General features: G+C 39.5%; 3 protein-coding genes across 8 annotated transcripts in view; 1 reads left to right on the top strand and 2 right to left on the bottom strand.

Moving 5' to 3' along the window:
- RAB3IP (RAB3A interacting protein) overlaps window positions 1–25,111 on the bottom strand; it is a 32,596-nt gene extending 7,485 nt beyond the window's left edge. The window contains exons 1-7 of one of the 5 annotated variants that reach the window (XR_001521796.3): window positions 24,371–24,736; window positions 16,734–17,006; window positions 16,268–16,529; window positions 9,453–9,548; window positions 6,894–6,971; window positions 6,323–6,526; window positions 1,573–1,701 (exon numbers count right to left, since the gene is read on the bottom strand). Coding sequence is in view for 4 of the 5 variants with exons in the window: in XM_015628828.2 (XP_015484314.1) it covers window positions 1,573–1,701; window positions 6,323–6,526; window positions 6,894–6,971; window positions 9,453–9,548; window positions 16,268–16,529; window positions 16,734–16,981 (1,017 nt within the window). In the remaining variant the exon portion in view is untranslated. Of the gene's footprint in view, window positions 1–1,572; window positions 1,702–6,322; window positions 6,527–6,893; window positions 6,972–9,452; window positions 9,549–10,454; window positions 11,031–16,267; window positions 16,530–16,733; window positions 17,007–24,370; window positions 24,737–25,029 lie in introns of those variants that run through there. The other 4 variants (XM_015628828.2, XM_015628826.3, XM_015628827.3 and 1 more) reach the window with 4 other exon arrangements.
- A 10,274-nt stretch (window positions 25,112–35,385) lies between these two features.
- On the top strand, window positions 35,386–56,415 carry BEST3 (bestrophin 3). 2 transcript variants are annotated; one of them, XM_015629512.2, is made up of 10 exons: window positions 35,386–35,537; window positions 39,281–39,450; window positions 41,118–41,212; window positions 41,710–41,943; window positions 46,962–47,116; window positions 47,818–47,895; window positions 48,303–48,455; window positions 51,701–51,781; window positions 53,059–53,210; window positions 55,501–56,407. In XM_015629512.2, exons 2-10 carry the CDS (start codon window positions 39,299–39,301, stop codon window positions 56,405–56,407), a joined length of 2,007 nt encoding a protein of 668 aa, XP_015484998.1. In that variant the 5' UTR covers window positions 35,386–35,537; window positions 39,281–39,298. The 2 variants fall into 2 exon arrangements, with proteins under 2 accessions (XP_015484998.1, XP_015484999.1); XM_015629513.2 differs by lacking the exon at window positions 35,386–35,537 and having other exon boundaries at window positions 39,299–39,450; window positions 55,501–56,415.
- A 3,778-nt stretch (window positions 56,416–60,193) lies between these two features.
- LOC107205210 (cathepsin E-A-like) lies at window positions 60,194–71,023 on the bottom strand. Its single transcript, XM_015629517.3, has 9 exons — window positions 70,432–71,023; window positions 70,077–70,254; window positions 67,939–68,056; window positions 67,318–67,436; window positions 66,670–66,869; window positions 65,885–66,007; window positions 64,797–64,941; window positions 62,256–62,354; window positions 60,194–62,170 (listed from the first exon to the last, which is right to left on the bottom strand). Exons 1-9 carry the CDS (start codon window positions 70,485–70,487, stop codon window positions 61,991–61,993), a joined length of 1,218 nt encoding a protein of 405 aa, XP_015485003.1. The 5' UTR covers window positions 70,488–71,023; the 3' UTR covers window positions 60,194–61,990.
- Window positions 71,024–72,089: the final 1,066 nt, after the last annotated feature.

Genomic DNA, 72,089 nt, shown 5'->3' with positions numbered 1-72,089 from the left:
TTTGCTTGATTGGAGTGAACACTTGCCCAAGACCTCTGTTTCAAATAGAAGCCACTACCTGGTTTTAAAAAAGGTGCAACTTACATTACTAATGAAATAATTTTGTTCCAAAGTTCCTTCTACTAAGAAATAAAAATATTTTTTTCTATTATGCTTTAATTATTTTAAGACCAGGACATTACTATTAAAGTAGTTCATATTAAATACTCTCTCTGCCATCTCCCAAAAGCAGAACCCTACACATATACACCAAAGGCTATGGAAAGTTAATGTAATACTTCAATCATTCACATAATTGCACTTTCAATTATTCAAAAACACAATAGATGTGTAATTTATTGTTTGGTTTAACTGCACACTAGCCTACCAATAGTCAAGTACAACAGAAGCTGGTCACTACATACAGCATCTGGAAACAATAAATGGTGTAACTGACAAGTGCTAGAAGCCCCATTCTTCCCTTAAAAGGCAATACAAATCTACAGTAATTATACTACCAATGAAGAACAAAATCCAAAATTAAGTTGCTGCAAAAGACAACAGGATGGCCTACTTACTGCAGAAGCAATTTAACTCCCATAGTAACCAAGTAAACTCTTTAGTGGGAGAGGTTCATATGATGCTGTACACCAGCCATAAAAAACTGGTACGCAATTAACTAAAAGAATGCGTGCGCTTATGGCCAGCAAGTAACAGCAGATGAAAAGCATGGGAAAAGAACATAACACCTCCTGAAAACAACATATAAACATTATGAACAAAATGTAGGATTTTCTGTGTGAGCTGTTTAATTTTACTGGGAAAGAATATCAGTACTTAGGCCTTTAAAATTTCTTGTTCTTATTTTAATAAAGATCTAAGAGTATGCTCCCGTTTCCCTACTGACCGATACTACAAGGACAGCCTGTAAATGGTGCTTAAGAACAAAAACTAAGCAAAGCAGCTGGATCTGTAATCAGTTCCATGTTATTCCCAGGATAGGTAAAACTCCAGTCTTTCCTGTGTATGGGAGAATGTGTGGAAATAACACAAGGAACAAAGTCTCATAACTTGATTCCTCTAAAACCGTATTTACCAACTGCCCATGTTGAATCTTAAATCCTGAAGTCTAATTCTCGTAACTCAAACTTCTCTTCAAGAAAAGGCCCAGTCTATGCTTGCAGTCTGCTTTGACTAATATGAGAGATCAGTCCACAAAATTAAATATATTGGTCTCTACTGCCCCCTATATAAACAAGAGACAGAACACAACTTTTACACTGTATCTGAAGTATCAGGAAGAAAACTTCCATCCATTCCTACAAAGATCAGATTCTAACAGACAGGCGTAACATATGAAGAAGTAGACATAAAAAAGCCATATCTAGAAGAGCATGAATTGAATGGAATAGTGAAGAAAACAGTGGTCATTTCAATACTCCAGACCAAACTTTAGAATTTCACTGTAAATTCTCACACACTGAAACAAAAATGGCAAAACTTCATATTGAAAACAATATAATAGTCTTTTGGCTCCATGTAACATATTTAAGGGGAAGACATCAGTGAGCGCATTTAGACCATTTCCATTACCTCACTTTTGGAGAATGTTAAACATGGAAAAATATCTTCCCGATAAATTTTGTCCAAGAAAGGACATGTTCTGTCCATAGTAGGCTCATCCTTCCAAGATCTGAAGTCATTGTACAGAGACAGGTCAGCCTAAAACACAAAAATTCACATATTTTAGTAATGTAATTATCACACTAGTGTCTATCATTTGCAAATATCCCCAGGTAAATAATCAGCATTGAAATGCTTTCTACTGTAATGTAAAAATTGAAATAATGTAGTGTGCAAATTGAAAGAAAGCTATCATGGTTCAGCTACGAATCTCTTCTTAAATCCTTAAATCTTTTCTAAGCCTGTAAATTCAAGCAAATCAAAACATATGATTTTCAATACACAGAGATCATGCATCTACTGGTTACCATTACACCAGGGACTAGCTAATTACCTTTCCCCCATTTCCTAAGCTTACAGACAGCTTTGAAAAAATTAGGAAGAGCCAGAAAACAGTTTCCATCTTCAGGCATCTTCATTATAGTATTTTAGCTCACCTCCATTTATGTGAGTTAAGAAAAGCAGAGAAATTCAAAGAAAACAACTGCAATCCTAGACAATTCACATGTTCATGCTGCATCTGATTCCCAACATCCAAACACAAAAAGAAAACAGACTAACACACTGAACATACTAAGAAAACAAAACAGGAATTCAATGTACAACTCAGTTAAAAGTACACCGTTATTCTTAATTTTTCATATCTATGCTAAAACTCTCTCCTACATCTCCCTACAACAGAAAGGCAAGGTTGTTCACTGGGAATGATTTGTGAGCCTGCTCCCACCACAGCTCCACTAGTCAAAGAAGAAATGCTCAAATTATCTATTAAATCATGCTCAGATGAACTGTGTTCTGTGTTAGGACAAGACAATTGTACCTGTTTTGAAAACACTTTGTTTTGTCATCTCCAAGCTGAGATCAGTTAGCAGTAGGATGCCACCTACCCAGTGTGGTGGTCCAGAGATGGGTACTAGGTGGTTATTAAAAATCTATTTGTGTTATGGGGCAGTCTGTCCCACGGGCTTGCTACCTACCAACAGCTAGAGCACACTGAGGTGCTCCCAGAGCACATCATCTGCTTTAGGGTTACTTGAGAAGGACCTTTCATGGGCTCCCACACTGCTGCAGGACACAAGCCAAGCAGAGTGGGGGTGAGTGCTTCTGACACATGCTCCTAATCCAACATGTAAAACTAACTCCAGTCTCAAAGGGATATACAACACCATCCTGCTCCCCAGGTGCAACACTATCATCAGACTGGTTTTGACTTTCTGCTTCAGCACCTTTTGTCCTGTTTAAATCCCTTTCTGGAACTACAGCAGACCTGTACTCCTAAAACTATATGCAGAATATAGACACGCCTGGATGTGAATTTAAAATTTTGTACAATTAAAATAATAATACAGATAAGATAATGAAATGGGGAAATAGTATATATTAAAAATTGATTCTTAATCCTATTTAAAAGATCGGTAATGCTGCTTTGAACCAACCTCTTTTTCACTCCCTGTGCATCACCCCTTCTGAGTTATTAGCCATTCTTTTACATAAATGCTTTGGGGAGTTCTTTCACCATTTTCAGGGATTTTTGGTAAAACTTAATTCTTTGTATTTTCTTTTTTTTCCTTGCAAAGTAACCTACAAAAATTAGACTGGAAATTTTGTTTTTCATTAGAACCACTTGCATTACGCTCAGGTACAATCAGGAACAACTATCTTAATTAAGCTAATCCATAAGTGTTCTGGTTGCTAAGCCACCAACTTCATTGGACAAGTGGAATTCAATAGGTGCAACTGGCTCCCTAAAGGAACATTTCCCATAACTTAACCCATCTTGGGTCTGGCTTTAAAATTAATACAGTCAAGAGATACCAGAAGAAAAACATCCATTTTTATTTGTACTCTAGAATTTTAAAAATTAAGATGCATTTTTTATTAACTTCATTATTTACTAGATTTACCCAATTTTACCCAAACCTACAGTTTATAAAGAAGCTAACTTGAAAAAAATTGTTCAGTGACCATAGCTTGATAATCTTCATTTCCAATCTAAATAGTGTGATACATGTGTATCTCCTCCCTGTCTTCACTTATGCTTTCATTAGATCCCAGTTTTGATTACCTGAAATTAAATATACTATATAAATGCAGCAATAATTCCAGTTAAATTTTAAATGCCTTCATTACAGTAAATATGACATCAGCTCTTTGAATAACACTGATGCACTTACCAACATTTCTGGTGAGGGAATGCTACCTGTCTGCTTAAGATCTGGGCAGCTATTCAGCTTATCTCAATCTATTTAATATCTAAATTCATCAGACATGTCTATTTATCCTAGAGGTTACTACCACATGCTAGGAAATATTTCTTTGGGATGTTGGCAGCTTTTTTGCTCCACTGCAATTTAGCGTGGACAGACAGACACCCGTGACTCTGTCTACATTCCACGAAGAAATCTGAGAGCCAACCTGTATTTGCACCCAGCTCCCTACCACAACACAAAGCCCTAGGTGGGTAGACTCTGCAAAAGGGTCCAAAACTATTGGCTCAGGGCCAATACACACCTCTGAGCAAGGGTACTCCTGACCCTCTTTAGAAGTCAAGTCACTCAAAATTAGAAGAATAAGATCCACAGAATAACAACTCACTGGCAGGAATAACCAGCAAGAAGGGGACTGAACCAGGGTTTCAGACCCAAGATCCCAGAAATGCAAAAGATGTACCTTAGAGCAGCTATAAATAAAACCAGTAAACAAAATGACACAGCACTGGAGAACAGGAACAGCTGGGAAGGTATGTATCCCCTGCTTAAAACAACGTCCTAGCTACCATGCCAAAGGCACTCTTGCTTTTTTCACCCCATTCTACATTCCATTAAAAACTCAGAAGTGTAATAGAGATAAGAGAAATAAAGAAGACAAGAGAAATAAAAATACTCAAGTCCCAGTGGGTGGAAAACCTATGTGTTTCTTGGTGATTCCCTAGGCCATGACTGGAAGAAAAAGTCACCAGTTTGAGCAGCCTTGAAGCATTTCCTTATGCAGCCAACAAAAAGATGAATTAACTAAAGTGCCAGGCAGACTGGTTCTTCTTCAGTATGATCTCCATGAACATCACCTTCTCTCCACGAGAAACTGAGGCAAAACAGACTTCTCTGGTCTCTCACTTTTGCCCAACACTCAAAAACATCTTTTTTTTTTTTTTTCCCTGTATGAAACACAAACTGGAAGATGCCATAATTTTCTAGGTTTATAGTAAAATGATGTCTAGTACAAATGCAGTTAATGGTGACAGGCAAAAGAAAGTATAAAGATCTAGTCAGCATATTACCCCTCTGACAATAGCCAGCAGCCACAGAGCTGGCTGAAGAGACATCTGAAGGAAAGGGTAGTGATAAGTACTCTTTTACAGCCTCAAAACTCCTAGCAGTCTGTAGCTAAAGAAGCTTTCTAAGCCAAATGTCATATCTATTTTCTATATATCTTGAGAGGCTTTTCTTTTGTCACTTTGCATGACTTTATTTTGAGCATATTTTTAGTCTTGCTTCCTTGTGACAATGTTTCATTATGTACTAACAATTCTTCTCCTTTTAGCTTCCAGAATTTTCATTAATTCATTAATAATTGTTCCTCATTGATCTTCCCATGTCAACTGAGATTGCAGCAATTTTTCTTCTACCTCAATTATATCTACAAAGAAGTTCTTCCATTAGGTTTGACCATTTTTGTCACACTTCCTGCTATTTTCAGTGTCCTTTCTGAGATGAATACATCATAGCTGCATGTACAGAAACACTCTTACTACATGTTGATACAGCAATATAATACTACTTCTTTTTTTATTTATTCCTTTCCTAAGAACTCAATCTCTGTAGGTCTTTGACCATCACTGAACACTGAGATGGGGTTTTCAGACAGTGATCAACAACGACACTAGATTTTTTCCCAGTACAACACACCTCTTTCCAAGTCCACAACTTCAAGCATGCTAGCTGCATTTTTTTCCCCTAAATGCCCTGTGTCTCATTTATTGATTTTTGGATTTCATCTGCTGTTCTACTAACCATCCAGTAAAATAAGCTCCTTCTCAACACTTTGGTCAATTTTTGCTACTACCATTCCAAGGACTCAAGTACCAACACCTTGCTCCTTATTTCCCCATTTTCAGTGACACGAGCAGATTTAAAAAACAAGCAAACAAACCAATAAAAAACCCAAACAAACAAAAAAAGCCCAACCCACGTAAAAGACCCACACATACAACCCCGAGGATTCCAGGGACTCATCACCTGTTCTGTAATTACTGATTTCATCTTTCCCTGACCTCTTTCACCCACTACTGATCTAAACAATGACTCTTCCTCTTTTTTATGACAGTTTATACAATGTTTATGAAAGTTTATGAACTTTCAGTGATGGACTTCATAAAAAAGCCACCAGGATTTACCATTCAGTTATACTGTTTGGGATTTTTTAATCACCACTTGCAATTCCAATATTTGAAATCTTATCTCATCTTCCCTTAATGACTTAAAGGTAAATAAGACTTGGAAAAATCACTACTTATTGGTATGTAAGGAAAGTTCTTTCATTAATGAAAACTATCTCTAAGATAGTCTGCATTAAATGAAGATTTAAGATATGCTCTATTTATTGTAAAACAAAACAATAAAGCCAGTTTATCAGCAAAAAGAGAATGAACCTTGTACATTACCTCTTTACAGTCTTTTACAATTGGCTGCATCATGGTAAGGTCCTGATGACTGCCACCCATAGCACTGCTTGTACTCTTGTTTCTTGCATGGCCTTTCTTAAAAGGAGTTCTTCCACCAGACTGGAACTCCTTAGTTGGAGATGTTGGTGAAGTAGACAGTACTAGTGTTTTCAATGCTGCTACTTCAGCCTGGAGGACATCAATCTTCAGGAACCGGGGGAATGAAGTCATTAGGAAACAAAAAAAATATTTGTTTATAAATATATTAAATCACTTAACATCTCCAGCTATCTTGGTGCAAATCAAAACTTCAACTTCTAACAGTACTAACACATAGCTACCTAAGCAATTGCACATAGTAGTAGCATTGGCTTCCTATGCAGCCTGCTGGATGACATGACGCTGAAACACCATGTCCATGGGTGTTCACTAAGAATATGTCACACAACACAAAACAACTGAGTATATATCCTAAAAATGTATACAGGTAATGCTCTACATCTTTATGATTCACACTTCAGATTTAAAACCATGTGAAAATACAAAGCAAACAAGTTGTGAAAAAACTGACCTTGCCTTGTGCTTCTTTTAACTGTTTCTCTGCAGCAGCTTGTTTGACATTTGCTTCTTTAACCATTTTGTGTGCTTCCTACAAAAGATGTTCAGCTAGTGTAAATGCTTCTCACAAATTTATGAAAAATCCAACAACTAATGACATACTTTTGCTTCATGAAGACTACGTGTGACAATTAAGATGTGCAATAGTCTGAAATGAAATAGCTACATTAAAAAAAAAAAAATCCCTACAAATCTATGACTTTGATTCATCATTGGCCAACTAAGGCTCTCCTTGGTTCTGAGCCCATATTCAGAAATTCAGCAACTCCACCCACCCCACTCCAGCAGGAACAATACCTGTCATGAACACCAGCCTCCAGTCATGCTTCAGTGTCTGACAAGTTCCTTGACCCCCAAGAGAAAGACTCAACCAGTAGCAACAAAAGCAACATAGGCACAGTAGCACATTCAAAAGAACTTCTCCTTTCTTGTAGCCAGAATAACCAGTTTTAGATAACTGTAAATTTCAGCATGAAGGAACCAGTCAAACAACTACGAAGTCTAAATTCTTGCCATCAATAAAACAGACAAAACAACAGCTTAAAAACACTTCATCATTTAATAAACATTTTTCAAGTAGAATGGAAAAAGCACTAATAAAACAACCCAAGTAAAGAAACAAGGCTAAGCCAATAAAGAAGGAAGCATAAAAGGACTGAGGGTTTTTCCAACATCCTTTTACCTCATAACTCTAAGCCTTTTGTCTGTATAATGTATTTGTTTAGGCTCTGATCCAGCAATTTGTGCCTATGATCAAATTACTCTTCTCACGTGGTACTTAGTGAAGGCAATAAAAATCAGAATATCAGAGCCACCAACCAAATTACTTGGGATAGGATCCTTTTCATATCTGTAAAGCGCCTAGCACATCTGGACACTATATAAATAGAACAAAAAAGTTCATACATTGTCATACCAAAAGATCTGGCTCCCACTAGCATACAACACAGCTGTATAGTATGGGTTTGTAAAATTCTGGTAAGTAACAAGACACATGCAGGAATGAGAACATACACATTTATACAATGTGTACAAATACATTTAACATTGACCATGCAGTTTCTGCTTTGTGATGCATATTTAAAAGCAAAGCATGTTACTGTGCTATTACAGTGTAATAATGTAATATATGCACCCAGCTGTGCAAAACAAGTCTCAATCTTCCTCTGGGATGCAACAACAGAAGCCCTAGCATATCCACTTATATGGCTGCTGAAATTAGTTGGATTCAAAATTAAACATGAATTCAAGGGCTGCAGATCCCAGTGCAAAAAATCAATAAACCTCACCACTGTGTCTTGTTAAAGCCTCTAAGAGAAATCAAACCATAAAAGAAAACTTAGGGTAATATGCCTATAACAGTCTGGACAACTCAAACTATTATTACTAATAAACTGTATTTCAAATATATTTTTAATAAACTGACACACTGCTCTAAGCAATGCAATGTCATAAATAAAAAAATTTCACTGATAATTTTCCTTTTATTCCTTCACAGTTAAAATACCTGCCTGACATTTTCCTCCCCCAGCACACGCAAATAATTATAATATAAAACACCCTTCCACACTTTTACGTTTTTACACAAAGGAACTGCTTAATATTTTAAGTAACCTTGCTCTGTCAAGATGTAGTTTGTAATTTGATTTTTGAATGTCAGTATTTTCAATTGTTTTAATAGCACTTTTATACGATATCATAGGTTTAAAACACTGCTTCTAAAACATACCTAATGTTGTATTTTTATGCATATGCTGAAAATCTATACTTACAATTTAATAAATGTATAAGGCATCCACGGATTATGAAATTTATTTTGACAGTTAAAGACACTACAATTTAGGCTCAAATCATTCCTATATATATTCCTGAGAAAAAATGAGAACTGATACTACTTCAGGTTATGGATTTACCATTTTATTTCTGTGTAATACGTCTCACAATCTTTGCTGGTACTACTGCCTCTTCCTCAAATGCAAAGGTTCCACTGAAAGTTCAGGCTTCTCACTTGGTAATCAGGTTTCACCCTGGTGCATCACTCAGCATTAATGCTTCTTTTGAAGTCTGTGGGTGTAGCATGCTACCAGAGCCAAAATTCAGAAGCTGAAAGTATGGTTAAGTTATGTACTTGCTACCTCCATTCATCTGGAACTACGTTATTTTTTTATTTAGTCACCATGGCAACACCAAATATAGCTCTTATCTAGATAGCCTTGTTGTCAGACAGAGAAGCTGTCTCAAAAATAGTTATGCCAAAAAATAAGCTGATATATTTCCCTTATTTTCTTCATTTTGTGTCTAGGCAGATTGACAAGCTCAGTAAGGTGTCTCGCATCTAAGCAAAAAGCCTGCTGCATTCTCTTAAGCTTTTACTTCAACACACCCAAGTCTCCAGGACACAAATCCCTTTATGCGCTTATTGAAGAAAAATTCAGCATACAATATACTGGTTCTACATAAAACATCTGGCTCAGCTTCTCTTAAGTATATCACATCGAAGACTCCAACAAACCTCAAACAGACTAGCTGTAAGTTCTTCCAATTCCTGTCCAAGTTGATCTCGCACTTTAGAAAGCCTTTCACATTCTTCATCTTTTAACTTCAGCTCCTATGGAAAATTGAAAGTTATTTATTCTGACTTAGAGTAGTAATTTGGCCTTTTAAAGCTAATACCACATGAGAGGGGGGGCAAAAAAAAAAAAAAAGCAAATAATCAGAGGAGCATAAAATCTTTGCTAAACAAAGCCTTTCAAAACAGTCATCTCAACACTAAAAACAATTGAATTAATGCTATGCATATACAGCTGTTTCTTCCTGCTGTGCAGAATTATACCAGGCCAATCTAATGCATACCTAAACTAAAGACCAACATTTCCAAAATACTCTGAAGTAAAAAAAACCTTTTTTGCCCCTGGAAGTATGAAAGGCTGTATTCACATAAAATATAGATCAAATTAATTATTGGGGCAGACAGAACACCATTTCGTCTACCCAATCCTTTAAATATGCTTAAAGTAATCCTTTTTTAAAAAACTTAAAAATTTATTTAAAAAATCAAAAAGCACTGACTCGGGACAATCCACAATTCTAAATGAATCTTAAAACATATCTTACTATAAATACTGTCTTCCAAATATCTCCTTACAGTGTTTCTGAAATCATACGTTAATTATATCCTTGCCCTTGTTTATGCAGATTTATAAATAAAAGTAAAGCAACTTAATGAAATTCAAAATGTTAATGTCCACCTCACTAAAATTTGAATGAAAGTCTGACCATAACCAGTTTTGTAGTAAGATTTTAACACAGATTTGGCAGTATAAGGGTTACGTATGCCCAATCTCATCCATACTAAGGATAAAGTGGGATACTTTACAGAGAAGTAGAAAAAGGCTGACAAGAAATTTGAAAGAAAGTTCTTCTCCCCTTCCACATATATTAAACCCTGGAATCCCTTGCACAAAGAGAAGGATGTAGAGATCAAGTAGAAGAAAGAAAAGTAGCCAATTCTGACCTTTCAAACTTTTTTTGGCCCTAGCTCCCTTCTCATGCCCATCCATCTCCTCTTTTTCCTCTTCTCCCTGCCAAGAAAGCTATTACACCACCATCATTCCTGAAACACAAGGCCAAAGACTGTCACTAGTAGGTTAAAGACTTTAAATACAATCTCGCAAGGATTTGTTCTGAAAACCTCCACAAGCCAGTAAAAAAATAGCTGCCTTCAGAAAACTGCAGGAGGCCAGTCACAAGAGAATCATAAAAAAAGGCCCAAATGGCAGCTTCACTTGAGTTTTTGGAAGGTGGTTAGTACTTCTTCCAAAGACTTCATGAAGTAATGGTGCATACAACTATGTGGGAACCTGCATCTTGCCTTATACATGCTGGTATTAGGTCTTGCTCTCAATTTCAGCAGTGAAATTGGCAGTAGATTTTTCTGCAAGGTGAAGGTTCCTGTTTGACTTCAGCTTGGAGACCGGACAAGACTTTAGGGACCCTTCTAGGATCATTTAGTATCAAAGGCATTATTATTCTATCCTTTTATTTGGTTTTAACTTTGAACATTATGATTGATTTTTCATTTAGTTTATTTGTCATTTGGATTTTTTTGCTTTCAATATGCAACTATTCCGTGAGGTACCACTTAAATGATGGTGATTTTTCCAAACACAGTATTTCTCAAATTCAATTCAAATCTTACTTGCTAGCTACTATTCTGCGCACAGTGACCTCTTTCTCAAAAAAAAAAAATCCAAAAAGGCAGCAGGAAAACAGCTACAGATGGAGACACGAAAAGGAGAAAGAAATAGAAAGGGGAAAAATATAATTATTCTGTGTTGGTTTAAAGTATTTCCCATATAAAGTATGGTTCTTAACCAGGAAATATAAGATTCTGATGCAAAATGCTTAAATATCAAAAATGAGTTGAAACTTTTCCTATAAATGCAGAGGAAACATCAACATTTCCTTTGGCTTATTTCCCTGATTTGTAAGGACAGTGCTACATATACATCGATAAATGATAAAAGCAGGTTGTATCAATATTCAGGTCAAGAGCTGTCAAACTAACAATGCAAGTAAAACTACCCCAGGTTCACCTGCCACTACCAATACACTACTTACATAAAACACTTACATTTTGCCCGTAACTGGAAAGATTAGGAGATATTAGATTAAAATTTAGGCAAATGAGTAAAGTTTCTTAATGAAAACAAAAAGACAACACCAGGCAGTCTACTACGCATGGCTGCTTAGCTGGATTTGTCAAACACTAGGCAAGTGTCCATGGCATGATTCAGGAGAAGCATAATGTAAGACATTATTTTTGTCAAGTAAATTTAAGCTCAGTTTTTTTAGGCAGGGAAGAAATGAAAAATGCTCAAAGCAAAAAGCTTAGAGGTTATTAGAAACATTACTACTGCCTGTGGCTTAAAGGCATTACTAAAGACTTCCCAGCCATAGCCAATTAAGAAGCAGAAAAGACAACTGTGTGTGCTAACCATGCTGCAGTCCTTTACACATTACTGTTCTGAAAAAGTAACTACATGAAGATGAGGAACCATTATAAAGCACACTACAAACATACTTACAGAAGGCAAGAAAAAAAATTAACGTGCTTGGAAGAAAAAACAAACTTACAGTTAAAAAAAAAGTCTGTATCAAAAGGTCATATTGTTGTTTATTTCTCTTTGATCTTCTCAGACAACAGGGTGGGTATTTTAAAAGAACCAAGAGATAAGAATTGCAAATTACTGCTTCAAAACCATTCACACTTTACATTCTACGAAGAAAATCATCCTACATCTAGCTCAGCAATTTAAAGTCAGAACTAGATGCATAATACCAAGGAAAGAACATTTGCTACAGACATCACCTAAATTCTGAACTGTGGGATACTGCTGAATTCTGATGTTGTCAAAGTAATTATGTTAAATGCAGTCCTATTTGACTGGTCTTCACTCAGCACACAAGTTGAACAAGCTACATAAAAATCAGTCTTTTGCATTCAGATCCACAAGGAAGCTATCTGATGTGACAGAAGATCCAGAATCTCCTTTCAAAGTTAGCAGCATTTCACAAACTATTGAATTATGGTGTGGGTGAAGATGTTTCTATTTTGCTTTCATGTAGCCTTCTTTCTGCTTGCTGGAGAAAATTCCTCTGCCTACAATGCACTGTAACAGTGTAAGTGGTGTGGAAACTTTAATGAAAAACAGCCAGGAACTGCTAAAACACCTTCAGAGAACCAATGCATCTTTAACCATCACAATCCTGTGGCCTTACAGTTCAACTGCAATTTGATTTTAGAAAAGATTGAAAGCATACACTTCAGTACAGTTCTAACGCACCTCATTTTATTGTTAACTTATAAGAAATAACAAATTTTAAAATGCTGTACTATATAGTACCACTGGAAATCCTGGGTAGTTATTGTGAACCCGTTCATTGATTAATCCATGCAAAGTTTTAAAATATCATGTTTTACAGCAGATCTGAAGCCATGAGATCAAATTGTAACATTCAGTTTGTTTCTGAAATGAAAACTTATACAGAAATTGAAGCCTTTGAAAGAAAATTCTAAATCTGAAAATCACGCTGTCAAATTATGTTAAAATTGACAGTACATTCTATACTATCACCTCTTTCACAAGAGTATCGGGGGAAACAAACCAATTTTACTAGAAAAATATAATTCATTCACATTTTACTGCAGAAAGTCAAACATGGCCTTACTTGTTACTAACAACTGTAGAGGTCTTACTCTAAAAGACCATAGGAATCATGAAAACCAAACATGTTACCATCTCTAGCAGACTGCTCTTTCTTCATCAAAGATGGCTAAAATATCAGTTTGTTTGAGAAGGAAATAGCTTTGGGTCGAATCACACAAAAAATTCAAGAAAAACGTGACTATCAAATGCTAAAGCTCAGAAACAACAGGTAAGCTATCCAAAACATATGCAGGCTGCTGATTAACTCAGATAAAAAGCAAAAGGTATTCCCTCACAAGGACTCTGCTAAATTTGTATATCAAGAAATACTCTGTATCAAAATACCATCACTGTTCTCTGGGACAGCTATCTACATGAGGTTGACCTATGGTCAATAACCACAGTGACAGAGCTCAATCCAAACATAGCAGGGAAAATACAAATGCATAGAGACATGAGGACATAAGGTTCCAGGCATTACCATCACTAAGTCTTCTAACACCACCTCACTTCCCCTGATGCTGCTTTAGAAGATCAGTGAAACAAGAAGGGTTCAGATGATCTAAAGCAAACACTACCCATCTCCACCTTTAGAATATAGCCAGAAATTACTACCTTATGAAAAAATAAACAAAAAAAATTATCTGAATGGTCTCAGAGATTGAAAAAAAAACTGTAATTTTAATTAAGGGAGCATTTTAAGGCACAAGTATGTAAAATCGTATATGCCCCATTAGTACAGAGTTCAGCACTGCTTTTAACCTCTGACCAAACCTTCCCCCCAATCTTAGGACATGATTTGATCCTGCAACAGATTTAGATTGAAGTAGAAAGTGTATTTTTCTCTTGTCAAGACATGAATTTTTGAAAGACTTTTTTAACAATCTTGCCAGCAATGCCATTCATTTTAGGAAGTCTATAGTCTTAAGAAATCCAAGGCACACACAAAGCGGGAAGAAAAATACTTATTCTATTACTGAATAATTTATTCAGAAACAATACTGAAAGGTCTAACAATTACATGGCATACATACATTATCTAATATTAAAAAAAAAACCAAACGTGACAGCACTTTAAAAAAAGAGTTGCACTCCGAGCAAAGCGAAAAAAAAATCAGTGGATCCCTAAACTTTAAAATTTCCTTTTTCTTTCTAGTTCCCTTTGTGATCACAACTGCAACAAATTCAAATCAATCTTTAATGTATAGTACAATAGCACACAGTTTGAGCAGGAAACTTGGAACAAATGAAAAATGCAAAATAGCAAATTTGCATTTAATTTGTTCATTCTCCATAGCTTGTAAAGTTTCCAGGCTCAATAAGCTCACTAAATTCAAGTGCAAATTATAAATCTCATTTTTCTCACTAGTAAACAGCACAGAGAATTACAGAGAACTTAAAGCCATTACACAAAAGACAACCAGTTACACAAAGACACCCCCTATTCATTACATCCCTACAGGGTTTGAACTGACTGCTCATCAACAGAATTGTATATGCTTGTAAACAGAAGTTTAAAGATTGCATGACATTTGAATATCACAGACAGGATACAGCACTATGTCAACAGCCATGAGTTTTGGAAGAAAGATACTAGAGATGAGTTAGGGATAGGAAAAAAATAGTCCTCATGCAGGAAAAAAGTGGGTATAATGGAAGGAATAGGGTTTACTGTTGCACAGTCTGTGCAGACCCCTCTGATGTGACTAAGCAACCCTGGAACAGTGCAAGTTTAGAAAGACAAGCAAAGCAAGTTACCTCTGCAGTATAACACTGGTAAGAATCACATGAAGAGTTGAGAATTAGCAAGAACGCTGACATCTGTCTCAAGTTAGTGCTCAATTGCTTTTGTTAAGACCACACAAAGAGTTTGAGTACACATAACATGCAGTTAAGTATGTCCTAGCAGCCTTCATGGCATTTCCTTAAGAACAGCCCTAAAAAAATTTCAGAGTGAAACAGGAAATATTTCAATCTTTAAGAGACAAAGTGGTACACATTGCAATAAGATTTTTAGATCATTCCAAGCTATAGTAGCAGATCCAAATTGTAATTTTCAAGTACATGAGCTATAATTTGGTATACTGTAAAAAAGAGCTTTTCTAAAGTTTGGATGTTAATTAGTCCTTACTTTCTAGGGTTCCAAGTTTAACTGCTAGGATTATATATATCCACATGCAAGGTCCTCAAGTTTAGCTCATGTTAATGTTTCCTTTCAGTGGTCAAAAGCTAAGCAAACACACACATTAGCCACCACTCAGCAATAAATCAACAGGAAAAGCAATGTATGAATCCATAGCTAAGGTTTACTGGGACAGTAATGATGACTGCATCCAACAAGAAAAGGTAACAAAACAGAGGGCAGCAAGTTCAAACAAAAGATGAGCTTAAACCTGAACAAGAATGGAATCACCTAGAGGAGAAGAAAGGGCACAGATACAAATAGCACAAAATATACTCAAAAACTTAGGCACAGAGAAATGTTAAAATGATAAATAATGGCTTTGCATTTATATAGCACCATCCATCCAAACAAGACAAAGCGCTTTACAAATATTAATGAATTGAGACACAGTGTCTTCAAAGGTATCCATATTCAATTTGAAGTGTATTGTAACAGTACTCTAAAGAACACTAGAGACATTTTTACAGGTTGTTTCCTATGCAGGCATTCCCCTATGAAACACTCCTGTTTCTAAAGCATTTATAAATTCCATGACACATGCTACACTTCTAAACTCTAGAGGAAAGACTCAAAAGGTAGTGTCTATAAATACTTATTCAGTAACAACAGAATGACAGAAAATTACTCCTATTCTCAAATGTCAGAATGAAGGAAAGCCTACATTTCAAAAAGAGAATGTTTAACCAGATACTGCAGCAAAAGTTTCCACAGTTATGTAGCAGCAGCAGCACTAAAAAAAAAAACATAATCAAAGAATAATTCTAAGACATCAGCACTGCACTTAGAAAATTTTACATTACATAATTACATCATAATAAATCCATAAGAAATAAGCAGACTCCAAATGCACCTTCTGGCCCGTCTATCATTCTGCAGTATTAGAAACACTTTGAAGAGAGAAAAAGAGGGAGAAAACAAGACAATGAACCTTACCCTCTGAGCTTTTGCAAGTTCTTCCTTCAATCGTTCATAGCCCTTTTCTCTTACTTCCAGTACAGATGGGCTCCGTAAGTGAGATAAACTGTCTGTACTCAACCCAAAAATATCTTCATTTCCTTCAGCAACATCTGCTACTGTAGTACCCTGCAAAAGCTCTCTCTCTACGTTATTGCTCTCCTTCCTGGCATTACTGTGATTGAGTGACCCACTCTGGGGTCCAGAGGTAGAACAAAGTACTGTGTCGGTAACATTGATGCTGTAAAAAAAACAATACAATTTTTATTTATATCATTCATTAAGAGTAAGTCTTTTAGAAAGGGAAGCAGTGAAGTTGAATATAGAATTATGGACACAATTTAATATTACAGCACTGTAAATACTATTAAAATTGTAACTTATATGAAGCAAATAGTTTATATGCAACATCAACAATTTAAATAAAAAGACACAAGGCATTTACCTGACACCTGATACTTCTCCACAATTCAGTTGTCTGGGAGATGAATAAACAGGTTGTGTAGGAAGGTCAGAAACATTTAATGCATTGGGTTGGATTGGTGTGGACACAACAGAAGGATGTGGTCGGTAGATTACACTGGGTGAGGTAGTTTGTTCCTGAGTCCCTGGCTCATTTACTCCAAGAAGATCTGGTGTAGTAGGCGAAGCGAGGTTCACTTCATGAAAGCCTTCCAAGGGGTCACTGGCCATAATAAAAGCCTCATTATATGAATCCCTAAATGAAATAATCACATTATCAGAAAGTAAACAGGAAATAAATATATCTGACAGCTTCCTGAATTTAAAAAACACTCAAATATGTTCAAAGTACTTCGTGATAGAATGCAAACTGCAGACTACTCCTGCAAAAGTACAAACTTCAACCACCAAAAATGTTTTTTCCCGACCATTGGACTGTTGAGTCCAGAAGATATAACAGCAGACTCTGCATCTAAATGGGATGATAAAATGAAGAACATACTCAACGTCACAAAATAATGTAATTTTTAATATAATCTAAAGCTGTTTCATATCAAAACAAATATATCTCATTCATGAAAGAGGGGTAGACCAGGAAATCAGCTAAGAAAAAAACTCTAAACCTAAAACTTCAACTTTTCATCTCAATGAAGCAAATAATCTAGGACAGAAATCAGTGAATGTGACAATTGCAAATAAGTGAATTGTGAACAGAAATATATTATAAGTAGAAAGTACTACGAATTGGCAATTTAACTGACAATATTTCAGTTTGTTTTTTAATTACATATGCTTTTCGTAAGATCAACAGAAAACACAGACAACACATGATTTTTACAAGTCCTACTTTCTAGCAGTATATCAGAGATGACAAAAATCTCTGCATAATTCAAAACTGTGTGTTGGAAGCATTATGAAGAAATTTGTGAAGGAATTACTTAGCACTGATTATTCACTGCAAAAAAAACCCCACCTTTTCCATGTTACATAAATACAGAAGAGAGAAAAGGCTCAAAAAGATATTTAATGCTCAAAAAAAAATCTACACAAAACAGTACATTGTATTTTACAGAGAAAGTTGCTTGCATCCTACACTTGAAAAGACAAAGCAGGGAGAAGATCTATAAAGACAATAGTCACAACCATGACTAGAGGATGCCATCAACCTACATGTACATCCACTTTATTAGCTCCTTCACAAAACACAGAGGAAGACATCAAGAACAGAATCCCAATGATGAATACATATGAAGTGATGTTTTAGTCAATTTAAGACTTTCTGGTCACTTCAATCTCAAAGAACACTATTCAAAACTCTTCTGCATCTCGAGGATTGCAGCGTGTATACATACCAGTGTGAAACAAGAAGCTTTGCCAAATCAGCAGGTATGCGTGAGAGAAATTCAACCATTCAGACAGCAAAATATGTTAATTGCTAAAAAAAAAACCAAACAAACAAACAAAAAAAAAGGTAAAAAAAAACCTCACCTCCCTCTAAGAAACTGCCCAGACTTAGGGAAAAGAAGGACCTTACCTAAATTAAAAGGAACGTTTTTGTTTCATATTCCTTTTCTGCAGAAAATTTTATGCAGAAATTTGTTTTATTTTGAACTCACAAGAGCAGTTGTACAAATATGATTCACATAGAAAAAACGCTGTCAGTTTTGGGCTTTGAAGCTTTCCTATAACGGAGATGAAAAGCTTATTTTTGAGTTTTAGTAACTTTGGCAAATATTGCTGTTTGTTTTCCCTATAGTTCTTCTTAACTATTAGAAGCCTTATAATTACATGCTCTACATGATGATAAAACCTGTTAAGTAGACAAATTAAAATGAAATGACACAGCTACAGGATATTTCTTCAAAGTTCGATTTCAAGAATGTTTACAGTGCAATTATTACATAATTGCTTTACCTTTTATAAGCTAAAATACTGCCATCTTTATAGTTCATCACCCGAGTTGAAAAATATCCCCATTACAGATCTCAAAGTCAGGGTCACATCCACAAACACACTTTCCCTTCCTTTGTTCCCACCACTCTCTTTTCACCACCAAGCCAGCCATACCCTACACAACTAAACTGACATCAACCTGACACTTACACTTCCCAGTTCTTAGGATTCCAGTCTTCAGTACTGACAAAAGACACAGGCTCTAAACATGGATGCAGAAGGGCTGCCTGGATGCCTTGCCTTTTCTGCAGCACTTAGCAAAGTGCACCCAAATCCACACAACAGAAGCAGAAATTAAGACCCACCTAAGACCAAAACAGGAACACAATTCTGCCACATACACTCTGCTGTTGATTAGTTTCTATTTCAAGTTTGAAAGCTGCATTGCTAGTCACTCTTAAAACTCACAGTCTGCCCTGATATTTAGTAGAGATATAATGGAGCTTCCTATCACCAGTACCACTGACCACTTGAAGCTGCACACCCCATCGGGCTGAACTTTGCTATGCAAGGTTTTTTTCAAAAAACTGTTTTTTTAAAAAAAAAAAACTACTTAGCCTTTTCCAAGAATAAAAAAAGGCTCAAGAAAAGTTTATTTGTTGTTTTTTAATTTATTTTACTATTTCTGTACAAATCTTAGGGCTCTGTTTGGAGAAAATACTTTAAGTACACAGAGTAAGCAACAGGTCAAAAGATGCACCATGCCATGTATTTAAGATAACAGACACAAATTTGCCACTCTAAAGTCCAGAAGGCTATGCTGACTCAAATAGACAAAAAACAATTGTAAGTCTACTTATTATCTTTCAAATGCTCAAATGCATTTCTAGCTGTCCCTCTGGACCATTACATCAATTCACCCTGCAGTACCTTCAGGGTATGGATGGGAGGAATCTATCCTAACTACATGGTCCCATTCCTTTGAGAAATGTTCTACTTAACTGTTTTCTACAGCTTTTCCACCTAACCTGCCTACATCCTGCAATATTTTTAACAGTAAAAAAAAAAAAAAAAAGAGTTAAAACCAAAAAGATTAGGATAGTTACAAGACTATCACTCTGCTTATACATTAAATATTGACCTCAGCCTAAACAGTAAATAAATACATGCATAACTTCTCAGCTATCAAAAAATAAGCTCCATCTGATACAGGAAGGAAAAAAGTTTAAAAAGTTATACAAGTTATTCCTGGAAGAGCCAAAAATAAAGTCCCTCAGCTATATTTTTCCCATAGCCTGTCAAATGGGCACTCATAAGCAAACCATCTGTGTAAAACACTTTCATTCACAATTTTTTCTTTCCTAAGATTACTTCTCACTCGCAGTGAGCAGGCAGAAGCTGGGTACACCACCCAGACAAGACAAAGAAATCCATATTAAGTATCTCAGTTTCAAGATTCACCAACACCATTATGAAGACACATAAATAAATCAAAACATACATGCAAAAAGCGAGGTGGCTGTAAAATTAAAAGCTCTCTTTTAGGGAAGAACTCCTCAAAGTAACGGTAACCAAAAGGTTTATAAATGCACATTAAATTTCAGTGTCATTACAGATTAGAGGCTTCCTTAAGGCTTGCAGGAAGCATTCACATTATTGACTAAGGCAGCGATCAAGAGCCTTGCTGTGAAGGAACATGGAGCAAATGGTAATCGGAGGGCTTCACTAGGAGCCAAGCTGACTATGTGCAAAGAACCACACTCTGCTGGCACAGCACTCTTCAGTAGTAGTTCTGCTACTGTGAACAAAAGCTGATATTCTGACATTTCAGGGCAGCACACATGTTAAATAAAATAATTAATTTTCTTAGTACTTTTTCTACCACCTTAATGTAAGGTGAAAGCTTGGAATCGCGTTAGTGCCTACCCAGCATAGTTATTTTTGTCTTAGTTGATACTATGCAATTAGAATCACATAAAAAAATGTCAAGTACTGTAATAAATCAGGATGAAACAACAAAATAATTCATTTCCTTATGCTTTCATCTGGAAATAATGCAAATTTGGATGGAGCTGACAAAATGTCATTTTTTATTACCTCTTTGCTGCCACACCTGCATTGCTGAGTTACCACAACTTCATGAGGAAACTATGCTCAAATCTATTACTTTCACTATTAATAAACTAAAATGTACTACAAAGACATCAGTTTCACAACAGTTGGTTTAACACTTCCTAAAGCTTCTAACAGAAATTGAAATTTTTAATAGCAGTAAAATCAAAATGCTTAACCTAATTTTCCTGTTATAACTCTAAGAGGGGTTTAGCTACTTTCCTGAATCAAAGCACTCAATAACTAAATACTAAAAGACTCCCAGAAAGACAGTAATTTATTGTGGTTTGTTTCCTTTTGGGAAAAAAAATGTTGAAAACCACCTACTACAAACTCTGGAGTTTGTCTTTCACAGATTGCTTTTAAATACCAGACACTTTGAAGATAACTCTGAACAACCTCCTAATTTTTATAGTCCATTTAAAAGCAATGCCAACACCAAACACTGCACACATCAGTAATCTCATTTTTAGCTTTAATAGTAAAAGAGTACAATTATAACAGAATGGCTACCTGCTTGAGTAGAAAGAAAAAAAAAAAATCCCCGAAGAAAAAAGTTAACACCTCTGAACATTTTTAGCAAGAGGAAATTCTAGTTAGTATTTATCAAAAGAACGTGCCTATTAGTCATCGTGGTTTAACCTCCATGCAGCAAGCCTTTTAATATGTAACTCAGTCTCAAAGACTTCATTAGACTCCAACATCTGTTTCAGCTGATTTGGGAGGGGTCTGGAAAGTGAATTTTTCCTCAAAACAACTGCCACTAGTCCACCACTGGACCTGCATTCTTCTCAGTCAGTTTAGGGAAAAATGGGGTTTTTTAAAATATTAGGTATTATAGAGCCTGGAATGTAATATGTTTTAAAATCTAAATAACTCAGTAGGGAATTAAGAACAGTGGACTAATTAATACCTTTTAAAGAAACAGTTTAATGAAGTAGTAGAATATAGCTACTTCAGACCTATCAGATGCAAACAGGCAGTTTAAGCTTTCAATTGTTGTAAGGCATATACAGTCATTATTTTCAAGTTCAAAACTAATTCAATTACATCTATCCAGTATAAGATATTCACGAGATGTAGGCAGGACAAAGTTTGGTAGATTTTCTTCCTAAATTATCTTATATTTAATCTTAGCCAGAGATTTCAAGCAAGTTTAAACACCATTATGCAATGCCAGCTGATTGCATAAACACAATTCAAGATTTGGTATAGGAATTTCTTTAAGATTTGCAAAAAATAATTCCCAGTTCTAAAATTTAGCAATTATGATAGAAATTTCTGCTCCAGGAACCCAAAACAATTTTTTAAAAAAAATTATTTATATTTTTTTTGAGACGGTAAGAAAGCACTGGACTACTCCAGTCTTTACATATTCTACTTTTATTTTTAACTGACCTCACACCATGTATTTACCAACAGATGATAAATTAGGCAAGACAGTAAAGGGGAGGTAAACTAAGTTTGACAAGTCTACAGAATTTAACAGCTAGCAGAAACACACTTGGTTTAATGTGAGAGTCTTTTTCTACTGCATTCCCTCCAGTGTTGTCATATAACACTATGATGTGGGTCTTCTATTTTTACTCTCACTCTATGCATTGAAAACACTATTTTGCACTGTATTAAAAGAAACACAGTCTAATTCATAGCAGGATTTTATGAAGTTAAAAGGATTTTTGTTTTCATGAACTGATGATGAAAAAAATCTCTTTTGAAAACTTTATAATAGATGTATCTTCAACTAGAAAAATATAGGCACCAACAGCAAGTGTCTCTCTCTTACAGAAACAAGCAGCACACAAGATTCAATGACCTATATTTATGAAGTGCTTGTGAAACTTATAAATAAACATGGTTTAGAGTCTAGTAGATAGTACACCCCTTACTAGAGTGAAGTCAGTGCTTCGCAAATACAAAGAATACCACAAACTTCCATTATAAACAAACATTCAAAGAATGCTGTTCTGTTCACAAAGACTCTCAAACCAAGTTAATTAAACTGAAAATATGATTCTCTTTGCAGTTGCTGTTCTTTTTAAAGCAGAGCATTGTTCAGCCTTATCTTGGAAACAATTTCACAAGCCCATCTCAGGTTTAAACCTGATCACAATGACTGTAGTGTCATTCTTGCCAAGACTTGGACCTAACGACCCTCTCGTTTTCAGTTAACACTGAAAATATTCAGTAAGTAAACTTAAAACTTCAGTAAAATTACCATGAATTTCCTGACATTGTAACGGCAAATGCATTTAAGGAAGTGTTTTCTTAATTTATTTAAAAATGGTTAGCATATTAGTGGTAATAGTCTCTAATACAAGTCTTGACAGGTTACAGTAAGACAGTATTTTACATACCATATTAAAAAGGGTGTTAAAAATAAAAATTCAAAGTACACATCGCTTTTCTGAGAAAATCCATAAACCTAAGTGGAACAGTGAGTGACCATCCCATTTGGTATTTTACATGAATTTTTAAACCATGTCAATAAAAGCTGTGAAGATACCATCAGTCTATAATCAAAATGCTTCTTGTGACTGTTCTGTTCTCCTACCTAAAAAAGAAATTCCCCTTTTAAATATAGCATATCAAGATGGATATTCCAGTCGCAGCTGTGAGGTGCCCTCCCATTTGTTATTTATTAAAAGCATAATGAGAACAGTAAATTATTTATCCTTCTTTGCTCACTAGGTAACATTAACCAAGCACAACGGACGAATGACTGCCAAGAGACAATACAGAAAGCCAAACTTTAACCCTTCCAAAAACTCATTAAACAGATCTATAATAGAAACAACAATAAAATTATTAAAGCAACAAGATTTCAGGTTTTGCCCTATAGTGAGGAATACAAATATTGGAACAGATGGTAGCTGCCAATACATACTTCTTGTCTGAATGACCTTACATCTGCTTCAAAAGAGAAGCTGATAATTTCAGTTACAGCAAGTCTGTAGAACATTAATTATTTTATCTATCTAGATAACTATTTTTGAGACTTCCTAAGAACATGCTTTAAAATGAACACAGCAAACAAACCAAGCAGCATAAGACTCAGTACACTATCTGCAAACAAAACAGACAACACTTTTAAACTCATGAAAACACTGTAGCTTTTTGTCAGCAAGACAAACTCTGACGGTATCATTAAGGCTTTGGTCACTCTGTGTTCTCCTGCTTCCAAAGCCCTGCGACTCCCGGGGAATCAGCGGAGCAGCAAAAATGTCAGCACTCTGGCAGCACAAATTTCTACATAGCTCATCGCTTGAAATTAACTTGCAACCAAAATTTACTTTCTGAGCCTTACTGTCCAACATAACTACATTAGAAATTAAGGCTAAGTCACATATGCTACTTAACTACTTCAGCTAACAAGACCACTTATCGGCGACTAAGTATGACCCTCAATATTGCTCGACAGACCATAAAGCAACCACAAACGCTACAGGCGAGTGCAGCCCCACTGTCCCATGGCACAGAACGCCACTCCGGTCCCTGCCCACGCTGTTCTGGCGCCCCTCGAAGGGGGTGAATCCCGCGAAACCCACGAGGGGCCCTGCCCGGCCCTCTCCCCGCTTCTCTCTGCCCCTTTCGGCGCTCTCCCCTGATCCGCACCTGCCGCCGCGCCTGCCCGACAGCTCTGTGAGCGGAGGCGAAGCGTTCAGTACCAGCTCAGCTTCCTCTCGCATCCCTCCTCTCCTGGTCTCGGTCACCGCCGCCGGGCCGCCCTTCCCCTCGGGCGCCGCACAGGCACTACGTGGGGAGCACGGCAGCTGCTCCGACCCGCCGGCCCAGGGGATGCGATGGCTCTTTGTCCGCCGTCGCTGCTTTCCCCGGACCAGGTGCCCCCGGCACTTCCCGGACTCATCCTTGAGAACTACTTTTGCCCAGTTCTCCCTTCGACCGCGGCTGCACTCAGGAACAAACGCATCCCTGCCGCCGACAGACCCTTCCGTGAGCACGCAAGCCCCGACGGATCGAGGTACGCCCTCCCGCCGCAGACAGGCACAGCGGCATGGCCCCACGCTCCCACGTTCATCCGGGCAGGGACCCACAGCCGCCGCAGCCAGCCCGCGCCCGGTCACGGCGCCCCGGCTAGGGGCAGCGCTTCCCGCCGGCGCCGGCTCCGCCCGCCTGGGCACAGGCTGCCGGAGACGCGTCGGCGGGCAGGTGCAGCAGCACTAGCGGAGAGTCACAGCCCGGGCAGCCACCCCTCGCTCCCGCTGGCGGAGCCGGAGCCGGAGCCGGGGTCGCGCAGCCCCCGCCGCACGTACCTGCCGAGCCTCGAGAGAGGAGCGGCCGCCGTCGTCGCCGCGTCCCCTCAGCCGACCTGCGGGGCCGGGCCGCGCATGCGCGGCGCAGCGCAGCGCCCGCAGCGGGGCGGGGGGGGCAGGTGTGCGCGGCCCCTGGCGCCCCCTAGCGGCGGGGCGGGGGTGACCTCCGTGAGGGGAGCGGGGCGGGGGCGCGAGAACGCCCCTGGCCCGCGGGGCCTCCGCTCGTCGCCTGCGCCGGAGGCTTACAACACTGAAACTTTGGTTACAACACTGAACGCTTTCCTGTTCGGGAGCAGGCGAGGACAGGGCTGTTAAACCCTGGGTGTTTTGTTGCCGTGAAAAACACAAGGAAGTTCATCCGTTCTGTGTTTAATGGTATGCAGTAACAAAGGCACGGGATCGAGCAATTAAAAATGGGAAAATGAAAGAAATAGCAGGTGGTTATCCAGCAATTTTCATTCACGGGGCATGCACTGCTCCAAAGCAGTTTCCCAGCCTGTCTAATGTATGTCTTAATTAAAGACTGAACTGCACACATCCAATTTCTGAAATGAGACCACATTTAGAGCTATAAAAGGACTCATTTGCTAAGGAGAGGTGTTTTTCCAGCTCCAGTAGTTTGATAAAGAGCGATTACTAGTATGTTTCATCAGGGCTTGGCCTAAGCCATCCCCATTGCCACCCTGACACGAGCATGGTACTTGGCGCCCTTGAAGTCGTGGTCTGTCCTGTTCTGTGTGTCCTGTCTCTAAAGGTGATAGGCAAAATGTTATAAAGCTGCTATAAATAGGACTCCGTTTCACCACTGGTCTGATTACAGTGCCAAAGACTATGCTTCAAATGACAGCAATATTAGCTGGACCATGTACTTCCCTTGCTGTTAATGCAGCTGAACTGAGCCGTGTGCTGTATGGTGAGGAACTTGAGCAAAAAACTAAGGTAAATAAGACCTGTCCCATTCATCAGTTAAGGAATTTAGGCTGCATTCCAGTCAGTAATTGAAACTCTAATTATCTTGACAGCTTTCCACTGAATGTGAAAGAATCCTGTTTGGCCAGTCCTGCAGGCATAGCCGCAGGCAAGTAATGTTCTGGTGGCACATTCCCCATGGCATCCACCAAGCAGGAAGTTCATTGAGAGCAAAATAATATGACTAAGATTATATCAAAGGGCAAATGTATCATAAAGTAAATACAGTACCTATAAGTACTAATATCTTCTAATTTACTTTCCAGTATGTAAATCTACACTGACTACAATGGGGCTCAGGCAGAAAAAACTGCTACAGAAAGTCATCATCTATAGCTTTTCTGGAAGCAATCCGAAAACTAAAAACCAAAGTGCAAAAAGTAGAATATTCAAATATTCAAACACCAGTATAACTTGAAGTTTGATGTAAAAAACCCAAAAGAGCAGAGATGTTCAGTATAAAGACCTTGAACTTTAAGTTATTTACTTTGCTAATATTGACATGAAATAGAACCCAGGCAGCGCTATCAGAATACAGGTTTGACAAATTAGAAGATGCATCAGAAAGTTTATTAAAAACATGATTGCAAAAGAGATGACAAGTGGAATCAGAAGTTGAAAACAACCTATTAAGACATAGTAAACCAACAAGAGTCTATAATTAGGATCTGTAATCCAATAGTTCTTAATCCTGTACAATGACTGTGCTTGGCATGACAATTTGCTGTCTTAACCAGATTAGACATCTTGCAGTTCAAGAAATAAAAGCAATACAGTTCCAAAGACATTTGACTGCTAAAATGAATCACCAACAGATTTATATTGTCAAAGTACTCCTGTATTTTGCTCTGTGTAATACTTTAAAGAGTCAGGCAGCAACGAACCACAGAAAGCATAATTTACAGGGTTAAAATTAAAAGCTAAAATAAATTCCATTAAAACCAGAGTAATAAATAAGATAAAGAGTATTTTGAATGAGGTTGGGGGAAAATGAAAAGATATTTTAGAAGAGTATTTTACCCAGCCCTTTGGCCTTTCCTGAGCTGCAGGGCAGAGCTACTCCTCCAAGCATCATGAACTGAGAGCCAAGGTCACCAGTGAGGGCACAGCCAAGGACAGGGCCAGGTGGCAATAGCAATGAGCTTTGCCATACACCAATGACCATCACCCAAGTTTGAGATGTCAAATCAAGTCCAGGATCCATTCAGGAAGTCTTATCAGGATGAGGCAGGAGGCAGTACTGGAGACATGTATGACCTGTGTGCAGACCTACATCTGTGGTGTAGGTCTGAGGCTCATCTAAGGAAGGATCATCCAAGACAGACGGAATTTAGTTGACGTTTCTCATCTCCACAGAGAAACACAAATGCCAGCTAATGTAATTTTCCCCCCTACAGGTTAGAGGAATAAAAGAAAGAGATGGTAGAAGATGTTCAAGTGTTTAGTAGGGGAGGATGTCCCAACAATATAATGTATAAATAAAGCAAATAAAATTTGAAATCTCACTACCTACTCTTGCCCGTGGTACTTCTTACTTGTTTATTTAATTATTTTTTTTTAATATCAAATGAACTGTACTTATTACCTCCCTTTTTATCAAGATGTTATAAAACAATAAATTCAAGAAAGCCAAAGGATGAATCTATTAATAGTAGTCACACATGCATTGAAACGCCCCAGTACAGTGAAAGAAAACCCAAAGAGTGATCCACTATATACAAAAAAAGGTACAGAGACTGTAAGTCTTGTCTGTTTTAGAAATTTCCTCCCCCCTCCTTCTACTACCTCAGCTGAACCAGTTCTAGCAGTAGTGGGAACTATGGTTCCCCACTCAGGCATATTTCTTCAATGTTTAGCTAAGCATTTTGAAAGCAAATCCAGTCAGTACATTGGCATAAATAAGCTTCCAGCTTATTGGAGCCCAAAAACTTATCTCTATGCTGCCCTCCCTGTCTAACTAATAGGATGTCAAAACTGGTGAAGTCTGTGTTATTTTTCAAATCTACCCACTAAAAAAAGGCCCAGAATAACAGAAAATAAGCAGGATTGATATTAACTGCTCCTGCAGCTCTTTCTCAAAACTTCCAATAGTGAAAGACAGAACATCCCCACTAAGCAGTGCATTTCAGTGCTGAACTAACCTTGGATTTACAAATATCTCCCAAAGTCTAACCTCATCTCCTGTGCTACAGTGTAGAAGAGGTAATGAGCTTCTATCAGTGGATACAAGGAAACAGCAATCTTCAGGGCGTTTGATAGCATCATCTGTACCCTCAATTTTGTCAAAGGATAAACAATTATTTTAATCTTTCTTCATAGGTGATGTTTTTTAGACCTCCAATTGTTTTTATTGTTCTCTCTGGGTTTCTTCCTGTGGGTCTTTATCAGAGCAGTGCTCAGTTCCAGGCACAGCACTTCAGCTGAGGTCTGACCAGCACCGGCTCTAAAATACCACACATCTGCTTATACATCCCACCAAAGATCCTTTTCTTTTTCTCTTATGACAGCAGAATGCTGCTTAATCAGTCCTTTTCCAGCTTGAGTATGAGCTCACTTATGAATTTTCTTCTTTGTCCATTGATTCTTACTGAATTCCAATCTTGTTCTGAAAAAAAATAAATATGTTTAAGACTCTTCATATCCTGCGGATTTGATAAGTGCACTGGCATTTCCATCAGCCAAGTCATTAATTAAAACACTGCATATTATCAGATCCAGAATGATCCTCTGAGCTGAGATGCTCCTCTTGAAAAATTGACCTTCTAAAACCATGGTTTGAATGGGGTTTTCATACCTATCTTGTATTGTTTTTACAGTAGTTTATGCTGGACAATATGCCCCTCCCTTCCTTATGAGATGACACAGGAGGGAATTTCAAAAGCCTTAGTAAACTCTATCTGTACCACATATATTGATTCTTTCCTATTTTTCTTAAAATGATTTGTTCAAATCATGTAACAAATATTTTGCAGCATCAAAACCTCAAACTGCTTCATAATCTTCAACTCTGTTATCAATGTTATCACCTCTGTTTTCCATGCACTAAATTAATGTCAGAAACAAGAGCTTTAAATGGTGTCTAAAAAGGAAATGTTCATTAAAGCCCTGTATTCATTAACTGAAAGTCAAGGCTTGCATGCTAAAAAATACAAACTTGGCAAATAAATTCCTTTTATATACAGCGTATATCTACAAACAACAAGCAAAACTCACTGGCACGGTATTAAAACAATGGCACATTCTTTATGATTAAAAAAACAGAATAAACACTGTTTCATGTATATGCAGAACACAGCCTAACCAGGGAAGATAAAAATTAATAAAGAATATAAATTCTTCATTGACTCTTAAAATGACAAAGATTAAAAAGAAATTTCCCATTCAAGCACGTTAGATTACACTTGTCCTCTTTGACCATAAGACTGATTCTGCAAACAAGCTGCCCAAGTAGACAGATTCTTCTGTTGAATATGAAATAATTAATGCCTGTAGATTTTTTTGAAGGTGCTTATAAATGTAACAATACTAAGTAGAAGAAACATAACAACTGAAATGGGCTTACTAACTTATGTAAGGACTGACATGTGGCTTTGTTTATCTTTAGAAGCAAGCCAGGGACGGATCCAGAGTGCGATTATAAATAGTACAACATGTTCATTCCTAGTTGGAGGACAGCAGAGATACCAAACCTGAACTCAGAAATCAGAAAATAAAAATACAAAATTCATTTTAACATGGAAGTTAGCTCTCCAATAATCCAAACAAACTTTGTAGACCCAACAAACCTGTTGTTATAACTCAAGAATTCTTTTACTTGATATGACTCCAAAAACAGCTCCACCAAATACTGAAAAAAGCAGTGAAAGGCGTCAGGTGAGAATTCAGGAATCCTATGTTTTATTCACAAACCTGCTTTGAGCCTGGGTACCTTCCCTGTGCCTTAATTTTTCCATCTCTAAATGGAATTCATGAAACTTCTTCTTCCTTCCCCATAACACATACTTGTGATAAATTTTAAATAATTTTTCAAAGGTCTTCATTCTTTCAGAATGAAGTTCCTATGAAAATGGAATATGTAGCTTTAATGGGCTGGTATTTTTTATTTTTGCTCAACAACATAGAGATTCAAAATCAGACTTCAGTCAAGCCTGCCAGTTATTGCTGAGCTCTGTCCTATGAGGTGAAGCTGACCTTATGGAGAAAATTTTACAGGTACCAACCTGTAAAATATCACATATTCCCTATGTGATATACCATATTCCCTATAGAAATACCATTTTATTCACCTTCTGTTTAGAGTTACCTAGTTGGTACAGGCACCACTCCACTAGGCATAGGAATGCCTCCCAGTTTAGAGCAGCCTTTTCTTCTCCATGTCTTCTGTCTTCTCAAGCTCAGCATACTCATAATGCCAAGGCCCTGCAAGTTCAGTACAGCAGAGCAGCATTTCTGAAAAATAATCTGAATTCTTTACTCAGTTGCATAGATGGTAAAAAATGCTTAAGTAGTACTGAAACCAGAGCAGTTTCAATTGCACAAAAGAAAGGGATTACTGTTACACTTTCCAAAGTGACCTTAAAAGTGCCAGGCCTCCCAGAAGTCTAGTGTCCAGTATCATATACATCTCTGTTACCTTCATTGGAAATGTTCTCTCACACTCACCGTGGTAGGAAACATTTTCTGTCACCTCATTAAAATAGTCAAAGCATGGATTTACCCAGAGGAGAGTGAAGGATAAATTCCCCAGCTAGCACCATTCAATGCCCGTGCATGTTCTAGGCCATGAACTGGCTCAGCAGCAGCACAGCAAGAGGGTTTGTTTCATCTGCTCTTGCCTAACTCATTGAATCTTATGTCAAACAATGAGACTTTACATGCTGTTCAGGCATTTTTTCTAAGTAAAAGTTGTAGATAGCAGAGAATGAGTGTTTGTTGAAATTCAGGTGGAAATGATCAGGCTTGTTGTCCACAGAAATTCTTTCTGTGTTTCTTTCTGTTTTTTCCCCTATTAAGCAAAATCTAAAAAGTGAACAAATGAAGTTTTGAGGAAAATGTATGGCACTGAAGTATGCAAGAGAGGAAAGCCAGAGTTAACTTTAGTACAGGGCTGGCAGGACCTGTATTAAACCAGTTAACATCTGGCTGATGGAGTAAAGTCCCCAGTTTTATCCTTTTCATGTGTGTATTACTGCTACTTTGAACACCAGAATGTTTTATTAGAATTCCTTGAAATAAAACTAGTTAAATAAGAGAAAACCCATGTGAGTTGTTCCCTTTACAAAAATAAGTTAATGATGGTTAGCCATCTCAATGAAATCCTTTTTTAGCACATATACCAATAATCCTATTCTCACAGATACAGGAGCAACAACTATTCCAAATTCTTTCCAGACAATAACTATAAAAAACTCACCTTTTCTAGACACATTTCTCTGGAAATGCTCTTCTGTTCTTAGTTGGTTTCCTGTTCTTGGAATCTCCTCTGTCTTATCCTTCACTTTGTCTCTCATACAAGCAGATACTCCAATAAATCTCTCTGCCCAAGAGACAACTCAAGAAAATCCTTCATCCCTAGAAATCACATTTGCATTTGCTGGTACCATGACTCTATATTTTGGGCTGAGGTCCCCTGTAATTTGAATAGAGATAATGAAGGGTGTACTTTCTCCCATCAGCTGCTGCATGGTTTAATCACACCTCTAGCAGTGTTACATAGGGTGAATTACTCCAGAGTTTTGTATTGCTCATCACTGCATGGTGATCTGGATCATCATTCCTGTAGCTGGATTTTCATATACACAAACCAAAATATAATCATATGAAAAATTTCTCCAAATAAGCAAAGCTGTCCTTATAAAGTGGGAGAAACACAATGGCTCAGTTGTAGTGCTATGTGTATTGTCCGTTTTTACATACCATTTTTATTGTTGTTATTATTATATTTCCATGCAGGTCACATGGGTCATCATTTGCTATTCTGAAATGTAACATCCCTCACTGAAAACCTAGACCCTTAAGCCATAAAGAGCATGAATTTATGAGGCTCCCAGTGATACCTCAAAAATCTTGACTACACAAAAATGCCTGTTGTGCAAACAAAGAGGCATTACTAACTCTAATATGAATATATTATATGAATATTTCTCGTGCAAAATAAACATTTAAATGGGAGAAAATATTTGTCTTTCTCTAATTTAAGTCCCTAAGAAATGCAGGAGATATTAGTATATATTATGAAGCACAGACTACCAACTATCAGTATTCTTCAATGTCCAGAACAATACAAAATTTTGTTAACATAACTTCTTCATCAAAAAGAAAAGAAATTACAGTTTTGCAGCATCTGCATGTGAAAAAAAAAAAAGAATGATTATGCAAATGGATGTGCAATCAGCTACATTTTTAAGTAAGTATAGAAATTGTCTAATATCTAACATTTGATAATGTGTAAGAAGTTATGAAACCTTGGTCATATTGCCAAGTAAAATGACACTGACTTCAGAAAAGCCAATCCATAGAGCAAAATCAATCACATCTCCTTCTGTGATTGCCTTTTAACCATTTAGCTTTCACTTAAACTATGCTAGCATATATTAAATAACCTACCCAGATTGTTTCAGATGAACATGATACGGAGCACTTTGGGGACATAAGTCCTAAGTCAAGAGAAAGCTCTCCCAGTCAATCCAGGCACTGGTCTTTGAATCCAGTTCCTGGACACCTTATTCCTGGATGCATTGTTGATCTCATCTGTCTGCTAAATCCCATGGTGACATTGTGTGGCTGTGCCTTTTGCCAATAAAAGGATTGTTGAGGCTATTAAGAGTCACAGTAATAATATTTCTAATAGAAAACTCAGCACTACTGCATAACAAATTATGTTTATTTCATTACAAGGAAGTTACAAAGCATAGTATTTTTTTGATTGCAGTTTTACAGTACTCAGAGAATTAATCTGTCAGGACAGCAGGCTTTATCCTGCAGACAAATTCATTTGTAATCCTCTCAAGTATTCTACCATGTGACTTCTGGAGATAAAAGAGCCTCCTTTAAAGTATATTTCCATAACCCGCATTGAGTGATGCTAAGTACAGTGGTATCTCTCCCACTAGATTAACTTTTAATTATTGCAATTTCTCTCATGAAAGAGACTGTAAGATAGCACAGCAAGTCTCTATACAGTCATTCTATGGGCAGAGGACATTTTATGTTAATTTACTGATTTATTTAAGACAGGAATTCCAGAAGCAAGTGACAGTAAGTAGAAAAGTATAGCAAAACTCAATACATTCTCATTTGAGAAAATCTGACAGTAGGTTCTTTAATACTTCTCTCTTCCCAACACTTAAATTATTCATTTCCTTTCAATAAGAAAATTCTTTCATGTTGTTCAGACCACATTTTAGCCTATTTTTTATGGCATTTCTTTCAATATTGGCATTATGTGTCGTTGTTACAGATACTGAAGTGCTTGCTTGAAGCTTCACTAGCACATGATATGTATTCATGTCTCTTCCAGAAATCTTCCAATATAAATGGGTTCAAAAATCAAGAGGAAAGAGAAGTCAAAAGCATAAATATATTAAATAACTTTGATGGATTTCTATCTGTTGCACTCAACTGTCTTGTTAAACACCCATGGATGATACTAGCAGAAACCTGCCTAGTTACACATTGCCGAGATGTTTTTGTCTCTTGTAAGTGTCCAAAGTACAGCAAGAGAAAATGAATGCAAAATACACCATTATTGGTGATCATTAGTAGAACTGCATATAGAAAGGAACTTCTGAAAACTATTTTTGTAGATGAAACCACATTTCCCTAGAGGGAAGCAGAGGAAGACAGGTGAAAACATTGCCTATCTTTGGAAATATCCGACAAGGAAATAGAGACACCTTAGAGATAAAAAAAGGAGTACTTCCTACAGAGCCAGTCCCAGTGGAGCTACACAGATGGAAACCCTTATTTATTTCTGCCTCTGAAAACATAGGAGCTCTAAATCTCATGTCTTCTGCAAAACAGCTCAGAGCCAGTAGAGCAATCTCAGCCACTCCGATCTGCAGGAATACTGAAGAGCCGCCAGGAAAACCACCTGATACCCACTGACACACAGAGGTGCAATTATTTACTGCTCAGTGAGACCAGCAAATGATTATGCTCAGCAAAGAAAAATGTTTTAAGTCTAAGTAATTATTTTACCAGTGACCTTAAAATATCCCTGTTGTTGAGAATTTTCCTTGCACAGGGCAGTATCTGTAATAGGATCAGGCAGTATGTTTCTTCATGCCAAGTCACTGAATGCTAAAATGATTTGTCATCTTTCGCCACAGGCCACTGCCTGACACACACATGCCACAGTCTAATATCTCGCCTGCTTTGACATCAAAGTGTCTTTCTTCGGTCGGCCATTAACAACAAGAAGAAAGGCAAACAATAGCAGAAACTTCTATTCTTTCTGGGAGAGCTTTAATTAAATAAACAGTCTCAAGTAGCTTAATGGGACTAAGGCAGGGGGGAAAACCTTTCATCATCAAATGAATTAAATCTATAAATCTTACTTATTCTCTCCCCCTGCATTTTTTTTATTTACTTCACAGTCACATTATTTCATTCTCTGCTGAAGTTTATGGCAACATTATATGATATCTCCTGGGCTTTCACAGTCTATCACCTTTTACAGCTCATTCTTAATGCCATGGGTCATAAAAGACAGAGTTCATCTCATTTTACAAAGGGGAAGAGGGAAAGAAGTCCTATGTAAAACCTCCAGTTGCAGAAGGGTTTTCATGTGCTGAAATATACAATTGTGAATAGGTCCACTGAGACTTTTGGTAGCAGCACCTCTGCCTGTTTTGAGGGGTGAGTGATTTCTACAGCATACCCCAAAGACCTGATTTCCCAAATCAAATCAGCAAAGCAGAAATACAGCAAATGCTGTGCTCCAGGGTGGGACCAAGGTGCAGCTGGGGCACATTTTCAGGTTTGGTGGGGCTGTCTCTGGTCTTCCTATTTAGATGTAGTTAATCATTGCTATTCATTGATGTGTCTTCACAGGACCCTGTTAGAGACCTATCACTTTTCAAGACAGGTCTCAGAACAAAATGCTCCCTTCTTGTCCATCCCATTTTGGAGAAAATAAAATATTTTAAAAAAAACTGTATGCACCAGCCAAAAGCATTGCAAGATTCTTCATTCAAATGAAAGAGGTCCTTCCGATGGCAAGTGGCGTTATAATTATAGACTAGAAAAGAGCAAGATCAGCAGCTGCTGCTGCTGCTGCTGCTTGCGTTTGTTCCCTGTGTAACTGACAGGACAGAGTACTTGGCAAAAACAGACTTCCAGAAGTGGAAAGACATTTTAACCCCTGTTCTTGTCAGTCCACTCCTCTTAGTGCTCAGCACCAGCAACCCCTTGCTTCAGGTTAAGGGAAGAGCAAGGTGATTATTGCAGATCTGAAGGGGACTTGGTTTAGGACGTCTGAGAAAGAGGAAGGGTCCAGGATTTGCCTTCGGGCTTGGATTGCTGAATCAAAATAGCAGGTCAGTGGATACAGCATAAGCTTAATATGTTTTTATAGTTGGCTTAACTCAAATCTCTCTCACTCACTTTCTCTTCTATGCCGTAAACTAAAAAATAAGGTGAACAATGACAAGGGGTAGGTCTGCATAGAGGTACTATTTATTTATACATTCTGTAACAAGATTTTCAGTTAAGAAATACTGATGGCTCTTATTTTGTACTGTTGCTTCCCTCTGAATCATAATGCATCCTGAAATTCTCAGCCAGGCAAAACTCCCATTTACAATTGAGTTCAATATTAATGGAGAGGTCGTATTTATATTTTTATCTTTTTATGCCTAAAGTCTTCTGAAGATCTTAGCAAAAGTGGAGCAATATATAACTCACATTTCAGTCTGTGCTTGAGAAAGTTTCAGAAAGTAAATAAACACCAAGTAAAAGAAAAAACAACATCACAGATACAAGTCAAGGTCTCTACAGGCATCAGACAGTCATAAACTTGTGTTATGTCCTCAAAACTCAAAAACCCCTACCAGCAAAAAGTCTAGCCCTATATCTGCTGATGAATTTAAGGGCAACATGATAATTAGGAATGTTTTTCATGACACTGGTGCCAGTGGTATCTGATCTAATGTACTCTCCTTCTTCAGCCCTGGCCAAAAGAGTGCTCAGAGAGGAATGTGCTGGGGGGCATCGTTATGCTTTGCTCTTCCTGTCTATCTCAGTTTTAGCTTTTTAATTTCCTGTGGCTATAAGTAATGTAGGAAGGACTCTCTGCCAACATTCTGCATGTGAACCAAGGGCTTGGGACCACTGTGCAAGAGCCAGAGTAAGCACAAGACTTTATGCCAAAACTTCCTGTTGCAAGGGGAGGCTGCACCTAAATGATTGTAGTTGCTCTCAGAGGAAAAAAAAACACAAATGCACATTTGAATTTGTGTTTGCTGCATTGAGAAATCTAACCAGACAAACACATAGCTGTCTTTCATAGCTTTGTATAGTCTAAACTGTTCTGTAATCACCTAATCTGACCTAATGTTTATTTTAAGACATTGATTATTCTGAAGTCCCTATATGAACCTAATGATAAATGTTTAGGAAAGCATTTGCTTAGCAGGAAGATAAAACAGAGTGTGCCACAGGCAAGGAAAGGCAAGGAAAGCAAGGCACCAAAGCCTAAAATTGCTGTAAAAGTCCTACTTTTCTTTGCCCCATTTCAGAGGCAGAAAGAAAAAGCAGGGACATCCAGTATCTTCCAAGAGTCTCTATTCAGAGTCAAGAGCATTGAGTAAGGTGCTAAGAGATGGCTGGAGTGTGATTAAGTGAAGTATAGTTACTAGAATCAAGCAGACAAATTGCATTTAGTGGATAAAACTCTTCCCTCAGTCTATTGCATGGGGAAATATTCTTAATCCTGATTCCTATTATCACTACAGCTCTGTAATTTGTGGCCAAAGCCCATCCACAAGGCCTTGCAAGACAGGATTTGCTTCAGGTCTGTAGAGAAGGCAGACCCACTTTGTCCGGCTTAGCTATTGACCAGTTTCTGGCACTTTCCACTTTCTGATAGCCGGAAGGAACAAATCCTTCCTGAACCTCCAATGCAGAAATGGAGAGTCATGTTTTTGACACTAATGGCTGCCTCCCTGCAGTGCTGCAGATGCTGCAAAGGTGCTGCAAGCAATATTTTTTCCTCTGTGACCCACAACAGAAGAGACCTCACAGAAAGTTTAACAGATGCCGAGATACCAGGGTAGACCAGCAGAACTTTCAGCCCCTGTCTATCTCTTTTATTCTTCCTGAAGGTCATCTTTTGTCCTACGATTTGCCCTCAGCTTAAAGATCCTAAACAAGAGGGTGACTATCCAATCCTCTGTTCTGATATTTGGCTGCCTCCACAGTTAGCAATTCACGTTCTGTTTCATCCTGCATTTATCCAACTTCACCCTCTCATTGTGTTGTGCTGAGGGTCTGTGTTCTTGCCAGGCTATGAGCCCTCCTGTTATCAGACATCTTTTCTATATCTAAGGCCCTACATTCAGTCATTCCCACAGGAGATTTCCATTAAAAAGTGGACATTAATGGGGAGATAGAGACACACTTGTTGGTGATATGGCTTAAACATGTACTCCACAACATCAGTGGACAAGGCTCCTACAGCAATTCCAGGAAACACAGTATATTTTTAAGCATATTTTTTACCCCATTCCTCCCCTATAGCCCAGCCACAGATTTCTTTCATTGTTTATAAAGCCCAACTTTTGCTAGAGAATGGACATCTGTGCCTCCATTTTCTTAAGCATTGCATCCTGACCACAAGATTTTTAGCAGACAGGACTGCATTTCCATGCATGCCAGTCAGACAAGTTGGCGCTTGCACTGAACTTCTTGGACTACAACAATGACAGCAAAAAATTTCAATGTCTGTGCCAAGGCTCAGGAGAAGAAAAACTATCATTTGGATTCTAAAGACCAAAACCAATGCTTCTTAAAAAAAAACAGAAACAAAAACAAAAGCACCACAAAAAATAATCTTCAGGCACATGCTGGCAAATATTGAGCAGTCATTCTGCAGAGGAAAAGAGACAGCCTGTCAGCAATACAAGGCTTCTGGTGTCTTTTCCCTGCTGATTCCCTTTGTGCCTAAAATAAAAACTGGCAGTTTTACAGGTGTCTTTTAATGGCTTACTTTATGCTCTGTATCAGATACACAGCCAAGAGGCACAAAATACTTGCATCTATTTACTAGGAATTCAGATTTTTCTTCCCCCCCCAAATAAATTTGCTACAGTGGCATCACGGCAATATAGGCAAGAATCATATTTGTGATACATAGTGACTTTCTTGAGATTTTGTGCTTGTCTTAATTACTCTCTTTCTTGTGTGCTGTATAAAACTGCTTTCATTCACATTTGGAGCTAGGATTTGTTTTGTAAGCATATGAAAGTTCCTGTAGCATCTCCCTGCACTGGGTAAGCAGGTACCAAACCCAGCAACAAGTATTTACCTGTGTATTTTCAGTTGTACTTTAATTACACCTTGTCTCACACTACCTACCTGAGCAGCCCTATGGCTTGTTTTGCATGGCCATGCAATGCTGAAGTATTGATGAGTAAGTCTGGTCTCAAGGAGAGAAATAAAAACATTTCCCAGCTGATCTCAGCTGCTGTCGTAACTGTTAATGAAAGAGGCAGTCTCCAAATCTCGTTTGGTTTTTCAATGATTATAATTACCACAGCCAGCTAAAAATACTGGCTGGGGATGTACAGGCATTTGTGGAATTTAGCTTTACTTCTCTTACCAAGAAGCTGAAAAGTTTTGAAAAACTTTTCAAAAATTCAAGCAAATTTTCAAAAAGTCAAGCAAATTTGTTTCCTAGTCTTTTCCCATGCTACAGTGGAGCAAACTGAGAGTAAGCAGAGACTTCAGAGGTGTAACATGTCCCTGCTACTGCCACCCAGAAAGGTGGCCACATTTATTACTAACTGCTGAGTTTGGGTGGTCACTGACATAAACCCCAAATACAGCCTTGCATCAGTCAATCTGCAGGTCTCAACAGGGCTTGTAACTGCAAGATTTTATTTTTCCCTCTCTTTCTGTATATATATATGTGAATACAAACACCATGTATTTATGTACACATACTATTATATATTTAAATTTACAAGTATATCCATGTATCTATCTATACAAAGGTACATTCAGGTTAGGATACACTGTCTAAACTATTGTTGGTGTCCTGCTTCTCTTCTACTGTTTCTAGGCCCAGCTTACCACGACGATGACAGTCACTTATTCCAGCAAAGTAGCAAATGCCACTTTCTTTGGATTTCACAGATTACTCCTAAGGTGGAAAGGCAGCATCTACAAATTGCTGTACAGAGAATTTATTGTTTTTGCTACTCTTTACACAGCGATAAGTGTATTATACAGGTACACTCTTTCCAATTCACATCTCATTAAATGTTATGCTGAAGTTTCAGACTTCCTAGTGTTAGGCTGATAAATGATGGGGGGAGGTTACTATTTACTTATTGTCTTTTCCTTGGACATTTTCTAATGTGCTTACCTTTCCATGTTTCCTGTAAGGTGCCAGAGAAAGTATATAGTGTCAATACTGTTTATCATATTCAGCTGATTGTACTTTTAGCCTAGCACTGAGCAAACACCCTACTGAAGTTAGGCTGAATAAAAACTCAGCTCTAGCTAGGCTATACAGCTTTTGTCATTTTGACATTGAGCTGTCAGTCGTGAGCGTGCCTCCCTGCTTGAGATCATAGGTATAGACCTTTTGCTCTCCCTGCAGAACTCTGCCTTTGGTTGCTTGGTGGGAATTTAACAACATTGAGAGGTAATAATTTTAAAGTGAACTTATATAGCCAGGAAAAGCAAAGTTTTGCTTCAAGCTAGGAAGGCATGCAGCCTTGATTTTTGAGCTTGCAAAGAACCAAGGAAAATTGCATGGAAGCCAGACATGGTTATTATCTGTGTGTCTCCCAGCACCTGGGAGGAACATGTTAGAAGAAGAATTGCTTTTTCCACCAAGGTGTGAATTAAACAACATATGACAGATGCAATGCATCAGTTGGTACAGTGAAACTTTTAATTGATGAAGTACATTACATAGAAGCATCAAAATTATGGTTCCGTTCTTACCACGACCTCTAATTAGATCTCTGCTTTTTACTGGAAGCAAGGAGAAAATGAGCTTCAGTTTTTCTCTGATTAATCACTATTTTTTTATTCAGTAATCTATACCTGTAAACAAAGAAAATTATAGCATTAAATGTAAAGGAACACCAAAGTCTCACTATTATTTAATCTTTCTTTTATTGAAATGTCAGGCAATTGAAGACCATGGTTAATACACCACAGAAAGCTTTCTATATGTGCTCCAGTTTTTACTGCACAATTGTAAAACCCAACAAATATTTGCTGTATGTTCCTTTTATAAGAAATCAAAGAATAACTGTAATACTCACCTATACAAATAAAATTATACTGAAGCTTGTTGTATTTAATCAGATGTCTTTTCCCAAGGGCAGAAGCTACTGCCATGGTCCACTTGCTATCATTGGGTGAATATTTTCCTGATTGCAAAATAAATGCAGTTGTATTTTAATCTTGTAGAAAAGGAAAATTTCATGGGAGTAAGAATAAAAAACCTGTTGCAACAATGTAACATTTTCAAATCAGAGGAATTTGACTGGTAACCTTTTGCAATCCAAGTAGACCTGAGCATTTCCATTATGCACCCCTCTGAAAAAGGAGAGTAAGTTCTATTTGCAGACTTAGAGCTTGCTGCCATCTTTGGTATGTATGGGACAGCAAACTGATTCTCCAGACATATTGATCCAATTAGTAGTGCCAGTCAAATTAGTCCTGAGAAAACTATGAAGACCAGGGAATAATACTGTTGTTTCCTCCAGCTTCTTTAATACCTGCCAAAAGTGTTTAGACCTTTACCTTTAAGAATTTTCTTGAAGGCATTAGCCAAAGTTGCTTCCCAGTGCACATATCTGATTATTTATATGTGTTTGCACTTAGTAAATAGTGCCAGAATATTATGGAAGGACAGATACATTTTATTTTTGCTGCAGATTTTTTCTTACAGGTAGCCAAAAACGGTTCTTTGAAAAATTATCAATTTACTGTGACAAATATGCTGAACAAATCCCAGTAACTTTTGTGCTTGGTAAGTACCGGTTAAAAGTGAAATTATTCTCCAACTCTGTTCAGGCATTTTGTGAATGTTGGTGCATGGAAGCATTTCAAAGCTGACAGGCATGTGAGAGGCTAGAGGTTCACAATAATCATCCACTTCCAGGTCTCTTCAAGTTCAAGTTGCTTTTGTCATATCAACATTTACGCTCATCTCCTTAATACACTAACAAGAAAGGTTCCCATAGATCTAGATCTAGATCATGCCCACTAACACTGATATCTTGTAACTGATCTTCCAATGAACTAAATCTACTCTAGGTTTTACTACAGAAGAGGAAATTTGGAAATTTGTGGGTATGAGATACTCAGCTGGAATGTACTGTTACATTGCAATGTCCATTAAATAGTTTATTGCATTTATTCTGGGAAAGGTAGCAGCTTAGTGATATGAACAACGCTCTGCAAACTGAAATTAAAGTAACTGAAACCCTGATAGTCACTGGACTTTTTTTTCCTTCTAACCCTCAGGTTTCTATGTTACTTTGGTGGTGAATCGCTGGTGGAACCAGTTTGTGAACTTGCCATGGCCAGATCGTCTGATGTTGCTCATCTCCAGCTGTGTCCAGGGCAGAGATGAGTATGGGCGCTTGTTAAGGAGGACTCTCATGCGTTATGTGAATTTAACATCGCTGCTGATCTTTCGCTCTGTCAGCACAGCTGTGTACAAAAGGTTCCCCACCATGGACCATGTGGTAGGAGCAGGTACTGTGCTTTGCTTCCCCAAAATTGCTTTCCTTTCCCTCAGAGGCAAGGCTCAGGGAGGAAAGGAGCCAGCCTCGTTTTTCCTTTCCTGTGGCCCCATGTGTGCCTCATACCAATCCACATCAAAGCAATCACCTTTTTATTAGTGATTTAAATGACATAACCTTAAGAGTGTGTCTTTAATGTTCTTAAAGTCTTTAACAACACTATAGAAGTCAAACGAGTTTGACACTCATGTGAATCTGCTTTCAGACCCCATAGAGGCAATAGGCCTGCCCCAAACACGATACAGCTTTATCTCTTTTTTCTTTAAGCAGACTGCAGTTTAAATACATTGCACATTTTAAGTGTTGTGATTTACTCAAAAAATCCCTCAGCCCCAAGGGTTTTTTCTTTCTAATGAAAGACTTACCTTAAACTTAGTTTTACAAGGATAAATATACTAAGTATTAAACATGTCTTTGTTTTCTGTTTCTTTCAATAACACAGTGAATGAAATGATGGTGAGGAGCATTCAATCATGTCACTCTTTGATTGTCTTTCAAGGACTGACTGCTCAGTATTTAAAGGCAAAGTGTGGCACTGTCCCTTCTGACTGGCATGGTCAGTGTCAGAGGTAGAACAGCAAAGCAAAGACATGGGGATGTGTTCCAAACAGAAGTCATGTTTTCTACTGAACGTCTTGAATTTCTTAAAATTATTCCTTTGGCAGAGATTAGTAAGCAAAGATGTAGCAAGTTAAAATATGCAGTGTGTATATACATATACAGATTTCAAATATGTGTGAGAAGCTTTGGATATTAAAAAAAAAAAAAAAAAAAAAAAAAAAAAGCCAGGCTTACTGAAATAAAACCCCAAACCATTTATGTTGGATACATTGAATTTTAAAGCTCTTTTCCTTGTGCTGTACAACAAAACTGTTTACCTGAGCCTGTGAGAGGTCAAGGAAGCTTCTGTCACTCTCCCCAGCAATCTGCTTCCACTATGCACTGGAAAATTACATTTCCAGGCAGCTAATCCAGCTCTGCCTCCCTATTGCTAGAGACAATCTGTTCCAAAGAGACAGAATGTCACAGCATTGTACCAAAATTGTAGACCAGAAAGCAAGTTTTGATTGTTGGGTTTTTTAACAGTGAAAAATCTACTATAAACTGTGTATGTAAGTATAGATAATATAGTCAGCTCTGGACTTCAGTAGTTATTTTGTGGGTTTTAATGCATATTGTGCTGCAGAATTTTTATTGATGCAGTACTGAGCATTTCAGGGTATGTTTTGCTCCTATTAACATCCAGTGACTTAGACAATACTCTGCAATAATCCCCTCCCTAGCTCCCTGTGGCATTGCATATCAGACTGCATGCAAGGGAGGCATTTAATATGAATGTGAACAGCACAAATCTGATACTTACAGCACAGTCATCACTGAAACAACTTATGACAACTTTGCATTTTGCTGTCACACTGAGAACAGCCATGACGTAACTATTGCTAATGCACTTCTTTTTTCAGCAAATTAACTGCTTAAATTCATAGATTTTAAATTTGAGAACAGGGCCACAATAATCTAGTCTGACTCATCCATAACACAAGGCACAAAAGCTTGCTAGCAGCATCCTTTATCATGCTGCAATTTCTGACTGAGCTGTAATACCTTCTAGGAATATAATCAGCCCAGATTTAAAATTCAGATGGATATACTGGAGACTACACTGCATCCTAGGAGAACAGACATTCACAACAGTAAACTTGCTGTTGAAGAGTGACATCTTATTCTCAGTCTGAACTTGCACATCTTGTTATCTTCTGTTCACTGGATTCTGTAATAGGTTTGGGGGTTTCTTTTTTTTAATTAGAAGAAAATGTACTTTTTCCCTCAATAGTTACCTGTTAGCAGACTGCATAAAGGCTTGAGTGAAACTTAGGAACTTCACCAACTGTAGTCTCTCCATGTAGGATACAGTCTAGAGTGGCTGTACCTTCCTCCTGACTCTTTTTCATCTTTTAACACTCTTTATGGAACTGTAGACAGTAGATCCATGGAGATTCACTCCTTTATGATGCTGACTGCTGGGGCACACGTGCTTTTAAGTGTCAAATGCCTAGCAGCTGTCCTGAGCACAGCAACTCTGTTGGCTGCAAGGTGCAAGAGGGAAGCTGGATGCTCAAGAACACAACTGTTAAAAAACAGAGTAATGGGTGAGCAGCTGAGCAGAGAGCATCCCAAAAGAGCTGATGGGAAACACTGAAGAGAAACATGAGGTGTGAGCTCAGCAACATGAATACCTATGGATGGCTGTAAGCTGCAGTCCCAAATCCTCTGCTGGAAGGAAGCACCTGAATTAACCCTTTCCCACATAACACAGAAGCAGAAAATGAGGCTTTTGTCTACTTGATCATGTTCCTTCTTCTCTAACCACTAGTATTAAAAATATTTAATGTGAATAACCTGAACCAGTCTTGTCTCAAACTATTGAGTTTTGACAGAACTGAATACTCTTTTAATCACTTAAGGAAGGGCCTGTGCGATTTTTTTCCCAGCCAGGCTTGTGTTCTCATCAATAATTTTCCTGTAAGATCTCTTTGTCTGACACTGTTCACATTAGTGTCCTTTGATTATTTATTGATCACACTCCATGTCACTCTTCTGATACTTTCACAAGGATTCAATGCTCTGTCATTCCTTAGACCATCCTTTTCAAGATTTTGGCACAATATTTGACAAATATTCCCCATTTTCTGAAGCTGCTCCAGTATTCCAGTGCTTGTTAAAACCAGTATTGTTGTTTATAGAGTTTCTTGGTTAATTCTTTAAATACTCCTAAATGAAAACATCATGACCATATTTAGAAACCATGTAATTTTAAGAACTGAAGTTGGATATTCTCCTCTATATTGGATGCTATAGAAAGTGTTTCTTTACCACTGCAATAACAGTGAGCTGTTCTGAACTGTATGCCAGCAGTAAGAGCAATCCAGAATTAGTATTTTCTGCAATAAGAGTACTAGGCATTATTAATATTCATCAAATACTCAATCAATGTTAACACAAATATTTCAATGCCAGTTTGAACTTTATAATTTAAAAAAAACAAACTTTGTTGAGCTTTCTGAACAGAAGGTACCCGGTTTCAGTGGAAAGCTGAACTGATCCTTGCTGTTCTTTGTGACCCCTTCAGGCAATGTCTTTCCAAAACCTCCATTGACTTGAATCCAGTGTTTACTCCAGAATCAGTTTTTTTGTTTTTCTATCTGTCTATTTCAGCCTGACAGAAGCATCTTTTCCTGTCCTGTAATAAGTAGGACAGAAACTAAAGGCAGCTTGAAAGACTTTTAGGAGGCAGGAGTCATGACGAGCAGGTCAATTTGTCCGGTTGCCTACCATTTCTGTGAAGTTGATTATGAGAGGTAGCTGCAAAATGCCCAGGGAACTTTTAAAAATATTATCACATTCTGTTCTGAAATTCTATGATGCTGCATGAGTACTGTCTCTTGATGCTGAAAATATATTTCCTCTTCCACAGTGTTTTCTGTCCTGTCCTTGTCTTCCTTCTCAGTAGTTGCAGTATTTCATACCTCCTGTGTAGGCTTGCTCCAACTGTACAACAGTGATATTTTCCTCAACAACAGAATATTTAAAATCACTGTGGTTAGCAAATCTCCTTTAATTTAATTCACATTTCCATGCAACACAACTGAGTTTCTATGTATTTATTTGTTTGCTGTGTCATGTATCTTTAGTGATGTTAGCCATGTTCTTGGAGTCTACAGTCAATTCTCTTACTGAATTTTCAGCATTCAAACTTGTAACTGGTTGGCTGAGCCCCCTATTTTGGGGCTGTCATGTTACTAAGTTTTTTTTATTTCAGAGCTAATGTCAATACAACAAAATAAACTTTATAGCCACCCTGATAGATGTCACACACCTGAGCAAAAATTAAGATCCTCCAAACTTGACAATTGCTCCAATATCAGAAAATTCAGGATTTGGACAAAGGAAAATGTGAATTTTCTGAGGTTGTTTTTGTCAAAGCCTGGGTGGAAGGAAGACAGCAGAGCAGAGCTTTCTTCCCCAAGGGGGTAGAGGTGTTTCTCCAAAAGCCATATGCTCCCTTGCCAGTCCCAGGCAGAGACTGGCTCTGGTGCAGGATTTGTCACACTCAGCCCTGGCTCCCCAGTTTTGTGACCTTGGTCTTGCTTGCAGCAGGGGGAAGCAGGGCTTCACGAGGCAGGGGAACTCTTCAGGAAACCTAATAGCTTCCCAGCACTCCAGCAAGGCAAATTGCCAGGCAGAGAGCAGCTTGCAGCCCCACAGCATGTCACCTGGCCCAGTGTCCCCTTAGCAGCGGGATTTCTGTGCACAATTCCCTCTTCATCTCTTTGCATGCCTTCATAACCCCAAATAAAGCATCAAACAATCTGTCAGGGAAGTATTTCACTGGCAGAAGGCACACACTCTGTTGGGCTCTGTTTCATGCACTTGTATCCTCTGTTGCTTGCTCACTGCTTTGCAGATATAACAAAAAATAATCAGAATCAGAAAGTCATATAACTGCCCTTATATTATATGTCAAAATGCTTCTGAAAGCCATCATTGGTGAAAACTGTTTCAGTTTTGACTGATATATCCAGTTCCTTATTTTTCTGAAAGTAGAATATGAAACTAGAGAATAATTTGTACAATTCATAGTGTTTTATGTACCTACCATAGATCAGCAGTTAGATATGAGAACACAGTAATAGTAAATTATTGCCTATATCGGTAAAGAGGAATTTAGCATAGGTAGGTAATGCAAAAAGAAGTTCTTTCAAGCAAGATTTGTCCTGGATTTTTTTTTTTTTTTAATTTTTTTGTTTGTTTGTTTTAAAGAAGAGATTACTAGTTAGAATTATAAGTTGTATTTAGCAGAGTTCTATGCAAATATTACAAAAACAGATAGAAACATATTCCAAATTTATAGTATCAGTAGCACTGAAAGCACAGAATAAAAGAAGGTTGTTTCGGTGTTTTGGTAAACAGGTTTTATGACAAGACATGAAAGAAAACTTTTTGATGACCTTAAGTCTCCCCACCTGAAATACTGGGTCCCATTTGTCTGGTTCGGAAATTTGGCATCAAAGGCACGAAAAGAGGGAAGAATTCGAGACAGTGTGGATCTGCAGACACTGATGAATGTAAGTAGAAAAAGAAAATCTACAAAAAACTAATCTGAAATTGCTATGTTGCTTTTGACTTACAAAATTGGTTTGATTTAGTATGCACAGATATCCTGCGTCATCTAAATGACCTTACTCAGGATTTATCCCACTTTTTTTTGGGTAACAATGTACACTTAAACACACACAGCAGCATTCACTGGGATTCTTTTTAATATGACTAAGAAGGAATTGAAAGAAGCAAAAAATTGATGAGAAAAACATTATTGTAACATCAGTCTAAATTCATACTTGTTCCATTGCTAAAAAATATGAGAAATGAGAATAATTTGGCATTTTGAAGATTTTATTATCAGCTTTAGAGAAGATAATCTCTCTGAACATTTCATTGAGTAGTAAAATATCCTTTTTATGATACAATATATTCTCTTTCATGTATCACTAGACTGTTAATAAGATAGAAACAGAAGATGAAGAAATACAGAGTATACTAAGCACTTCAACTCCATAAACCAAGTCAACATTCAAACGGGGTGCTGGGTACCATTATACTATCAATTTATATATACTATACTATACTTTCTTTTCTCCCTGTCCTTTTATATGTGCAAAAATGAACTGCAACAAAATATTTATCATTCAGAACTGTACCCCATGCAATTTTATTTTGTTATGGTTTCTTGCTGGTTGGTTTTGGTTGTTTTTTTTTCCCCTTTTAGGAGATGAATAAGTACCGGTCATGGTGTAGCCTTTTGTTTGGTTATGACTGGGTTGGAATTCCACTGGTCTATACCCAGGTACTGAGCTATTATCTGGTAGAAAATTCAAAACACAATTTTCATAAAAGGGGGGTTGGTACCAAACATTCATGGTATAAAACATCCATAGTCCCAACCAGATATTGAGCACTGGTTCACTTGCACAGGATCATGGAGGCCTGGCTAACTGCTTAAGGCATATTTAATGCAGAGATGTTTTGAAGATCTTGCATAATTTGGAAGAGGGGAGGGAAGCAGTAAAATTTTTTTCTCTTTCCTAAGTGTTCTTCCTGGCCACAAATTTTCCTGTGGCCTCTGTATTTGCAATACCTCCTACAGATTTAAAAATTATATGGCAAAAGGCAGACAAAGGCCATTGGGTGTGGGTTGCCTTGTGCATAAGATTGTATTAGTTCATTATTTCAATGAAGTTCTGTTCTTTGCAGGTTGTTACTCTCGCAGTCTATACCTTTTTCTTTGCCTGCCTGATAGGGCGTCAATTTTTGGATACTGACCAAGGATATCAGGGACACGACTTAGATATTTACATTCCAATCTTCACACTGCTGCAGTTCTTCTTCTACGCAGGATGGCTCAAGGTATATTGGCTTTCTGGCCAGGTGATGGGGGAACCCTCCCTGGGGGGCTGGTCAAGGTGTCAGACCTGAGACACACATGTAAAATCACCAGTGAATACTGAAATTACACCAAAGTGAATTCAGCCTGAAGTGTTCTGTGGTCATATAGAAATATCATGCAGTACATTTTTAATTCCACCTGACAGACCATATGGTAAGAAGTGGTTGTGAATCTGAAAGAACACATTTTAGCAGCCACATGTCCCCAAGGGAGTATTACTTTCACAAGACCTCAGGACTTGAACTATAAAGTGACAGAAAAGAGATTAAAAAAATCCTTCCTCCTACTCCATTCTGCAATGGGGAACTATGGCTGAAGACCTGGCATCAGCTGAAAGGGACTGAATGATACTTTCTTCTTATGATCAAAGCTGGTAGTATCTGCTGTTAACCTCACCAGATGCAGGCAATTAAAGGTCCCCAGTTCCAGAGGGCTGTGAAAGAGTGACAGACAATATTGGCTTGCACATCACTGCATAAAAATGTTCATTAAAAAGAAGAGTAATAGAGGAACTGGATGCTGCCAAGCAGCCTGTTGATGACTGCTGGTCTAACATATCACAATCAATCTGATAGCTGAGTAATTAAGCCACATATCTCAAGGTGGTTCTCTCCTCTGCAGTAGACCAACTGGAAAAAAGTTTCTTTGGGGTCCATGTACATTAGATTTCCTTTTATGTTTATTAATCATGGTGGAAACATAGAGCTAACTTTTCTGCTAGAATATAAATTGAACAAAGTTGGCCAGCTTTAGAAGCACCTTCCCACAGCCAGCTCCAAAGGGCAGAGTAGAGAAGGCAGTACACTGAGCTGGAAGATTGTGAGGAAAAGTGCATGCAGGACAAGCTCCTCTAGTGCTGTGTCCTAGGAATTGAGGGGGAAAAGGATTTTGCTGCATAGGGACCAGCCTGGATGGGAGCAGCCTGGATGGGAGCAGGAGAGACGGGAAGGGAGGCTGGTATGGTGAAGGTAGCAACTTCTCCTGGAGAAAAGTGAGGTTTTATTTCTAGGCAGTATCTTTCAGTTATGCTAGAGGGTTAAAAACTGCAAGCTGTTCCTCTTGACCACCCTGCTGGTGCTCATGAGGGGAAATGTGTTTTCCTTCTTCAGCACCCAAGGTTGTTTATAGCTTCTCTGCCAGTTAGGCTCAGAGCTTCTAGCCAGCTCCTGGCTATGAGATGCCATTGTAACTGAAAAATCTTCTGCATAAGGAAATGAAAGGGAGGAGAAGAAGCTTTTAAAAGTTAATTTAATATCAGCAGTGTTTCCTCAGACTGGAGGTTTGTCCAAACCTTCAGTGCCCCAAGTCAGGATATTTTTGTCTTGAAGGTTACAGCCAGTTTCCTGCCGAGTGTGCTGGACTTTGGCTGCCAGGCAGTAAAAAGGGCCCTGAGGTATTGACTTCCAGTAACTTGGCAATTCCTCAGAAATAATGGGTAAACTGAGCTCATTCTTTGGCCTCAAGCCTAATCTGTTATACCTATAATACAGGGCCAAAGTTTCCCATTACATGAGACTCTTCTAAATCCCCATTTTCATTACAGGGGCAGATGAACTGTCCAAATACAGAGTTTAGTTGTCCAGCACTACATTCCTTTCTGGAGAATAAAGTCATGTCTCACATGCCAGTACCAGGTCAGCCAAGGAAAAGCCAGCAACACTGTCTGTTCTGTCCCAGACCTCACTTTTTTAAGCTCATGTGATAGGTTTTATCGTGGATTTTTGGGTGGTGATCAGCTGGTTTACACAAAGCTGATCCATGTTTTCCCTGGAGATCCACAGCACAGACTGTGTTCTGCTTCCTCCCTATTGCAGCACTTTCATAGCTGTACCCAAAATTTAATCCCATGTCAAGGAGTGTGAGCAGAGGTGACCCCTGTCTCCTTTCATTGCTCCCACCTTACAGGTGTTTTTGTAGTGCTAATCTACCCAGCAGTTCTGTTGTGTGCCAACACTGGCCTGGGAAGTGGTGGCCTTGGAGAGTCAGCAAGTGTTTATCACAGGTACAGCCTAGAGGCACATAGGAAAAATATCCAGGGAGCAACTGCCTTACAGCTATAAGTTATTTAGATCATAGCTGTTCATAGTGAGTTTAATGAACAGGACTGTTTAATCATACAGTTTCTTTACCTATACCCACATTAAACCAAGGACTTTACTGCTGCTCCTGTGCATGGCTCTAGTGACCACAAGGAGTGCTTGGAAGGGTTATCAAGAATGTGTTTAGCTTTGAAACCAGGGCTTGAAAAGATAAACAGAAGGAGAAAAGAATGGAGGGGAGAGAGTATTTAATGTGTGTACCAAGAAACTAGGAAATAGAGAAGCAGTCTGAATTTCCTAAAATTTTTTAAACATTTTTCTATTTAATCTTTCTTTTACCTCCATCAGCAGCTATGTCAATAGCTTACTCTCCACACAATGTACTTTAGTGATTATGGGGGTGGTGGGGGCAGTCTCTGGGGATTTTTTCACTGGCTATAGGGAGCCAGAGAGGGTTCCCTTTCCAGAGTAGCTTCAGACTAAGGTATCTCACTGCAAATGTGTCTGGGCTCACTGATTGTGTCCTCCACAGGATGAGCTTTTGCCCTGCCCTGTTTTAACCAGAAACCTAAGCCAGCAGGTTGAATTAAAGAACAGACTCAGATTCTGTCTCTGGGATCTGGCTAGCATGATGCACAGAGTCAACTTGAGTCAAGTTTTTTTGTAGGCTGCTTTTCCTCAAAAGCCTTGGAAGGCTGCCACTGGGGTTAATGCTGATAAAGAAGCAGGGGCTGAGGTGGAGAGGTGAGCTCTACTCCCTCCAGTAGATTCCAGCTGCAAGGCTTGGGAATACTGACCCCATGCAGACAACAGTGCAATAATAGAGCCTCTAGCTGCTAAGCCGTTCATTTAAATGAGCCAAAGACAGCAGTAAGGAAAGGTAATGACTATTGGATGTGACAATTACCTTGGCCCTGACGTGTCTCAGCTCCCAGTAGGCCAGGGCTGGCAATGATGATTGACAGCACCACGAGGCACAGAGATATGAATCTATAGTGAAAGCAAGCTGTTCCTTCGCTAGGCTGGCGGAACCATCACACAGGAGCTCAAGCTATGATTGCAAGTGACAGGCAGGGAGAGACAGAAAAATCCAATCCTAATTCCTCTGCAGCAGTAGTCCTGACACGGCATGCCAGCCTGTCTTCACTGTCTTGTTTTCTTTCCAGGTCGCTGAACAGCTCATTAATCCGTTTGGAGAAGATGATGATGATTTTGAAACTAACTGGTGCATCGATAGAAATTTACAGGTTGCTGTTGCTACTTCTACTTCCAGCTTTTCTCTACCATAGGTTATCATTACATCTAATAATATGTCTTATACTGAGGAATAAATCAGGGCAACAAGTGCCAGCAAAACATATTCTTTCCCTGAAGGATTACCTGTGGCTGTGATCCACAGAACTTGTTTTCACAAGCTAATTCATCTTGATTTTGCTATTTGGCATTTACAATGCCTGACTAACCATGCAAACAGCTGACCTTAAATTATAAGACCATTCTGTTCCTGGAAAAACGTGTAATGTAGGTCAATCCTGCAAAACCCAAAAGTCACTCCCACATAGATAATAACATATTTTGTTAATCTGAATGTCTCAAGATTAAAATATTGCATATGAACCTTCCTTTAAACAGAAAGGCAGCAAAAATAGTAAAAAGACCAAGCAGGGCCCTGAACTAATAAGCGGTACCATGATTCATGTTCAGATGCTGTCACCCAGGGCAGTATCTGTGGTCAGCACAGGAGCCAGTGTCCCCAGCCACAGGAGCTATGAGATGACAAGGGTGCAGTTTTATTCCGGTTACCCCAAAGAGCGCTGGCTGTTGTGCTGTCAAGGAGAGCAGAGACATGAGGAGGTCCCACAGCACTCACAGTTCCCCTTGCATAGAACCAGGCACAGAGCTGGCTGAGGTGCTGTCAGACTCCACTCCAGCAAAGCAGAGTGCAGGAGTTAGGGAGAGCAAGGGCCAAATAAACCAGCAAATTAAGCAAAGTAACCAGATGCAGGTATGTGCAAGAATGGGAAAGCACTTCACACTGACAGAGATGCTCTCTGGCTTAGCAGGATACTCATGCTACTGTGCCTTAGAACCTGTTGTGTAAAATTTATTAGAGGGATGTTCACATACTTGATTTGGAATGTCTTAAAATGTCAATAAAACCTATCAGAAAGATTCTTGACCTCTAGACATTTTAAGGAGCACGTGTGTAATACTTTACACAGGCTTTCTGTAGCACATGAAGGATCACATTTAACTCATTATACATGTGGGAAGGACTTCAATCTGGGACAAATATCTTTGCAGTACAGAAGATTCAAGTTATGATAACATTTGTGCTTTCATGAGTCTAGGCAGATATAGGGATTTTATTTTATGATACTGAGTCTCCTCCTAATGCCCAGGCCATCGTACACTAATGTTAAAGGGTTTCTGAAAGAAATGTTGATCCAGAGAGTATAAAGTAGACTATTTCATATACTCCACTATGTTGAAAGTGACATGATTTATGTAAAAAAAATTTAAGGTTTCACTTCTGGCGGTGGATGAGATGCACATGAATTTGCCAAGGATGGAAAAAGATATTTACTGGAATGATACCTCTGCCCGGCCACCCTACACAAAAGCAGCTGCTGATTACTGCATTCCTTCATTTCTTGGATCGACTATTGAGATGGGGTGAGTGGCACTAAGGGTCCTTAATGCCATCAGAAAGATCAGCAGTGACCGGCAGACAGTCAGGGCAGGGATGCGGGCTCTGACGATACCACAAGCAGGGAAAATGGAAATGGGGAAATAGGAGGGAGTGGACAGGGTGGTGTTGGTGGGAGGATGTCTGCAGTGGCCCATGTGTTCATCCAAGCTGTGCACGAATATCTTAAATTGTATAATCATTAAACAGAGCATGTTTGCAGGGAGGGTGTGCTGATAGTCTCTGAGAACAGGGTGATACCTGAGAACAGACTGACTTTTCTTAATAATACTTGCTTTGCTACATTTTCTTCATGCATCCCCAATCAGCAAAACAGCTTTCCTTTCTTCATTTAGTTAGCAGACAACAGTTGAAATCAGTCCAGGTGTCTGTGAAGAGCAACAAGAAATCATCTTAAATGTTGTATGACTTTTCATTGACTAATAATCTTGGCATGGAAGTTGAAATGGTCAGATTTTGTGAAGGCGTGAAGAGGATTTATTTGCAGAAATCAACAAAGAACAATGGTTACAAAGAATAGAGGGTATGGGATAGTCCCCTGTTGTTTACATACAGAGGGATCTGTATGAGAAACCAGTGACAGGCCAGTTAGCTTAGAAGCTGTTTGTTTAAATACTTGTGACATGCTGTAATATAGACAGGTCAACAAGTGGAAATACCATCAGGCTTGAAAAAATACCAGACAAGTAGGTGTTCACATCTGAAAACCCTTTTTAAAGCTTTACAGAAGCCATTTTTTTATCTTTAAAAATTATCTCAGGATATTTATAATTTTCCCATCATTTCCGACCTTAATCAGAATAAAATGTCTTCAATTTTTTGTTTCATTTGGCCTCTAAATTGTGATTTTTTCATTTTTGCTCCTCTTATTTTTTTCATTTTTGCATGCATTCTATTACAAAGGTCAATGGTTTATATGAGCTCTTTTTATCACACACAGCCTTTTCAGAAGTTATTTCCTTCTGGAAATAACTATAAAATGGCAAAAAGAAAAGTAAAGAAGAAAGTAAAAAAAGTAAAGAAGAAAAATTAATAGAATATAATTTATTTTAAGGTAATTTCTAGGGGGGAAAGGTGGCAAAGAAGAAACATCATTAAGTCTGCAAACAATTTTTTAATAAGAAGTACTTCACACAAAAAATGGAGAAGGGAGTGAATGAAACGTAGCCTTGGACAGCTCCTGTGGAATGCAAACAGCTCCGATGTGTTTACTTTTTATTAATTATCTTCTCATCTGAACCATTTCTCTGGTTATATCTCCAAAAATAATGGATAGTTCTTATGCAAACTTAAAAACTAGCTCTAAAAATTCTTCCAAGTCCAAAGCAAATATATAAAACTTCAGCCCAAATGCAAAGTCTTCTCCAGTCACCTCAAGCTAACATCTGGAACAGGTTGCCCAAAGAGGTGGTGTATGTCCCATTTCTGTAAACATTAAGGTCATGTTGGATGGGGCAATGAGCAGCCTGATCTAGTTGAAGATGTCCCTGTTCATGGCAGGGAGGTTGGATTAGATGCCTCTAAAGGTCCCTTTCAATGTAAATTATTCTATGATCTTCGCAAATACTGGATGAAGTTCCTTTGTCCCTCCGGGTACTGTTGCCTGCCTCTGCTCCTTGCCTCAGATTTGGCCGAAGCCCCTTTGCCATTCTTGTCCTTAGACAAGGTAACTGGGCTGGTTTGGCTTGTGCAGACTGCACTGAGTCAGTGATGTGTACTGAATTCACTGGCACGTGCAGCAAAAGTTGCTCTCATGAAGCACCGAGGCTGTGCAGAAGAAGAATACCAGGTACAGGTGAGACCTTCAGACACACTGTCATGCCCCAGAAGTAATTGAGATTTGGCCATCTGAGTAATGTCAATATTTTTTGAAACTGTTGTCCTCTGTTTCCAGCTGTAGCTTTTTCACTGTTGCTATTTTTGCCTGAAGGATTCTCCTGAAAAAGTAACTACAGCACTGAGTAGGGTTCCGTTCTCTCCCTCACAAGCATAGCACAAGCCTAGCACAAACCTAGCACAAGCCTAACCATGTGGAGTTGCCTCAGAAGACTGCAGCTCAAATATGAAATGGTGCCAGATGCCTGGCTGGATGCCTTTCCTGGCACCCTCATCCTTTCCTTCCTTCTCTTTAGGGACACACTAGGGCCTTGGTTCCTGTGTCTTGGCTCCTGTGTCAGAGACAGAGGGATAAATGTGCATAGAGACCCAATGCTTCCTATATTTAAGTGACATCTACTACCTGGCTTTGTTTGGCAGGCTGGCTGATACCGAATTCCTCTATGGGGAAGAGTGGCCTTGGGAAGAGGAGAAACACCAGAGACAGTATTCGGTTTTGAGAAGAGTCAAGAGGTTTCTCAGCGTCCATGAGGGTCCTTCATACCCAACTCACCACCGCTACAGTCGGCAGACGAGTGAGAATTCGGTGTTTTTCCCAGCAGATGAAAAGGGGCACATCAGACGGCTGCAGGAAATGCACACAAGAGGGAGGCACTCTACCTCAAGCTTCAAGAAGAAATATGAAGGAGTTACAAGAAGTAACAAACTTCATGGTAGCCGAGAGCTAGGACCCATAACAGAAACCTCAAGGAATGAGGCACAGTTTGGTGACAGTGACACTTCATCTGAGACAACCAGGCCAGTTCCTGAGGTCATCGTTTCTGAAGCCCAGGAGATTGAACCTGATTTGCTGGACAAACCAGACCTGCCAACAGAGCGCTCTGCAAGCATGCCAGAAGAGAAGCTCCAAAGGATCCTAGCTGAGGCAAATGTGGCTCTTCTAAATAAACACTTTTTCTCCCCAGAAATGACTCCATACCTCTCAAGTTCAGAGGTGCATCAGTCACTTCCTAGTGTGATAGGAGAGCATAAACACGAGCCCCAGGTTAGTAACATAGCTGGTCTCATAACAGACCATGAGAGAAACCTTCAGCGATGGAGTTTACCAAGCTTCCATAGTCCTAGTACAGCATCAAATGCTGATGCTACACCACCTTCAACAGATTCTGGGACAACCTCACAGCAAAGGACATTCAGTGATGGAAAAAATGCTACTTCTGCTTCTGCTCCACAAACATTTGAGATGCAGGACTTATGGGAAAACCTGGACAGTAAAGAAACAGCCATAGTAGAATTTTCTAATGAGGAGAGTGAAAGAAAACTTTGACTATTCTTCCTCTGGGTTTGACTGAACTTCTTGTCTTATCTTGAACGTGGTTCTCACACAAATTTGCTGAAAGTCCAGAAGGGCAGACTCAATACTCAGACAAGTCATGAACAAGATCCAAGAGAGGATTTGGGCACCTATATAGGAGGCATAGTGGTGCCATACTTTAAGCCACTTGGTCACTGGCTTGAAATCTGTGACCCTGTGGGAAATATATTTACAGGGAGAGCTGGGAGCCTAAGGATGTATATGGCAGTGAGCTGTGTAGACATAACTAGAGGAAACACTAAGGTTATCAGAAGAGTGGGTATGGCTCTGTCCACTTTGGATATACACTGAACTCTGCTGCCTTTGCCTGCTCCACCAACTTAAGGTCCATATCATCCCTGTAAGATCTAACAAGTTTTGGGTTCTACTCAAGTAGCTCAAAGGCAAGACATGGGCTTAATTCCTTTCTCATCCTAGAGAGATCCAGCCCACCATCTCTCACTGCCTGAAGGAACATTTGAAAAATCAGGCCCCTCATCTGTGTAGGACAGTATTCTGCCCCACTCCTGATGAAGCTATGCCACTAAAGAGTAGAAAAAAATAAAATAATGAAATGTTTCATTTCATTTTTAAAAATGGAAGGTGCAAAACAGCTGATGAGCTGTGCATGGGATGACTGAGCCTTGGAGCACATATGTGACATACCCAGTGACAGTTTATTGTAAAATGAGGCTCCCAGGTGGCCTCCCTAGCAATGACAGGGCTGCAGCACTCTCTCAAGAGGTGATGGAGTTGCAGGTGCAACTAAGATTTGTGCTCCACTCTTCTGGAGATCTTCAGCAGGAAGTGCACAGGCTATAGTCATCCCAGGCAGACACCAAAGGGGCCCATGGCTCCTACCAAAACTGTTCTCCACTTCCTAAATCTCTCCTCCATTCTCATGCTTCCCCGATGTACCACACACATTCTTGATTAACCCAAACCTGAGACAGCATTAGGTGGCTCCTGCTACTCCAGGGATGACCAAGCCACCTCCCTAAACCTGCTGATAGTGACCTGACCTTTCAGCTATCACTCCTGCAAGAAGTCTCAGAGTAGGCCAGGAAAGCAGCCACAGCTCCTTGGGTTTAGCTCTGACCCACATTTACAAAAGTGCAGTCTGGAGCATGTTGCCAGCATTCTCCAATCTGTGAGTATCCAAGTAAAAGACAGACAAGGGAGAGACAAGGTAGCTCAGGGACTGAAAGAACAGAGAAAGGGAGGGACTGAAAGTTAAGAGTCTGCAATAGCCAGCAAAAGCAGCATGGACTGCATGGACTTCAAGTCCACCCAGCTCTCTTGCTCAGAAGGGTTGCACTTTAAAAAACAAACCAGCCTCTCTGCCATGGTCACTGGAAACACCAGTGGCTCCTGGGAAACTTTAGGACTCCCTGATCCTGGGAAGGGAATGAACAGACCTTCTTGTTTCTGCTCCTTTGGCCAACAACTTAAGTGAGGAGCCCTTATAGCTGGTATCACATACAGCAGGACTGTATCTCATCTGGGTAGGCTTTGAATAAAAAATCAGCTGCCCTCCCCACTTGTACTTCTTCCAGCTTTATTTCAGTCTGGAAAATAGCTCCTGCTGCTGTATATTAGGCACAGTCTGAGCAGAGCCATGCTCTCAAATCCTCCAAAGACACTAGACAACAGCACATCTATCCCATCAGTTTAGGAAGCAGAGGACACATGGCCCAAGGAAGCACTGTTTAAACTCATATTATGGAAATTCCAGATATGCAGGGAAGCCAAGCACAGATTTGTCAGACACCTATGGAAGGACTTCTTCACACCACGAGAAGAGGTGACACTGGAGTTTGACAGCAGCTTACTGAAATTTGATCACAGTTTGGAGTCAGGCGTTCTGGTGCAACCTCACCCTTGCCATTCCACAACAAGTCTTCAGGCAGTTCAGGTTGCTATATTCAGGTTTGACCAACAAAATGAGAAACTCTGGAGTGAAATCATACAGAAATGAACAATGCCTTGGCCTAGGAGTCCAATTTTCTGAACGGCCTTATGCAACTTCTGGAAGCATTCCCTTTTTCCTCCTGATTCCCTCTTTCTTCTTGTAGCTGAAGCCACATTTTGCAATTCAATGTTTCTCAATCTAATTGCATCTGCAATTGTCAAGGAACTTAATTTACCAATGAGCTTAACTTACATAAAGGACTAATTTTAAGTATAAACAATACATTTTAAGGACAGCCAGATAGCTCCAGTCACACAGCTAGGAGCAAAGTAAAAGTAACAGCTGCTCTCCTCTATAGCACTTTAGTTAAAGTCAGGAGAGCAACACAAGTTTCTGGGGAGTTTGTCCATACTCCTCCCAGCCGTGCATGTATAGGAAGGCTTTTCAGCAGCTGTGAAGGAAGCCTGGCCCTTTATCTAGCTCTCTCCTCACAGTAGACAAGCTTGAGGGGTGTACTTTCCACTGTAAGAGAAATTAAGCCAGAAATTAAAGATGATTGAAGTGTCCAACACAAATCTGCACTGAGAGTACAGTTTCACCATACCTCCTCCCTCTAACCCTTCACACAGCTTCCACCAGGGCTTAAGGTATTGGACCAAAGTGCTCTTTGTCCCTAACCCAGACATCAGCTTGTTTCATCCCAGCACATTTAAGCGGGAAAAGCTTTCCCAGCTTCTCATCATCCAGCTCTGCTCATCTTCTTCTCAGGTTGGCTGCTGCCTAGGAAGCACACTGCTGCTTTCCATCAGGACATTATACATCTAATCAGCAATGATTTTGCTACCTCTCCCACTCACTCTGCCAGCACTCCCTGGCCCTGCAACTGTGTTCATTACTTGATGGAGGCTAAGGGTGGCCATGCAGCAGCCATTAAGTAGGCAAGAGCTTCAGTTAAGCTGCACAGAGGTGTCTATTACACATGTAGATACATGCTAAATTAGGAATTACAGCTCTGAAGTCACACAGTGCCATCTGTAATACACAGCCAGCATTTCATACAGTGGGCCAGCTCCAGGTTAGCTACAGTATTCTGTTCATTGCTTCTGAAGAAGCTAGTGCTGGGATAAGTTACCAGAAAAATTTCCTCTCCTCATTTAGTCTTATCTCACTTTGGCAATCAGTGTACTCTGATTTGTATTAAATTATCATTTGGGATTATGTGCTCTCTTAGGCACTTCTCTCAGTAAACTATTTGCCTTGGCATGGTACATGGAGTATTTTAGCAAAACAAACAATCTACAATTCATGTTCACAGGTAGAAGCAATGTTGAATTATTGCATGAATAAAGGCACTTCGAGAAATACCATCATCCTGGTTGTACTGAACTCTCAAGAAGCACTTCTGGCAAGGGCTTGACCTATCATACAAATCAACTTGATGTCTACCAGGAACAGCAAGGCACTTCCAGAAGCTGGCCAAGTTGGACAAGGATAGAACAGGGCCAGGATAGACAAGTAGGTCAGAGCAGCAGTTTGCTCCCATCAGATGGTGTTAATCTTGCACAAGATCAGAGATATCAGAACAAAGAGAGGGCATGCTGCCTAACTTTCCACATGTTTCTAAGATGTGTTCACACTCTGTGCTGGAATTCATAGAGGCAAGATGTCAGTGCTGAGACTGACTGGTTGGGGGGACATGTCCAAACACCCTTAAAATCTTCTGCTGTAAATAACAGATCTCTAAATCTGATTGCAAACTCATATTTGAGAAACAGATACATATTTTATATACAATGAAAATGTACCAGAGTGTTAGGTATGCTGCATAGAAAACAAAAATACCCTGCTGCTGTTAAATGAGGGATGGGGCTTTATAGATGTTTGACTTGGTTCATGACCAAACAGATGACATTTTCTAGACTAATCAGTTAACTCATGGTCAATCCATCCTTCAAGAGTGGCATGATCAAAGCAAGGCTGGCCTGAAATACACAGTAACTTCACACAGCTCAGTCTTGTCTGCAGAAAGAGACAGCTGGCAGCATAGCCCTCCTTGCTAGAGGTTGAGAGCCTGGATGCCAAATGTGTAACACAATGTGGCTGCAAATAGAGAGTCATGAAAACAGGCACCAGAGAGAAGGATTATTTCATACTGAAAAGTCAAGATCAGTATTTCAGAGATACCTACAGGAAAACCATCCTGTTTTTGTAATACTTACTGAGTCTTACCACTGAAAACTTACAATCTAAAGGGCTGTGATTGTGAAACGGCCAAGGCAGCAATGGACATTGCCTTTGGTCTGTGCCTGGCACATCCAGACAGGCAGCAGCAGCAAGTGCCTGGGGGCTACCAGCCTCTGTCCCAGCAATGCCGCCATGGGGCCAGTGTCCAGCTCCCCATGGCTCTGCCCTGCTGGGGAAGTGCCCAGTACACATGGCTGGGACTGCAGACATTTTTTTGCTTTAGGAAAATACAAGCAGCCCCAACACATGACATTTTTTTCCTCCAGGACACAGAGCAACCTGAATTTTCAATTGTTGTTCCACCCTCAACTCCCCTTCCTCCCAGCACTGGAACCACTGTAAAGAAACATAAAATGTAACTGAAACACCAGTGCTAAGATCAAAGCAGATTTTGTTTGGTTATGTTTTATTCATGTGTATGGGGGCAGTATCAGCTTTGGCAATCCAAAAAAATACTCCAATGGGTAGAATTTAGGTGAATCTTTTGCCAAATCAGTGCATCTACCTGTGGCTGTTTCATCTGAAACTTCTGCCACTGCTGACAAGAAGTGGCTGAGCAAGGGGCAGTAGATGTGTAGTGCTGGTGCATGGGTCCCATAACTCATCTGAGGTGGAAGAACACTGTAGTCTGGGTTTTCTAGCATGAATAGATGCTGCTCCAGCTGCTCACTCTGCCAAGGGGGAGTGGAGACAGGCACTAAAAGCATCCTCTGACCTAAGGCATGGACATCAAATGCCCAGACCCAAAAAAAGGAGAATTATCAAGGGATAATGAATCCCAGGGAAAAAGCAGGTTTGAGAGGTGGTGTAAGGAGCAGGAAATCATGCAAGGAACAGTAGCTGAAGTTAGTGGCCACACAGGCATCTGTCAAATTCCCTTTTATATAAGCTGGTTGAAGCAAGCTAATTTAAAGAGAATTTCCATGGCACTCAGGAAATGAAGTTGAACAAAACCCAAACAATGGAAAATAATGATGGAAAGGAAAGCTGTAGAAATGAGGTGGAAACTAGTGCACAAGAAAAAAAAAAAAAGGATAGTCAGACCAAGCAGGACTAGGATTAGTTTTCCCCACACATAGCTGCTATCTTTTCAGCCTGGCACAGTTCAGCATTTTCATTCTTCCTGATCTTTTGCCAATCTGAGTGCTGAGCTGCTCTTGTGCTTTATTTGAAAGCTGTAATGTGAGAGTTACTCAGGAAAAACTGTTTCTCCGTTGTAAACATATAGATATTTAATCACACTATATCATCTGGGACAAGGATCACTGCAAATTCCTTAAAACTTGGATGGGGACAACACAATGCCCATTTAGGTCCAGAGTTTCAGCAAAAGCTCTTCTTCACATTGTTGAAGATCATTACATTAACCTGAGCTAAGACAGAATAAATGCTATTACAGCTCAGTAGTAATCCTTCCTGTGAACAGCTTTTGCAAATCCCACTCTGTCATTCCCACGGTCAAAAATACAGTAAAATGCAGACATGAAGACATCTCCTAAAATCCAGAGCGAGCCAGTGCGAGTGGGGATGTCGAGAGACTGAAAGCCGCTCATGCAGAAGGTTTGGTCATCAATGGACTCCTGGAAGGGAAAGCAGATGTCCCTGCAGCAGCCTGCTCCATCCCCAGCTCAGGGGGTGAGGAGCAGGGAAGCTGTGGATACACACCTTTATGATGTACTGCTCTGCTGTCAGCTTGTATTCGCGGTGTCCAATCGTGAAGCTTATGTGAGGCAAGCTCGAGAGTCTTCTGCAGTCTACAAGAAACTGGATACAATGCACTGACTGAGATGGGATCACTTTGTTTTTCTTTAAGTATTGTTCTTTGAGTTCAAGGCTTTTGGAGTAGGTAATAATGAATTTACTACAGAGCAACAGCATCAGGCTGACTTATAGCCTAACACTGCCCTCCAGCTTTCCTGTACTCAGTCAAACCAGCCCAGCAGTACAGACCACTGCACCCTATGGAGCCAGGGCTGGTGAAAATCCTTTCAAGTCCATAAAGAAATGAGGTGAAGGGGCTCTGATATCTTCCCTGTGCAACTCAAAGGCAAAATGAAGTGTGTGAGCCCCAGCGAGCCTCTATCAGCAAGGGCTGCTGAGCAGTTCTCCAATGCTCTGGCCTTGACAGGCAGAGGGAGTGCTCCAGCCACAGAGGGAGCACTGATGGATGCAATTCACCCCAGGTCCTCCCATAATACCACCACTCTAGGGAAAAAAAAAAGATAGTGAGGAATACATCACTTCATGCTTATACTTTGCCCTGGAGTGGGATTTAAAGAGTAGAAGGGCTAAACTCTGGCATGGTCATTAATGGTCATTAATGTCCATAAATAATTTATTCAGTTACATTAACAGAGAAGATAATTTCCTGGCCTTTCTAGTTATTTCATGAAACAACTGGTGAGTGAAATGGCACTGCAGAATGCTCCAAGTCCCAGAGGAATCTTTGATGTAAACTGTAGTGTTTTAAGTCATTGTTTTAGAGGCTTCCTAGAAGGAAGAATCTGCTTTTTGTTGTTTTTCAATCTATTTTATGAAAGCATAATCCTACATCTTCTGTACGCTTACCAACTGTCATACCATTAAAACAAAACAAATTATGGGATACAGAGGAAAAGGGTACAAAAAGCCAGTAAAATGCTTTTTTCTAGAATACTAGAAGGGAGACATAATTATTTTACATAGCTATTACAGAATTAGTATATCCAGACCAAATCAATCATTGCTGAAAAGAGATAAAAGTTCTGGTAAAATCCAGGATGGATACACCCACTTTTACTGGGATAAATTTGAGCCAATATGTGCAGTCTGTCTGTGATTGCTAAGAATCAGTCATAGAAAGTCTTGTTTTCAGAATGCCTTTTTGTGAAATCTGGGATGCCCAATTAATGTTCGTAGGTCTGCACTGGTGTATATGAACCCACATAGCAATGACCCATTCCTTGTTTGTATTAGGCTAGTATAAGTACATTGGATATGCATATTTTATCTATGTTCATTAGCATGAACCAGCTTGTTATCAGAGCACTCTCTTTGGCATGTACCTAAAAATTTGAACAAAGTCAAGATTCAAGGTTTGATTGAGAAAGAATCAGGAGCCTCGGGAGTTACACAGAGGCCACTGCAAATCCTCCTCTTAGAAATGAAAGTGGATTAAGGATCCACTTTTGTCTTTGCTCTTTGTCCACTGCACGGGGCACTTGCAATACTCCTAATTTTATTCCAAGAGTAGTTTTGGGTCAGGATCAAGACAAATTGAGATTAGCTCAGTTGGTTAGAACATGGTAGTGCTAGTAACACCAAGGTTGTGAGTTTGATCCCCATACATGCCATTTGCCTGAGTTGGACTTGGTGATCCTTTTGGGTCCCTTCCAATTCAGAATATTCTGTGAAATGCAAAATTAACAAAAGCTACACACAGCAGCTTTCCTTGAGCACTGGAGCTGTGGCAATGTGCTGGTGACCTGTGGGAGTCAGCCAAAGGCCAGCAATAGGCACAGTAGAAATAAACTGCTCTTTCCCTGGAGGCAGGGACAGGAAGGACTGGTGAGGAGTGTCAGCAAGGGAGATGCAGGAGACAGCAGCAGAGGAGAAAGGAAAACTAGCAAAGAGTCAGAGGAGTAAGGTTCAGGAGGAAGAGCAAGAGCCAGGAAGCCTTGTCCTGTACCCTGTGACTCGTCTGTGAGGAGCCAGCACTGTGAGTGATACTGATGTGCATCCCTCCCAGGAGCTCTGGCACGACACCAACTGCTCCACTGCAAGCTGACAGTGAGAGGTCCTGTCAGTGAAACCACTGTGGGGCTGTCATTAAAATACCATTCCCTTTCCATCTGATTCTGACACAGCTGGCCACCAGGACGAAATCCCTCCCAGCTTGAGAGAGCCAACAGCTAGAGCTGGAGACCTCCAAAATCCTCTGAGCTTCCGAAAGAAAAGTATCTCTCATGCAGAGTACAGATCAATTCTTCAAACAGATGTCCCCATTATTTCCTTACACACCACAACAGAAGATGAAGTGAACGTTTGGGAAGAGGGCTGAGGCAAGGCATATAGGTCAAGAGCAGCTTGACTCAGAGCTCAGGGCTGTCCTGGAAACAAGGCTTTTGCTGGCACCTGTCTAACAAATAATTTCTGTTATTTTCCAACTCGGCATCATATATGAGTTTCTCTTCCTCTCTAGCTGTTCCCTGGCTGTACAGTTTTTACCTCTCCAATATTTGATGGACTTGCCCCAATATATTCCTGCAATCGCCTGATTTGTGAAGAGGGGCCGGTGATAAGGGAAGTGCCCGAGTCAACGATGGCCTCGCAGCCATGGGAGCAAAATGCCACCCGGCCCTGGATTTTTATACTGCAAATTAAAAAAAAAAAAAAAAAAAAAAAAAAAGCATCTTTAAGCAAATGGGATATACATATGACTGAAACACCATATTACTGCTGGCTAAAGTAACAGACTATTGACTGAAGTTAATCCCAGACAACAAGGGACAGGACAAGAGGAAATGGCCTAAAGTTGCACCAGGGTAGATTTAGATTGGATATTAGGAACACTTTCCTCACAGAAAGCATTGTAAAACATTGGAACAGGCTGCCCAGGGAAGTGGTAGGGTGACCATCCTTGAAAGTCTTCAAAAGATGTGTGAATGTGGCACTTGGGGACATGGCTTAGTGATGTACTTGGTAGTGGTGCTGGGATGACAGTTGTACTCAATGATCTTAAAGATCTTTTCCATCCCTAATGATTCTGTATTTCTATGATTAAAACTAGCTGCCAAGCTCTGCTAAAGACAAGAATGTCTGTGGACCCACTTTTCTCTCTTGAGACTCCTACAACTCTAATCATGTGCTTCATGCTGATGAATTTGTCCTCACCCCCAGGTATGTGTTCTCATCAATTTAGGCAGTGTGCTAGAGGTGCAACAAGGGAACACTGGCTACTTTGACCAAAATTAGAAGGACAGATGAAAGCAGGACCCAGAGCTGGATTCTATTCCTGGGTGCCTTAACCTCTTAACAGAACAGTCCACAAAGACTCACCTTGATCACCAGTGCATCATACTAAAACAAACTAACATGCTCTCCAAGAAACCAGCTGCTCATGTCACAGCAGATTTAGAGAACCAACAAACCCCGATCTCATCCTGGTGAACCCCTCTTTGCAGGGCACTGGGCTAAAACACTGCAGCTGAGTCCTCCTGCACCTGTGTCACCAGGTGTTTCTGTCTCTGGGGGTTCACCTAGGGGGGTGAATTCCACCAGGTTTTTTAAACACATGTACATACATATATACATACTTGTTCATGTGTATTTGCCAGTAGCTTTTCTCAGTGACTGGGACCCAGTGGATTGAACCTTTGTAGCGAGAATGGTCTATTCCCCCTAGAATCAACTCACCACCATTCTCAGTGTCATCTCCTCTGAAAGCAGAAAACAGTTTAACACAGAATGGGAGTGTGCCAGCATGCACTAATGAGATTACACTTAAAAAGCAAAAGTCAAATTAAAGCCCTTTCTAAATTCAGATATGAGTGGCTAAAAGGGATTATTACTAAAGTATCATTGTATATGGTCTAACTCAGACCCTTCAAACAACCTCTGAGAAGACTTACTGTAGACACCAAGGTAGGCATCAGGAGCAGGCTGAGCAGTGTTGCTATGCTCAGCTCCGAAGAAACATTAAATAGGTGGAGTTGCAGCTAGGTCCAGATTAGGGAACAGTACTTTTCTGAAATGTGGCTATTTGGGTGTAGCATAGCACTTCTGTTCATCTGCATGGGCCAGAGGGAAACCTCTGGCAACAGACATGGCTAGTCTGAGCTGGGAACTTTGATTTACAACCAGCTCCAACAAGAATAGATCTCTGTGAAAAAAGTCATGGTCCTCCTCTGGACATTTTTTCTTTTCATGCCATAATCCTCAATGTCAAATTGAAAACAAACAAAAAAAATACAACACAAAGAATCAAAAGATGGGGGAAATTTCTTTCTAGGGTTGAAGCTTTATACAGATGCACAGCTGTTTCTATCAACAATTGAAATATATTTACTTCTTTTTTAGCAGTGTAATTTTAAAGGCAGACCTTTTCAGATAGAAAGAGAAGATTGGCTCCTCTACCAGGCGTTGGTTCATGATGCTGTCAAACACAGGCAGAGCATTGCCCACTGCTAAGGAGGGGTAGCCTAAGCCCAGTACACCATCAAAGTGGGCAAGGACAAAAGTTGTTCCTGGCTCAAACACCGACTCACCGAAGTCCTGTCCCTTGATGGAGATGTTACTTATCTGTTTGGTAAAAAAAAAAAAAGGCAACAAACAACCAAACAAAGAACAACCACAACTGAAAATAAGGAGATTACTAATAACAATATTTCTGATCCATATCAGTAGATTTATTCAATTTATAAAGCCTGGCTATCTTTGTGTGGCTTGCATCAACATAGCACATGCCCATTTGGCAGGTAGGCAGCACCAATTCCATAGAATGCCTTAATTATGTGGCTGCTTCTTCATAAGCCCAGGAGATGATCCAAGAAGACAATTGGAAATGAAAATAAAATCTGAGGCATTTGTGTTGGTAGCCCAAAGCTACCACACCTCTAAGCACTCAGCCTGGGGGACTTCACCCTGCCCTTGCTTAAACCAGGCAAGGATTTCCAGGGCAAGGCCAGTATCTGAACTGCCCTGGAAACAGCTGATGTGGAGGCTGACACGCATTTTGGTGGACACTCACCTGCAGTGTGTCTTTGCCAGCAATGCCCAGAAGCTGTCCTGAGCCATACTGCAGGGAGAAGGCTTCCCCTCCGTGCTCATATGAATCTGACTTGAAGGACTTAAATTTCTGGTGCACTCCTACACAAAGAAAATGACATCTCTACACTGAGGGGAGATCCTGGCAACCCACTCACTCCCCAGTGCAGAACGAGATGAGATGTCGGAGGGCCAGATTTTTGTTTCTCTCAAGAGAGAAAGTGTTGAAGAAGTACTGTAGGCACCTCAGTTCCCCTGCAGACACCCCTGTTTGTCAGTACTTGAGAGGTAATTTTGCATTTTGGAGAAAAATTAAAACAGAAATGGGCATTTCCACCTCTGTTGGTAGGTCTCCCAGGTCTATTTTCATGCCTTTTACCTCATGGTGCAGAGGGACTCTGGGCAGCTGCAGCTGGTGCTTGCCCTGGCTGCAGAGTGACATGAGGGACAGAGAAGCAAAGTGGGGAGAGGAGAGCTCCAAAGGGACGCTCCAAATCCTCTCTTTGCAGATCCCATCTGCAGGCAAGCTTCTTGGGGAAGGAGAAGTGGGCTAGGCCTCTGGACCCAAGACAAAGGAAGCATCAGGGAGAATAACATTTCTTACTGCAGGCCTCGCTGATGCAATAAGCGGACGGGACCCAGAAGTTGGAGGAGCCGGTGTCAAACACGACGGTGAACCTCTGGGGCGGTGTCCCGACGCTCACAACCCCGTAGTACTGCGCCTGCGGGAGGAACAACCCGCTCAACCCCGGGCAGCCTCCAGCCAGATATTCCTGAGGAAGAGGCCTGACCGGGAGCATCACACAATGCTCCCTCAGGGACTTCTGCATAAACATTTAAACATAAATGCACACCACAGGAAGAGTGTTTGGTTCCACAAGTGGCTTCAAGCAGCAGGTTTTACTCCAGCTGAATGAACAACGGTGTGGCATTTTTAAAGCCTTTTAAGCAAACATTCAGTTGGTTTCTCTATGGAGTCAACAAACCCACTTGCACTGGCTTCAGAGGTGGCAAGGTCATCCTCAAGATGAAACTCTCATATCACCACACAGACTTTCAGGCTGTTCCTTACTGATGTCAATAAGAAATCAGTGTTGCAAAGTCAGCACGACATGCCTCTGCCAGCTTCAGAGGGCTCCGACCAGGGGCACAAATAGTCAGTGTGGCTTCCCTTTTTCCTTTGTAATTAGCAGCAATTAAAGCAAGTCAAAAAGTATTGTGTTGCACAAACTCTTTCTGATGTACTGGACAAAGTTCATCCAGCAGATGAAGAAACTGCTGGCCATCCCTGGATACCAATTGAGACTGAGATAATCTGTGAACACGTGAATGCTGGAGCCAAGCGCTTATCCACATCCCATACACAAGTGTCTAAGTGCCCCTATCTGGCCCTGGAAGAGCACTTCAGCATTAAGAGACCTATTTTTAGGAAAAGGCATTTCTGGAATTCAACCACAGATAGAAAAGCAATAGCTAGTGCCAAACTGTCTTCAGCAATACAAGTATTTGAATATGTACCTTCAAGTGCATAGTTGTTAGTTAAAACACTGATATTTCTGACCCCAGAATATGCAGTCTGAATGAGATAATCTTGAAAAGGCAAGCAAGCATGCCATTTAAGAGAATATCCAACTATACAGTAGGATTCTATTTCTTCCTGCATTAAACAAAGGGATGTTAATTAAAAAAAAAAAAAAACAAACATAAAATAAACACCAAAAAACATACAACCAGAAAACCCACATATACACTGCAATAAAACTGTTCCTGGTGCTACCTGAATATGCTGGGGAAGTGGGTTTTGCTTTGTTGTTTTGAGATTTTCATTTATCCCTCTTTGAAATAAGCTTTAAAGCAGGTTGAAATGTTTCAGTGTCCTTTGTTCTTCACATACTTATTTCTTTATGGCCCTCAAGTGTCAGTAAGTTCTTGCTGAATGAATTTGGCTTTCCCTTTGATTCCATTCCCTGTTCAGATGAAGACTTCACAACGTTTCTGCAGCTTAGTTTCCCTTGAGATAAGCATAGCAGAAAAACCAAATAAAACAGAAAACACAGACCATCCAAATGGACAAAACTCAAAAACTAGGAAAGACAGCTTACAAAATCGTAGATCTGCTGACTTGCCTGTCTGAGATCCAGTGAAATTAATATTTTTTCCTTTTTCAGCTTAGATGGTAAACCCTCCCAGGTCAGTCTCCAATATTTAATACATATTAAACTTCAGATATAAAAGCAGAAAAATAAAAAACTCTACTTAAGTCTTTGTCATCACTGATTTATGACTCCACCTGAAGAAACAAATGAGATTTGGAGGATTGTTTTATAACACAGAAGCATCCAAGTGTCTGGTAAACAGAGTATGACTAAATGAACTAATCATTTATGCTATGAAAAACCCTATAGTTTGCCAAGACTGATATAGGCAAACCTTCCATATTTCTTTGGGGACTCAACCGAGTCCAATACAAAAATATACAAAAATAAAACTTGTCACAGGACAACCACTGCTACTCTACACCAGCTTTCCACTCAGGTCCCATGCTATCCTAGATCTAGATATGTTTTATTTTACAGATTGCAACCTGGTTTTTATGATCTAATATTTATAGCTTAAAGCAACAAGACACCACAAGCCCTATAATTTCATTGACAGACTAGATGTGAAATGTGCTGGGAAAAAAAAAACTGCCTTCAGTAGAACGATGAGTCCTAATGATTGCATTACCAAAACCGTACTTACATTCATGTAATCATACAGCCTTTCTGAAGTAGTTCCTACTGATAAAGCAATATCTGCAGGGAAACAATGCAGATACCTCCGGGCAAAAACATCAGGGTGGTGATTCCTCCAAAATTCCTCTAATTCTCCCTTTTCCTTCAGCTGTTTCTTGATAGATTTGAATCGAATCAAGGGGATTCTATGCAAATAAAATAAACACACAACAAAACCTGATTGTCCTTTCTAGAACTGTCATATACTCAGTTTGGTTTTTTTTTTAAGGTTTCTTTTTTGAGACCTCAAGTAGCAACAAGTACAGGTCACCCCATGAAGCCAGCTGAGATGTGTGCCAGCGAAGTCAGATGTGTTTCCTTACCGTTCCAGAGCCACGATGAATGGGATGTAAACCACAGCCAACAGTATCGCCCTCATGGCTCCAAGCAGTTCACAGTCTAATGACACTCCTTTGCTCAGAAGTCCCTTTTTTATGGCCTGTTGTCAGCTGAGGGCAGCTCGCCAGGTCAATCAATCGCAGGAGGTCAGTGCTTTGGCAGAAAACTGATTCATTTACTCTCAGACTAACCGCTGGTTTGTGCAAATAGTGGTGTCCAGTGCAGCTACTCAGGCACAGATAACCAGGGCACAGTCTAGACCAAACAGACATTTAACTAACAATCCTTAATGCCTTTTACATAGATATAATACATGGGGTGAGCTTGGCTCCTGTTAGCATGAGAAAGAGGAAGCAGTCCAAGGACTTGCTGCTTTTCAAGTGAGATGTTGCTCAGAAGGGTTCAATGCAGAGAAGGAGGACAAACCATTTCCCATTTGCATGGAGACATTTCAGCAAGGCTGAGCAGACATTTGGTGGGCTCATGACAAGTCACCCCCTAAGAGCTGAAGTTTAATTCCCTATTTATGGGAGAGCTCCAGTTTAAACATAAATGTGACTGCCACCCCATAAAATGGATCTTCAAAGTAAAAAACCCAACAGTACAATACTGCAACATACAGTAAAAACCAGAAATATTTTTTCACACATTTCAGCAAGACATTTGGAAGAGCTCTCTTGGATTTATTTTCCTTCAAGTTTCCTGAAGTTAGTGGCTCCCACCCCTGCCTGACACTTGGGTTCAAGTCAAGCCAGCAGAGAAACAGTGGTGTCAAAGAGAGGCTGATTTGGCAGAGCACAGCCCTCAACCCACCAGCTGCCCAGGAGGAAGCTGAGCACTGAGTCTGCAATTTATTTACAAGACTTTTTGAATCTTTCCTCTGCACAAGAAAGAGCAGTAAGCAACCACGTACTGCAGCCTAGCATATATTAAAGCCAGCTTTGAATAATCAGCCATTTTTGCTAAAAAGGCTATGGTAGGACGCTGGGAAAGAAGCAACCACATTTTGTTCTTTGCAACACACCATGCATTTAAAATAAACTTCTCACTATGCAAAGGTGAACTGGAACTAAGTAATTCTCACAAAAGAGAGCAGATGTGCAACAGCACAGCAAGGAGCAAATGTCAAAGAAGATGGAGGAGGCAGGAGTTGTCATCTTCTGCTCCAGCAGCAATGTCAAGAAAAAGCAGCAGAAAAACCCAAACACACAGCATTTGTGAGCCAAGAAGGGGTTTAAATGCCTGTCACAGACTCCAATTAAGTACAAAGCAAACAAAAATTACTCCTTTAAGTCACTTCCCTTGCTATGTCAGACTGATTGAGGAGGAGGGTATGAGAGCCTTAAAATTGCTAAGTTTAGAGCTCTATTTATTAGTTACCCTGGATTTTGAAATACGCAGTTTTCTCTTTCCAATGTACCTCCAAAACTGTAACGGCTAAAAAACTCAGCAAAGGCTGAGCCTGGTGTCATCACACAGCTGCGGGCAGGGCTTTGGATCTGAAAATCCACCAGCATCTCTATTATAATATCTTGTTTCAAAAATAATAGAATCTCAAAAATGTATCTTTTATATTGATTTCTATTTTATTATAATCTTTTCCAATTATGTATCTCTGAGTAATATTCCCCATTTCTCCTGG

The sequence above is a fragment of the Parus major genome, chromosome 1A (genome assembly GCF_001522545.3).
Source record: "Parus major isolate Abel chromosome 1A, Parus_major1.1, whole genome shotgun sequence".
Taxonomy (NCBI): Eukaryota; Metazoa; Chordata; class Aves; order Passeriformes; family Paridae; genus Parus; species Parus major.
Note: the sequence above shows the minus strand (reverse complement) of the source record. Positions and strands in the feature narration are given on the sequence as shown.

Bases quoted from the DNA above. Each gene is read 5' to 3' on its own strand.
- BEST3 (XM_015629513.2), top strand. From the start codon at position 39,299: ATGACAGTCACTTATTCCAGCAAAGTAGCAAATGCCACTTTCTTTGGA. The intron at 39,451-41,117 runs GTACACTCTTTC...TTTTTGCTGCAG, and splicing joins GCGATAAGTGTATTATACAG to ATTTTTTCTTACAGGTAGCC. The intron at 47,117-47,817 runs GTAAGTAGAAAA...TTCCCCTTTTAG, and splicing joins ATCTGCAGACACTGATGAAT to GAGATGAATAAGTACCGGTC.
- LOC107205210 (XM_015629517.3), bottom strand. From the start codon at position 70,487: ATGAGGGCGATACTGTTGGCTGTGGTTTACATCCCATTCATCGTGGCT. The intron at 66,870-67,317 runs GTGAGTGTCCAC...TTTACCAAACAG, and splicing joins CTGGCAAAGACACACTGCAG to ATAAGTAACATCTCCATCAA. The intron at 66,008-66,669 runs GTCTGCCTTTAA...TTCTGCTTTCAG, and splicing joins TTCTCTTTCTATCTGAAAAG to AGGAGATGACACTGAGAATG.